At 33.7% G+C, this 72,089-nt stretch overlaps 4 protein-coding genes across 5 annotated transcripts; 2 read left to right on the plus strand and 2 right to left on the minus strand.

The window, feature by feature from the left end:
• Positions 1-17,737: 17,737 nt before the first annotated feature.
• LOC133197722 (peptidyl-tRNA hydrolase 2, mitochondrial-like) lies at positions 17,738-19,483 on the minus strand. The gene is made up of 5 exons (XM_061333900.1): positions 19,262-19,483; positions 18,757-18,849; positions 18,520-18,641; positions 18,138-18,250; positions 17,738-17,857 (listed from the first exon to the last, which is right to left on the minus strand). The coding sequence occupies exons 1-5, from the start codon at positions 19,403-19,405 to the stop codon at positions 17,808-17,810; spliced, it is 522 nt and encodes a 173-aa protein (XP_061189884.1). The 5' UTR covers positions 19,406-19,483; the 3' UTR covers positions 17,738-17,807.
• Positions 19,484-20,807: 1,324 nt separating this feature from the next.
• Positions 20,808-24,186, plus strand: LOC133196710 (transmembrane emp24 domain-containing protein 5-like). The gene is made up of 4 exons (XM_061332568.1): positions 20,808-21,075; positions 21,787-21,904; positions 23,530-23,675; positions 23,939-24,186. Exons 1-4 carry the CDS (start codon positions 20,866-20,868, stop codon positions 24,170-24,172), a joined length of 708 nt encoding a protein of 235 aa, XP_061188552.1. The 5' UTR covers positions 20,808-20,865; the 3' UTR covers positions 24,173-24,186.
• A 5,130-nt stretch (positions 24,187-29,316) lies between these two features.
• LOC133196711 (uncharacterized) lies at positions 29,317-46,101 on the minus strand. 2 transcript variants are annotated; one of them, XM_061332569.1, is made up of 5 exons: positions 46,032-46,101; positions 44,661-44,876; positions 41,285-41,389; positions 29,792-29,816; positions 29,317-29,675 (listed from the first exon to the last, which is right to left on the minus strand). In XM_061332569.1, exons 2-5 carry the CDS (start codon positions 44,872-44,874, stop codon positions 29,657-29,659), a joined length of 363 nt encoding a protein of 120 aa, XP_061188553.1. In that variant the 5' UTR covers positions 44,875-44,876; positions 46,032-46,101; the 3' UTR covers positions 29,317-29,656. The 2 variants fall into 2 exon arrangements, with proteins under 2 accessions (XP_061188553.1, XP_061188554.1); XM_061332570.1 differs by lacking the exon at positions 29,792-29,816.
• A 16,700-nt stretch (positions 46,102-62,801) lies between these two features.
• Positions 62,802-71,195, plus strand: LOC133197720 (DNA ligase 1-like). The gene is made up of 13 exons (XM_061333898.1): positions 62,802-63,177; positions 63,514-63,555; positions 63,761-63,855; positions 63,996-64,153; positions 64,384-64,503; positions 65,712-66,053; positions 66,966-67,234; positions 67,582-67,753; positions 68,616-68,687; positions 68,792-68,819; positions 69,086-69,243; positions 69,460-69,742; positions 70,275-71,195. The coding sequence occupies exons 1-13, from the start codon at positions 62,812-62,814 to the stop codon at positions 70,528-70,530; spliced, it is 2,361 nt and encodes a 786-aa protein (XP_061189882.1). The 5' UTR covers positions 62,802-62,811; the 3' UTR covers positions 70,531-71,195.
• The last annotated feature ends 894 nt before the right edge of the window (positions 71,196-72,089 follow it).

Genomic DNA, 72,089 nt, shown 5'->3' on the forward strand with positions numbered 1-72,089 from the left:
ATATATATATAAATTATTCCTTCCAGGAACTTCTAGAAAAAAAATCTTCCCAAAACGGGTTACGTTCATTTTAAAATTAACAGAAGACTGATCTAACTTTATTCTGTTTCATGTTTAAGCACTCCCCTTGATGATGAGCATATTGAGAATAAGACTATTGTTGATGAAGAACACCATGTCATAAGTTGTATTTCCAAACAAATACCTTCAAAGAAACTCTAACAAAATATTGAACATTTATTACTACCAGCACATAATTACATGTAAATTATCCAGTGCCTAGCTTATTATCACAATAACAGCTGGGTTTGAAAACTGTGTGTACCAGGACTACCATAATCAGTACACACTTTGCATATTTTTCTCATTAACACTAATAGTCAAAGTTTGAAGAGAGATTTCATTATAAAAATTTTAGATTTAAAGACACAAATATCTGCCTGTATATCTGCACTGAAGAAATTAAGAAAAATATATGAATAAAACAACAATGTACTATTCTCCAGACAAACAATATATTAAGCATGCCAATAAGCAGGTCAGAAATATAATTATTGTTTTCAGAAAGTGTGACTGAAGTAAAATTATAATAATTTCAAAACAATTTAGTCTATCCATTTCTAATTTGTACACATCAGCCTTCAGGTGATTTTGATTGATGGTTATTATCCACGACTTTCAGGCACTGGTCAGCAAACTCCAGAAATATTGGTTCCTTCATCACCTTCTCCATGTCCTGTGAAGGTGAGGGGGAGGACACAATACAGTACCTGGAATATTTAAATATAGTCATAAATTTCCATAAATAGGTCATGGTGACCTACTTTTCAGTTGACATACTCTGAGGACCCAAGATGAATCAACTGACAAATTTCAATTATTCTAAGCCAATTAGTATCTGAAATATTTAAATAAAGCCATAAAATTTTAAAAGTAGGACATGGTGACCTACTTTTAAGTCGACGTACTCCAAGGACTCAAGATGCTTCAACTGACAAAGTTGAATGAGCACCAGGAATATTTAAATATAGCCATAAAAATTCAAAAGTAGGTCACGGTGAACTACTTATCAGTTGATGTACTTCAAGGACCCAAGATGCATCAACTGACAAAGTTCGATGATTCACAGCTAATAAGTACCAATAATTATATAGCCATAATACGTACTCCGAGGATCTCATATGCAACAACTGACAGAGTTTGATGATTTTAGGCCAATTAGTACCTGAAATATTTGAATAAAGATATAAAATTTTAAAAGTAGGTCACGGTGATCTACTTTTCAGTTGACGTACTCCGAGGACTCAAGATGAATCAACTGACAAAGTTCGATGAATTTAAGACAATTACAAGTTTGGCTTTCCAGAAAGCCTGAAATGTCATCTCTTTGGCTTCATTAATATCACAGAATAAAAAGTGGAATGTTATATTATTTTCTCATCTATTACAGGCAGTAGTATCGCTTTTGAAAAAATGGGGTGGGGGGAGGACAGAAAAAAAAATCGACGATTTATCTGAACAATCTTTGACAAGGGGAAAAAGGGGCTATCCAAATTCAACATTTTCATTTCTTGGAAGGAGGGATTACAACTTTTCCGACAAACATATTTTATATTATAATAAATTCTTATGGGGTGATTTGACGTACCATACTGCACCTTTTCAATGTTTGGGAAAAAAGTGGAAGGGGACGGCCCTCCTGGTGCTATGTGCCTGTATTATTTTATCTGTTGTAAATATGCTTTATTCAGTTTAAATAGATTTTGTATAATGTCTGTAAAAAAATTCTAACCACTGAGAAATATTCGTAAGAATTATTTAAAGTCATATATTAGATAAGATATATTTATTTAAAGTCGGGTAATTCAAACAGAAAAACATTAGCTCTGAAGAGCTATTTTCCGATTACATAATAATATTACATATAATACAACAATAGGAATAAACAAGAAACAGTACTTAAAAATCACACTACTAAAATATCAATATACCCCGTGATGCATTACAATGACATATGACATAGTACTCATCACAACAAGACCAACAAACTGAAATAAACCCTGTTTACTATTATCTAAAAATAAAATTTAGCGACAAGCACAGCAATTACAACTATTTCCGTACCAACTACTTATGTTTGATTTGAATTAGTTAAAAGTAGTAATATTTCTAAAAGATTCTGGTAAAGAGTTCCAGAGTTTTGCGGATTCATATCTAAAAGACTTCAAACCGTATGTTGTTGATCTTGTTTTTGGTAAAACAGCAGTTTTCGTATATCTAAAAGAATATGGCGTCTCTAATATGGATAAAATCGTGTAGGTAAGATGGGCTTTGTTTGTTTTAAATCTTAAAACATTCTATGGCCATTGTTCTAATACGCCGGAGTTTGAGGCATGGCAATATATTGCGTTTCTTTTTTATACAAGTTCAGACTACCTAAATTAAAAAGATCATTCTATTTGTTTTATTACTTTATATAAAAATAGGACTTTCCTGTAAATTTCACAATTTAAATCAATCACGTTTCAAAGATATTAGAAATTTAAAACAATAACCGATTTATTTACCGATTCAGATTTTAATTAACAGACACAGTTTAATTTTTTTTAATCAGTCGAACTATGGAAACACGAGGTTATTCAAGTTCAAAATCGGTGAAAAATTTAATTTCAACGTAAATAGCATATATCATGTTTAGCTACACCCAATCTCGTATTTTTAGGTCACCTGAGTCACTCAGGTGACCTATTGCTATCCGTTTTTGTCTGTCGTCGTGCGTTAACTTTTGAACATTTTCAACTTCTCTTCTAGAACCGCTCAACCAATTTTAACCAATTTGGCATATAGCATCTTTGGGTGAAGGGGAACAAAAATTGTGAATTTCATGGTCCCTGCCCCCCTGGGGCCTGAGGGGTGGGGCTAAAACCACCAAAACTGCTGCAATCTTTAAAAATCTTCTTCTTTACTCCTGGACATCAAGAAGTCAAACTGTTGACATGATTGTAATAAGCACTGGGCTTTCTACCAAAATGTGAAATTCATGGCCCCAGGGTCAGGGGTTCTGGTGCTATGGCGCGGCTATATAGATCATATAGTGAAAGTGCATTATTTCTTTGAAAATCTTCTTCTCTTCTCCTGGGTATTATTTAAACAAACTAAGTGCATGGTTATGATAAGCAATGATGCCTTTTCCAAAATTGTGAAATTCATGGCCCCAGGGTCAGGGGTTCTGGTATTAAGGCAGGGCTCTATAGATTATATAGTGAAAATACATTAATTCTTTGAAAATCTTCTCTGCTCCTTGGTGTTTTTTAAACAATCTAAGTGCATGATAATGGTGCACAAGGATGGTTTTTTCAAAATTTTGAAATTCATGGCCCCAGGGTCAGGGGTTCTGGTGTAAAGGGGGGGGGGGCTCTATTTGATTATATAGTGAAAGTGCATTATTTCTTTGAAAATCTTCTCTTCTCCTGGGTATTATTTAAACAAACTAAGTGCATGGTTATGACAAGCAATGATGCCTTTTCCAAAATTGTGAAATTCATGGCCCCAGGGTCAGGGGTTCTGGTATTAGGGTGGGGCTCTATTGATTATATAGTGAAAATACATTAATTCTTTGAAAATCTTCTTCTCTGCTCCTGGATATTATATAAACAAACTAAGTGCATGGTTAAAATAAGCATTGATGCCTTTTCCAAAATTGTGAATTTCATGGCCCCTCGGTCAGGGGTTCTGGTGGTTGGGTGGGGCTCTATTGATTATATAGTGAAAATGCATTAATTCTTTGAAAATCTTCTTCTTTATTCCTGGATATTATATAAACAAACTAAGTGCATGGTTATGATAAGCATTGATGCCTTTTCCGAAATTGTGAATTTCATGGCCCCCGGGTCAGGGGTTCTGGTGGTAGGGTGGGGCTCTATTGATTATATAGTGAAAATGCATTAATTCTTTGAAAACCTTCTTCTCTGCTCCTGGGTATTATTTAAACAAACTAAGTGCATAGTAATGGTGCACAAGGATGCTTTTTCCAAAATTGTGAAATTATGGCCCCAGGGTCAGGGGTTCTGGTGCTGGGATGGGGCTATATAAATCAGATAGTGAAAATGCATTTATTCTTTGAAAAATCTTCTTCTCTACTTCTGGGTATTATTGAAACAAATTGAATACATAGTTATGATAAGCAAGGGTGACTCTACCAAAATTGTGAAATTCATGGCCCCCAGTAAGGGGCTCTGGTGCTGGGGGGGGGGGGGGGGCTCTATTGATAATATAGTGAATCTGTAGTAAAAATGCATTATTTCTTAGAAAATATTCTCTGCACCTGGGCATATTAGAGGCAAAAAGGGTTAAAGTTTTAATAAAGATTTTTGAACATCTGGACCATTTGTTCAAGTGTTCTGGTCCTGGCCAGGGCTCTATTAATTTGTATTCAACTGAGAGGAGTTATTCCCCTTTGCCATTTACTTTTGATAATTAATCACTGTGAATAATGTACTTGAAAGGTTAATAGAATAGGAGAATTATGCAAGATTTTTATTGTATAATACAAAATGTACTTTTATAGTTTAAATGATCAGGTACACTTGTAAGTAATAGATAAATAAAAATGAGACAAAAATAACCTGTCTTATTCAATGTTCAACGAAGACCAAGAGAGTCCAATGTAAGAGATTTCATCAAGAAATTAAAATAGTACAGAATCTCTGATAATTTGTTAATATACTGTATGGTGATAGTGATAAATGGGGAACAGATTAGAACCTAATTTATGAACTGTTAATGAACAGTAGACTAATTATTTTGTTGATCCTGATCACTCTATTTTTCTTGCTTTGGGCAACAGCTTCACCTTTCAGTTCATTTTATACTCCATGGATCCTCTAAATTGTTGTATTATACTCAGGTGACCGTTAAGGCCCTTGGGCCTCTTGTTATTTTTTAGCGCCATATATAGCTTTAACAATTATTCCGAAAGAAGATGGATAAAAAAAAAAAATTAGCGTTCCTTTTGACTTAAGTTCTTAGCCGCCTACTATGGCAGCAAAGAAGTTTTAAAGCGCCAACTTAAATTAATTTGAACCTGAATTAATTCCCAAGACTCTCCTTATTTTCCTTAATCGTATCCTCTGAAGTGACTTGGCCATCGAGCCGCTGGGAATATCAATGGAAAAACTGAAACACTCCTGCATCATACCTTTCTGCTGCCCATGCAGATTCATGTTCTAACGCTATATTATGTATACTATAAGTGCATGTACATGTATACGCCCCTGGGAAAAAAATCATGCATAGAAAGGTAATAAAATTGAAACGTTACCATTTAAAATTAAGTATTTACACACTGAAAAGAACCCCAATCTACCAACATCGATTTTATAGGTTGTTCCATGAGACACACATTTTATAATTTTGGCTTTACTTCAACAATACGAGGAGTGATTTTTTTTTTTACCTTTTCTCATTGACAAAAAAACGCAAATTAGAATTGCATAAAGAAAAATGATAACAGTTGCTTTGTTTATTAATTCTTAAAATCTGAACCAGGTAAAGAAAACTGTATCTTTTCCTAAAACTTTTCTACAGAGGTGAATTTAAATAAAAAAGAATATAGTGCACACATCCGAGAAAATACTCATAATGATATTCCAATGCCTGCAGCACTGAGTTACTTAAATCAGAGACATTTATGTATCTGCCTAAATTGTGCTTTTAGGTAAAATTTCTTTTCTTCGAAATTTATTTATTTATTTATTTACTTTTTTGAATAAGTTCTGTTTTATTTTTCATATATACGGCATTAATTATCGATTGACTAAAGTGCACAGAAAAGTAACGTTTTTGCCATTGTATGTATGCATTTAATGTGAGTTGTTATCGAAATGTTTTCACTGTTTTCTTTCGTCAGTAAATCTTGGATCCACGCCTTGGCTTATACATTCAATATGCCATGTTTTGTGTATATTGATCCCCGCGCGCTGACCATCGTTTTAAGCAAAAGCCTAGATACAATGTTTATGTATATATATATAAGCCGTTTATGAAGACCCACCTCCACCCAAGTGATCCTACCTCTATTACTCTTAATGAACCCTGGTGTAGTTTTACTTTAAGATGGACCATTTTGTTTAATAATAATAAGACAGACTTTGGTCAATTTTGTTTACATCGCTATATTTAGAAATCGTGTCATCATCGTCAGTTCCTTTGCCAGACCACCAGCTTATCAATGGCAGCTTACACTAGGACTTTACTTCCGGTGATTCAAACTTAATGTGTCATCTCCCGAGGGAGATGACAAATACCTCGATAGCCATAAATTTCAAAAGTAGGTCACAGTGAAATACTTTTCAGTTGACGTACTCCGAGGATCCAAGATGCATCAACTGACAAAGTTTGATGATTCTAAGCCACTAAGTACCTAAAAAATATTTAAATACATTATAGCCATAAAATTTCAAAAGTAGGTCACTGTGACATACTTCTCAGTTAGTGTACTTCGAGGACCAAAGATACATCAACTGACAAAGTTTGAAGATCAAAGGCCTTAAAATGTCCAAAATATGTCTCTAAAACAATTTGAAAATGAATGCCTGCAAAATTTAAAAAGTAGGTCACTGTGACATACTTTTTTAGGCCCCAAGATGCATCAATTTACTTGCTTTGATGATTCTAAACCTCTAAGTATCTGAAATAATGAACTTAAATCTTTTGCATAAGATAAGCCATATTATTCAAAATGTAATTTACAGTGATCAACTTTTCAGATGACATACTCCGAGGATTTAAGATGCATCAACTGACAAAATTTGATGATCATAGGTCTTAAATTGTCCAAAATATGCCTCTTAAACAATTTGAAAACAAATGCCTGCAAAATTCAAAAAGTAGGTCGCTATGGCCTACTTTTGGGTCAACATACTGACAAGATGTGATGATCCTAGTCCATATACGTAATTTTGGTCAACTTTGAAGTGACCTTGAGACCTCACCATTTGCCCCAGGGTGATGCCTTGGCAATTTTTAATCTACAATATATCTTCACCCTTGTATGTAACTTTGGTGATAATCTGCTCAGTGGTTCTTGAGAAGAAGATTTTTTTAGCAACCAGTACTTTTGTTTCTATTTTCCTAATTATCCCCCCTTGTAGAAGGGTCACATCCCTAGTTTTAGTAAACAAGAGGCCAAATGGCCTTAACGGTCACCTGAGTGTAATACAACAATTTAGAGAATCCATAGAGTATAAAATGAACTGAAAGGTGAACTTTTGCTGCCCAAAAGCAAGAAAAATAGGGTGATCAGGCTCAACAAAATAATTAGTATAGTATTCATTAACAGTTCAGAAATTAGGTTCTAATCTCTTCCCCATTTATCACTCTCACCATACAGTATATTACCAAACTATCAGTGCTTCTGTACTATTTTAATTCCTTGTTGAAATCTCTAACATTGGCCTCTCTTGATCTTTGATGAACATTTAATAAGACAAGTTATTTTTGTCTCATTTTTATTTTTCTATTACTTACAAGTCTACCTGATCATTAAAACTATGAAAGTACATTTTGTATTATACAATAAAAATTCTTGCATAATTCTCCTATTCTATTAACCTTTCAAGTACATTATTTATAGTGATTAATTATCAAAAGTAAATGGCAAAGGGGAATAACTCCTCTCAGTAGAATACAAATTAATAGAGCCCTGGCCAGGACCAGAACACTTGACCAAATGGTCCAGATGTTCAAAAATCTGGTAAAAATACCCTTCCTTATTAAAACTTTCACTCTTTTTGCCTCTGATATGCCCAGGTACAGAGAAATAATGCATTTTACTACAGATTCACTATATTCACTCCTCCATGGCACCTGATCCCACCTCTGATGTTTAGAGGCCCGTGTTTGCTCTGCTCCTATTTTGTATTGTTTAATGGACTTTTGAGCTTGAATACTGTTCGTTATCTCCATATATTTCATTCACTGTATTATCTATAGAGCCCCCCCCCTCCCCACCGAGAAACACCAGTGCCTCTCACCCTGGGACCAAAAGTTTGCTCATCATAAGTAATCACTTTGTTTATCTGCTTAACACTAAGGAGCAGACAGGATTATTTAATAAAATTAATGCATTTTCACTATATTATCAAGAGCCCCACCCTTACACCAGCACATCTGATCCAGGGTCATGAAATTCACTACTCTGGAAGAAGCACTCTTGCTCATCATAACTATATTCTTAGCTTCTTTGCTTTTTAACTAGAATATTTTTCATAGAAAATTTGCTTTTTCACTATATAATCAATAGAGCCCCCCCCCCTTTTCACCAGAACCCTTGACTCTGGGGCCATGAAATTCACAATTTTGGAAGAGGCATCCTTGCATATCATAACAATGTACTACTTAGTTTGTTTAAATAATACCCAGGGGCAGAGAAGAGGATTTTCAAAGAAATAATTCACCTTCACTATAGGATCTATATAGCCCCGCCCTAGCACCAGAACCCCTGACCCTGGGGCCATAAATTTCACAATTTTAGTAGAGGAATCCTTGCTTATCATAACTACGTATTTAATTTGTTTAAATAATACCAAGGAGTAGAGAAGAAGATTTTTAAAGAAATTTTGCTTTTTCACTACATAACCAATAGACCCCCCCCTTTTTTCATCAGAACCCTTGACCCTGGGGCCATGAAGTTCACAATTTTGGAAGAGGCATCCTTGCATATCATAACTTTGTTTTTAATTTGTTTAAATAATACCCAGGGGCAGAGAAGAAGATATTCAAAGAAATAATGCACTTTCACTATATGATCTATATAGCCCCGCCCTAGCACCAGAACCCCTGACCCTGGGGCCATGAATTTCACAGTTTGGTAGAGTCACCCTTGCTAATCATAACTATGTATTTAATTTGTTTAAATAATACCCAAGATTAGAGAAGAAGATTTTCAAAGTAATTTTGCTTTTTCACTATATAATCAATAGATTCCCCCTCCCCCACCTTTTCACCAGAACCCTTGAACCTGGGGCCATGAAGTTCACAATTTTGGAAGAGGCATCCTTGCGTATCATAACTTTGTTTTTAATTTGTTTAAATGATATATACCCAGGAGTAGAGAAGAAGATTTTCAAAGAAATAATGCACTTTCACTATATGATCTATATAGCCCCGCCCTAGCACCAGAACCCCTGACCCTGGGGCCATGAATTTCACAATTTTGGTAGAGTCACCCTTGCTTATCATAACTATGTATTCAATTTGTTTCAATAATACCCAGGAGTAGAGAAGAAGATTTTCAAAGAAATAATGCACTTTCAATAATAAGATCGGGGCCATGAATTTCACAATTTTGGTAGAGGGTTCAATGCTTATTACAATCATGCCAACAGTTTGACTGCTTGATGTCCAGGAGTAAAGAAGAAGATTTTTAAAGATTGCATTAATTTTGATGGTTTTAGTCCCGTCCATCAGGCCCCAGGGGGCAGGGACCATGAAATTCACAAATTTATTTCCCCTTTACACATAGATGCCATATGCTAAAATTGGCTGAAATTGGTTCAGCGGTTTCGGAGAAGAAGCTGAAAATGTTCAAATGTTAACGCACGACGGACGACGACGGACGAAAACAAATAGCAATAGGTCACCTGAGTGACTCAGGTGACCTAAAAAGAGAGCCCTTGGGCCAAGGATACTCTGAGACAAATTTGACAAAAATTGGCCAAGGGGGTTCTTGAGATATGGCCCATATTCTAAAAAATTGACACACGCCACACAGTGAACAAATGACTAAGCATTAGCTCTTTGAGCCTTTCGCTCAGAAGAGGCTAAAAAAAAGAGGCTCAAGGGCCTTGAATCGCTCTTCTGATAAATTGTACAACCTATCACTTCTATTTGAAGCCTCTTATTATCTTAAATATTCAGATATAGTTATGAGATTATGAGAATCCAAAAGAAGGTCGCAGTGACCTACTTTTTTGTAAACATACTCCGAGACCCCAAAATACCTCAACTGACAAAGTTTGATGATTTTAAGACTCTTATTATTTGAAATATTTAGATAGACCTCCAAAACATCAGAGGTGGGATCAGGTGCCACGGAGGAGTGAGCATCCTCTGCCGACCGGTCACACCCGCCGTGTGCTCCTTGTCATGATCGGGTAATAACGGAAAAAATCCGTCGACAATTCAGTGTGTAAATAATGGCCTAACAATTAGTATGAAAAACGTCAGTCAGCATTTGACTCAATGGTAAATTGTATTTGCTGACAAGGTCATTGTATCGACCAAAGAACTTACGAAATGATGACTTTAAACGAGACTGCTGATATTCTTGTTTATCAACTTGTTTGTCAATAATTTACCTCGTTTTAGAAATTGTACATACGAAGAGCATGCTCTTGCATATCGAATCAACTGAGAGATATAAACCCCGTATGCAGGTGATGAAGGTATATTGCTGCATAAGTAAGGGAAGCTGACGATAGAAAAGTTAAAGTCATCACGTTTATCATAAAGCTTGGTTGTTAGATTACCATTAACGTCTTTTTCAAGTAAAATATCCAAATATGAAACAGATGTGTCAGACTCTATGGTATCTTTTATCTTAAGCTCACCGGGATATATCGTATCGACGTAAGAATGGAAATAACTATTGTTAATTGAAAATACGTCGTCGATATATCTAAATGTCGAGTTGAAGGCCACAGCAAGTGTTTCCTTCTTTTCACATATAGATGTAACTTCTAGGGGACACAAAATCACTTCACTAAAATCATATATTTCCTCTATCCGTATACATTATATTCTTAAAGTTTTACAAGGAATTGTTAAGAATTTCATTGGAGATTGCCAAAAAAAATTGCTATGTCAATAAATTCACCCTATCCGTGTTTGTATTAAACGAATTTTTCTGTAGTAACTACAAAAAATACTTAAATCAAATGAACTACCATGCAATATTAAATGTAATATCTTAAATCACTTATTGAACAAACCTGTGACTCTTGTTTCTTTGTTTTGCAACTGGGTTAACATTGGCTTGCAAAGAAAATACTTGGTTTGTAAAGTTTGCATTTTCATTAACAAAACAAATTTATACATACAATTATACACTTGCATCTTAAAGTAAAATTAAGGTGTTTTCCTGCACACTGTACAGCAAAAACTTGTTTAATGTCACAACAGAACTATTACATTTAAAAAAAACTGACGGAAGGATTTTCCACTGCCCCTTGTAGGGCCGAATATAGGCCCCACTCCCAGTTGCAAAATCCTTCCCTTTTTCCCAAAAATGAACCCACAAAGTTAACTTGATCAAAGTTCTGTTAAAAATAACGTGGTTAGGTTTGGAAATCTGGATGAAATGAACAAAATTATAGAAACTTGGCTAAAACTTAATTATATTTAATATAATTCTCTTATTTACAATTCAGAATAATTAAGTAAAAGGTCAATTTATTCATAATGTGTTTATTTCTTGAAAAAAATCAAGCAGTAAAATTTCCCAATAAGTGATAAAATATTGTTTAATTTCTTATTCCAAGGGCCTGGGCCCAATTCCCTAAACGGAGCGGAAAATCCCTGGTTCAAAGAACTATATCTCAACACAACTTACCTATTTTCAATTGTCAGATTCTTCATCAGTATAAGTGTCAGGAGTTGCATTTTTTTTTAAAATCCACATTACTAATGCTATTTGTTACAGTGTAAGTGCATATATTATTGAATGAGCTTTACACCTTCTGGCTCTATTTGGATTAATATAACTGTCTAAATGAATAGAGTTTAATCAGGTTGGGATCACTCGCCCAAATGGGATATAATAACCAATTCGGGGTATAATATCCCAAATGGGATATAAATTTACAATGCAAAAAAGAACATTTTTATTTTGGCTATAAATATCGTAAATCCGCATCACGTTACTTACAAAGGAATAACTTTTGGTTAACAAGTTTTACTGTATGCCCACTGTTTAGCAGATTGATCCCTCGGAAGTTCCTAAACTTCTTGGGGATCAATCTAACAAACTGTAGGGTTGCAGAAAAACTTGCTTGCCCCCCCCCCCCCTCACCAAAAAAAAAAAAAAATCGGAGAGGGCTACATTGTTGCAGGTAAAAGTACATGTATATCTCACGCTGTCCTTTTTGTTTTATTTCATTGAAGGTGTTTATTTCACTTTGTAATGCATTGGCCTGTGCAGTCGATATCAATATCTTTTGATTACTTTTTTCTGACGTGACAGAGGCATACAGAAGTCATTTTTGTCACGCCCAAGTACTTACCACAATGTTAATGACGGAAACCTGTGCTTAGGTAGAATCCGCGAAGCAAAATACATTGAACCATGAACAAACCTGAGGTTTACATAGAGGCTGGTAAACGAAAGCCTTGAGAAAACTATTATGGCGTACTAGCTAACTCTCTTCCTTTTTCGAATCGTGTTCAACTTTAAGCCACTTATTATATATTAGATAGAGATATATGCATTGTCATATATGTACTGTATGGTTCCAAATTGCAGACTTCTTTATTGTGAATTTCAGGAACTAGAAATACCTTCAGAATGGATACAGATAAGAATGTCGTTTCTTCAGAAATGGAGGAAAAGAAACATGAGAAAGACGACCGGCTCTCCAAATGCCTGTGTTACAACCTTAGATATGGTGCCTTAAAAGAGGGGCTCAAATTGTATTGTGGGGGTAATTTTTTTTAAAGATGTCAATCATTATTAAATATTTTAAAGATGATCATCATTACCAAATAAAAGATCAGTATAAACATAATAAATATTTTAAAGATGTTAAAATGGAAAATATGTACATGTATTACTGTAAAATCACATATTTTCGAACTTTGAGGGGTCATATTTTCGTGATTTGGTTTGAATGGATGATTTAAAGGTTAAACTTGTTAAAGAAGAAACCTCATACTGCAGTATTGAAATTTAATATTTCATTAGGGATATGAATTTGTGGGTCACTTCATTCCACAAAAACGACGAATAATTAACCCTCTACAAAAATAAGTGATTTTAAAGTACATATATATCAGAATCAGAATCAGATAAATTTTATTTAAAGTCGGATTTTCAAACAAATAACATAAGCTCTGTAGAGCTTTTGACCGACATGATTAGTCACTAAGATATATACTTTTACATAAAATACATAAATGACAATATACACATTTAACATAGTTAAAATTACAATGGCATGCAGCACAACAGACATAATTTACACACACAAAAACACACCAGCAGACAACATAATGTGATCTATTCTTATTCACTTAGTGATAATAATTTTTAATTTATAAATTAATTATTAATTTTAATTAATAAATTATTTTATTGGAAGATTTCGTGGAGGTAGATCAGCTTCTGGATTTGGAGTTAATGAGACACAACTCAAAAGAAGAAGTGATTCATGAAGTAGACATTTCCCTGTCTCACAGGAATGCCAAGAGATTCGAACGGAAGGAGGAGAACGGAAAAATCTATGTCAGGGCATGCTTCTGTAGGAACTTTGAGGAGGTACTCGCCCATAAGGAACCCCCCTCCCCGATATAGACCCCCGGGCCTTTTGGACTTTTTTTCTCATAAATCATCTTTCAATGACATATTTCTGATATAATCTATACCAACAATTCGAAAAATTACCTAAAACAAACATTTTATAAAATCTACCCCCTCTATATATATATATATATATATATATATATATATATATATATATATATATATATATAGGGTAGGGTAGTAATTTTTATAAAATGTTTAAGGTCAAGATCTAGTAAATAACTTTAGACTAACTGTTTGGTGCTAGATCCATTATGACGCCATAATCAATTTCAACTTTCTTTTTCCCGTACTTTACGGCTTTAATATAATTATGTAGAAAATAAATATTTTAATGGAATTCAATTTGAAATCATGTGAAAAGTAATCCCGTTACCTATATTCAGTTCAATATTATTTTAAGGAAGAGGACAAGAACATACAAATTACCGTTTTCTGAGAGACTGTAGGCAATCTGGATACATTTCCTTTGTCTAATATAGAAAAAATCTCCCGTATTGATGACTGCTTTTCTTAATTTTTCATTGAAAATGACAGTTTAAAATATGATTTTTCGTCTTGTTTATCGACAAATTATGTCCCGAAACACCTTATTTGACCAAGCTAAAGTTATAAAGCATCATTAAAGGAATTTATTTCTCAAATTTGAGAAATCTGTAGGCACCTTTCATTTACTAGATCTTGACCTTAAGTCAATTTTCCGAATTGATGATATGGATATTATATCACAAATGTGTCATCCATATATAATTTATGAGAAAAGAGTCGAACAGACCTGGGGGTCTGTATCGGGGGGGGGGGGGGGGGGGGGTGTCCTGTCCTCAAGCACCTGTGGGCAAACCGGTATATTGTTTGTATGGTTTTGTAGTAAAGTCATATTTTGAAGGCTTACTTTTGAGTTTTTAGAGATGACAATGCTTTCAATTGAGTTTTAGAGATGACAATGCTTTCAACTGAGGATATCTCTTAAATACGGAATCGTATTAGGACCGCAGCAGTATCTTTTATTAATTTGTTTTAACAAATTACTAATTTGTTATAACAGATTACTAATTTGTTATAACAGATTACTAATTTGTTATAACAAATTAACAATTTGTTAAAACAAATTACTAATTTGTTAAAACAAATTACTAATTTGTTATAACAGATTATTAATTTGTTATAACAGATTACTAATTTGTTATAACAAATTACTAAGTTGTTATAACAAATTATCAATTTGTTAAAACAAATTACTAATTTGTTAAAACAGATTACTAATTTGTTATAACATATTACTAATTTGTTATAACAGATTACTAATTTGATATAACAAATTATCAATTTGATATAACAAATTAATAATTTGTTATAACAAATTACTAATTTGTTATAACAAATTATTAATTTGTTATAACAAATTGGTAATTTGTTATAACAAATTAATAATTTTGATAAAGTGAAAGTGTATACAGATCTATGGAAGCCAGATGAGATCAGAAATCTTTTTATAAGTTGGATTTGTGAAAATAATAAATGTACAAGCTCTGCAGCTACAGCTTTTGACCAATATGTTAATCTGGATTTACATCTTTTAGCATTTAGAGTTTTCACTGTCAAACATTATTGTTATAAAGATACAATGCATCAAATTCTTTGGTTCCTATTTACTTATTCTTAGGAGCTCTATTTAAATTTTGTCCTCCTCCCCCACCAGGGCTCCGTCCTTGACTCCCATCTACCAGGTCATTGCATCCCCGTTCGTATGCTAGGAAAAAATATCTTATCAAAGACATGTTATTTGGAGAGGGAATTTTTCCCACCCTGAATCAACATGTTCATTATAATATATTTTTTTTTCAATATGTCTTTTATTTTATTTCATTTTACCCCCCCTCCCTCTCTCTCTCTCGATTCATTCTATACATGTACCAAATGATTTATGCCTACTGTTCAATCCAGTTTATGTATCATGAATAAAATATATTTTAAACTAAACCGCCGTTCCTAATGCATAAACCTGAATCTGCTCCTCTGGTGAACCTCCTTGGCCCCAATTTATGCTGGGGGCAATAAAGGCAACATTGATAAAAAAAATGAATTTGTAGATAAATTATCATAGAAAAATTGATAAACACTCTGTAATAACCTTTTCTGAAAACGAAAATAAACAATATTCTTGGGTGGGTAGTACTTCGTAAAATTTGAATTTAGATACCTTGTGAAATTTTTTCATGTATGTATGTAATTTTTATAATCAAAATACGTGCCTTTTGGAAAAGCCCTCGAAGTCCCACTAAAGCCTTCATAACTTATTATTGGCTGAAAACTTTGACAGTTGTTTCTTCGAATTCATTTGTAATTTGTATCCTGGTTGTCTCATATAGGACTACTCATATATTTTACAAGAAATCGTTAAGCAATATAATTTGTTATAACAATACACACAAAATATTACACATGTGTAAAGAAGGAAAAAATAGGTCTTCTCCCCTTTTGACCCCTGTGTTGACATTGAAAAAGTATTGATTAATTTGTTATAACAAATTAATAATCTGTTATAACAAATTAGTAATCTGTTTTAACAAATTGATAATTTATTATAACAAATTGATAATTTGTTATAACAAATTAGTAATTTGTTAAAACAAATTAATAAAAGATACTGCTGCGGCCCTATTACGCTTCCGTACTTAAAAGTTTCCCTCTATCATCTAAATCGTTTTAACAAGGCATTCTTAAATCCGTTTAGTAAATGGAATTCTAGCTTATATTTCCTTTTTGTCTAATCTGTGCTTACTGAGAATTATGTTTAGGTTATATCTTTACTGCTATGTTTAATTTTTCTACAACAGGCCCGTAAGAAATAATTTCATTTTGGGGGGGGGGGGGGATTGCACAGCCATACATTTTCAGTTGGGGGGGGGGCACTATCAATTACCAAAAATTTGTTGACAAGCAAAAAACAAAAAAGGTCATCAGACGTTTATATTGAGGGGGCACAAGCATATAGTAGCTGTGTTTTCTATAGTAATCTATATATCAGCAAACAGCTCCCCCCCCCCCCCCCCCCCGGTGTCCCCCGGTTCCTACGGCCATGCACAAAGCTTTAAATATATAAACACCTACTGTAAACCACTTTTTATTCAGTGGAACTTTATTTTCGCATAATTATGCGAGACAGTTTGCTTGCATAATTTTGTTCTCAGTTTCTTTTTTATTGATATAGATTATAAGCAACATTGACCAGAATTCGTAAAAGTTTTGTCTCGCTTATAAATACCAAATGCTTATCTAGTGAAAATAAGGTGTCGCTAAAATTTAGTTTTCTGTTTGTTGTTTAACGTCCCTCTCGAGAATTTTTCACTCATATGGAGACGCCACCACTTGCCGGTAGAGAGCTGCAAAATTTGACCTATACTCGGCATTCAGGGCCATGAAGCAGTGAAGGATCTTTTTCGTGCCAGCATCTACTGCGACACGGGACCTCATTTTCAAAACCTTGTTTTTTTTTAAGCTTTTGCTCATTTATTTCATAATTCTTCTTGTTAATATGTATATGGTTTTTTTGCTTTAAGGGAATCAAGTTTATTAAAACAATTAATTTACACATCATTTTTCTGAATATTTATTAAGCAATACAGAATGAAAGCTTTAGTTTGTATGATTGTTTGTCTCTCTGATGCTTGTACTTCTGTATGTCTCTCAGCCAGGTGAATGATGATTGTGTCACCTGAACAAAGTTGGAGGGGGGGGGGGGGTACATATTGTTCTTGTTCCACCTACAATTTTGTCTACAGGGGTTCTTATAGATGGATACAGAACATAGTGAAAATTCCAAAATGTTTGTGGTTGCATTGGATTAATCACCTTTGGAGAAATTCAGATTTTTTACTATTTAAAGAAATTAAGTTACAAGTTCATTGGAGTGATTCATCTCAGTCTGTCATGTTCAAGAAAGATCAATACTCCACCTTCATCTGTGTGCTCAGATAATTAAAATCCATAGCAAGCATTGCTTGCTTTCTAAATATTGTTTAGAGGTTTTTATTTTCAAAATTTCTTGTAATAAATGAATTTTCCCCAAAATTTCTACATTTGCAATACAGTATATTATTTTGCATGGAAAGGTTTCCTAATTGTATTTGATAGCTTGCAGAAGAATTGATACAAAAACAATTACTTTACAATCTTTAGTTTATTTTCAACAATAACAAAAAACATGACATTGTGTTTCAGACTGTGGGAATCAGCAAAGCTTTAAATGCCCTGTGACCTCATTTACCAAGTTCTCAGGTCCTGAAAATTAAGAAATATATTTTTAATAAAATAAATTACTCTGAAATGTGTTAAATGTAACATAAGTTCGTGAATATAAAAACTGTGTATAACTGAACAATTTGTTCATTTGTCATCTTAATGTACATGTTTTAATTGCAAAACCATATTTTAATTTAGTTATGGAAGGATACAAGAATATGCCTAATTCCACTCTTGCATGCTATATATGAATTGCGAGAGTCATTCATATCACATATTTAACATACATATATTAGAACAATATTCCTAACACACTTACCTGGTCCTACACCTAACACAGTTTTGGACCCTGGAGCAATCTGTGTTCTACCCGCATCTTGTATTAGACTGGCATTTAGTCCTAGAGACCTTGCTTTCTTAGCTAAATCTATACTGAACAAGACAAATATGAAGTCAGGTTCAATGAAGTTTTCATAACATGAATAATGTTATATTTAAAAGATTCTTGTAGTGAACAAAGACTATCAAGACTATCCATTGTGACTCATTTAATATATAATCAACATACTGAAATTAATTTCATAACAAATTATGTTTTTTCTAGCTTAAATCAACATGAATACAAGTATTTTAATAATTATTTTTTTACCCCCCCCCTCCCCCAACCCTTTCAACAATGTTTTAAATGGTTTAGTAATTACAGCGTTCTTTCCGAGTCAGCCTTGACCACAACCTTGGGTTGACCTGTCATTTTCCATTTGTTGAATAGTTCTGGTTTACTTCTGGCCACAAATTCTGAGGCATGAACGGCAGCATGACAACACTATAATATTTTGACATTATTATTGTTTAAAATCATCATCAAATTCTATAAACATACCAAGAGTGTTCATATTAGTACCTCAAAAATAAACAAGTTGATTACATAAAAAACTCACTTGTGCTGCTGCTTTTCCTTTTCCCATCTTAAGGTCTTGTCGCACAACCAATACCAGCTTATACTCTCCATTGTCTGACAATTTCAGAGCGTTCTTAAATCAAAACATAACAAAACATTAAAAATGTCATTTATTGTTGTTTTGAACATACAATTGAACTTCGGAAATGTCGAAGTGATTGAGAAGTCCTAACCACGTATTTCTTAAGTATTTTACCCTCGATATCTCGAACCCTCGGATTTCTCGAAGTTTTATCTCAGTCCCATCAAGTTCGAGATAACAAGGTTTGATTCTGATCCTATTTTATCAAAGTTGCTCTAGATCTCTGATTTTTTTTTAAATCATTATCAGATCATAACAGCATAACTCTTGTACAGTGACAACCATAATGATTTAAGCCAAGATATACCAATCATGTGAACATTCTGAGTGATAAATAATGAAAATAAAAGTCACTGATGACAACGTGAACCTGTCTGACAAGAAGTTATATACAAATATTTACATCTGTGAGATCAACGTCTGTATTCTTCACACCGGCAGCCGGGTACGGAATTCTTTTGAAAGTTCGTCCCCTGATAAACCACCCCAGGACAAACCCTATACCAACACCGATCGACACAGCCACACCCACATCCTTACGGTCCATTTTGTGTAAACATGCCACACTGTTCACAGAATCTAATTGGACCCGAGTTTCCTCAGTTGTTTATATTCTTACACGTGGGAACTGGATAACTTGTACCTGAAAATATTCGACAATGTATTTCTTCGTCCAAGTTTATTTGTACGTCGCGCACGGTACGTTACTTTTTTACTTACATTTTTGATGAAAGAAAGGCAATATAGGATTTTGATGAATTTATATTTTATGTCAAATTTTGTATTTTACACAAAATATTTTTCTGTTATGTTTGGTGACGACGGGAGGTGATGTTTAACTTTTGTTCGTTATTGTTTAACGTCCCTCTCAAAATTTCACTCATATGAAGACGCAACCACTTGCAGGTGGAGGGCTGTTCTCGGCTCTCAGGACCATTGAGCAGTGAGGGTTCTTTTTCGTGCCAGCTACTGCGACACGGGACCTCGGTTCATACGGTCTCATCCGGTCTCCACGTTGGATTCGAACCCGCGACATAAGGTTCAACTCCTTACACCGCGACTCTAGAGCAAACGCTCTAACCACTGCGCCACGCAGGCAGATCAAATGTGGATTCTCAAAACTTCCAAAGAACTTTCAAAATTTTTCAATTCAATAACATCAATACGTAAGGCTTTTCCACAGGCACTTGGGATATGGACCCCCCCCCCCTTTTTTCCATTATTTTTCTTTTTAAATCTGGAATCAAGTCACTTTTTTACTATTTTTGTATTCAGTCTAATATGCACTATTCGAATATACATATGTATCAGTCGAAAACGATATATTTAAAAACAACTTATAGAGAAAAAGGGTTACATTATCGATAACATATAGTGCATATTAGAATACAAAAATCGGGAAAAGGTGAATTGATCCCAGATTTAAAAAGAAAAGAATGGAAAGGGGGGCATACCCCAAGTGCCTGTGCTTTATACAACCATTCCTCGGAATAAATTTAAAAAATAGGCTTTTTGATATTATAGACAACTGCTTCTTCAATGAAAGTGGAACTCGGAAATTTTCACATCTTGTAATTGGTCATATACAGAATTACTTTTTTTTTTTTACCTGAAGTCACTCTGATCATCTATACACAAGTACTCTGAAGTTGATATTAAAAAGATGCTGTAGTCAATTTCGTCATTGAAAACATTTATGTAGTCTTTAGAGAGTTCTGCAAATATTTTTAAAGATCAAGCATAGAACTGTTTTTTTTTTTCCGAACTATTTTTTTTCCGAATCTAGCCTTGGAACTACTTGATTCCATGGATGTGTTTAGGCTCATCAGCAAAGTTATTATGGACTGTTCCTTATCATAAACGTTATATTTATCGTTAAATGTTATCAAGAAAAATCAAAACATAGCAAAATGAAACAGGCACACACACGGATCTAGATGATATCGTGGGAGACCAGACATTTGGTGTCTCCAGAAGTCTACTGATAGTTAACCTTACCTGTAAAACATGGCGACCTCCATTACATCTATTTTATTACTATTTGTGATTTCTTTATTGGATGAGAGAGTGTTTGTTTGCGGTATTGATGAAGGTGACTTCGATTATGATGCCCTTCCTGGAACACAACATGAATTCAAGATAGAAGTTAAAGCCGGTGATGAGGACTGCTTTGCCCAGAAGGTGGCGCTAGGAGCAGTGTTTCACGTGCAGTATGAGGTACAATCCGTCACATTACACTTGCTTGAATGTTTTTTTTAAGAAACAAAGACCATGTTTTAGAAAAAGGACTGAAGAGATAAGGTAGTCCGTTCCTCAGGGTTTGAAAATCAGGAGTGAAGTATTTTAAAATGCTCACAAAAATGTTACTAAATTTACAAAGTAAAGTGAATTCACCAAAAAAAAAATTTTTTTTTTGTAACTTTTATGAGGTGCAAGTTTCCTTTTTAACGAGACCGTTTCGAAGACTTCAAAGAACCTTGAATCATACTAAAATGCATGAAATGAAAATTGTTGCACGAAACATTTCAATATCAAGCTTTATTTCGAGACTTATATAATTAATCAATTAAATAATAATTTAAAGTGTCATTGATCTCGGCTAAGGAGCGGATATCCTTAATTTTGATTCTGTAAGGGGAAAAAGTATGGGAGATAAGTAACAAAATCAATTTTCTTAAAAACTCTTTGCCATATTAAGAAGAGTGGCATTTATTAATGATTAGAAGATAACTATGATTTAATAATTTATTATAACTTTCGTCAAAAATTTCATTACGAGCACTTTGTAAAATATAAAATCAAGAGGAAGGGAAACTATTCATAAATGTTATTCATTATTTTCATTAGAATTACTTAGTCCATAACTTACGAGTACATGTTATTTTTTTACTTTAAATAATCGATTAGGATTCATTTGAGATACTTTAGGTTTTGAGGGGCGGAGACAGAACTATTCGAATGATAGTGATTGACCCGAGCTTAAAAACAATTCAGCACGAAGATTCAAAATCAGAGGGCTTCATCAACCACAAAGCCACGATGGAGGGTGAGTTAGGAGAAAACAAAGCGTTTGCATCAAAATGAAGGCAACACTTTGAGAGAATAGTAGAGACTTAGACTATGGAGTGCATCATTTATGTAATTTTACGAAAACAGTATAAATCTAATTTGGGTTTCTTACGAGGCCATTTTTGTTTTGTGATTCTGTCTAGTGTAATACAGGTAGCCAGCTCCTTAAATTTGACATTATATGCATGCAGATGGTTTTTGTATTCTAGTAGACGTTTATTTTTATGCCCACGGATCGAAAGATCCCGAGGGTATATTGTTTTTGTCCTGTCTGTCTGTTTGTCTGTTTGTCCGTTTGTCTGTCTGTCTGTCTGTCTGTTGTCAACATTAACCTTGCCCATAACTTTTGATTGGTTGGAGCTATGACTTTCATATTTCACATGTGTATTCCTTGTGAGAAGACCTTTCTTTGGGTACCATCATATTTGACCTTTTGACCTTGACCTTGGAGTTTGACCTACTTTTGCAAAATTTTATGAGACTTTAACCTTGGCCATAACTTCTGAACAGTTGGTGCTTGGGGTTTCAAACTTCACATGTGTATTCTTTGTGACAAGGCCTTCCTTTGGATACCAACAACTTTGACCTTTTGACCTTGACCTTGGAGTTTGACCTACTTTTGAAAAACTTTAACCTTGGCCATAACTTTTGAACAGTTGGTGCTTAGGGTTTCAAACTTCACATGTGTATTCCTTGTGATAAGACCTTCCTCTGGATATAAACCACTTTGACCTTTTGACCTTGACCTAGGAGTTTGACCTACTTTTGAAAAACTTTAACCTTGGCCATAGTTTTTGAATGGTTGATGCTAGGGCTTTCATACTTCACATATGTAATCCTTGTGACAAGACCTTCCTTTGGATATCAACCACCACTTTGACCTTTTGACCTTGACCTAGGAGTTTTACCTACTTTTGAAAAACTTTAACCTTGGCCATAACTTTTAAATGGTTGATGCTAGGGCTTTCATACTTCACATATGTAATCCTTGTGACAAGACCTTCCTTTGGGTACCAACCACCACTTTGACCCTTTGACCTTGACCTAGGAGTTTTACCTACTTTTGAAAAACTTTAACCTTGGCCATAACTTTTGAATGGTTGATGCTAGGGCTTTCATACTTCACATATGTAATCCTTGTGACAAGACCTTCCTTTGGGTACCAACCACTTTGACCCTTTGACCTTGACCTAGGAGTTTTACCTACTTTTGAAAAACTTTAACCATGGCCATAACTTTTAAATGGTTGGTGCTAGGGCTTTCATACTTCACATATGTAATCCTTGTGACAAGATCTTCCTTTGGATACCAACCACTTTGACCTTGACCTTGACGTTTGACTTTTATTTAAAAAACTTTAACCTTCACCATAACTTCTGAACAGTTGTATCTAGGTCTTTCAAATTTCACTTGTGTATTCCTCGAGACAAGACCTTTCTTTGGGTATCAACATTTCTTATCTTTTGGCCTGGATTTTGACTTGCATTTGAAGAAACTTTAACCTTCGCCATAAGCTGCCATACGGGGGCATCAGTGTTTCACAAACACATCTTGTTTATTTATTGTGTTTTCAACACTCTCTCACTGACACCACCATTACAGGGTACCACCACGTTTGTATAGACAACACACACTCCAGATTCTCCGGGAAGCTCGTGTACATCCATATTGTAACTTATATAATGGAGGAATGGGCCAAATATATGGAAGAAATCCAGAGTGTCAGCCTCACCGTACAGAACTTTTCCGTAGGTATTGTAAACCTTATAAAAGCTAAAGAAACTTTAAAGTACCTTTCGCAACTTGTGTTAGCTTTCACTCGAAATAAGGTAATGAAATTAGGAATCATGTAATAGAGAGAACCGATCGTCGATCTTAAGTTTTGAAGCATAATTAACTCACCAGGGCCTTTGCTCAACATATATTTATATTCTTAAATCATTCTAAAAGTCAGATTTACATACGAAAGACTAAACAAAACTTTTAGAGCTAAAAGGAATTTTCATTTCAGAGGTCACTGACTGACGTGCAGACCTCTGTAGACACAGTCAGATTCCACCAATCGGAAAGCCGTATGCACGTGGTGCGGGACTGGTATTTAGCAATAGGAAATAACAAACACATCATGTACTGGTCCATCTTCCAGATCAGCATCATCATGATGACGTCAGTATTTCAGATTTTCTGTCTCCGGAGATTATTCAGCACCACAGCAGTGACACCGTCACAAAAACCCAGAGCCTAGCGACCTTAAATTGGTGGAGCAATCGAATGTAGATGATTATGGCACGCCGATTGCTTCAAAATTATTTTCTGCACGACCTAAAACAAAAATTACACGAGTAAGTAAAAACTTACACAAAGTGAGGAAAATATACACGAAGCTATTGAAATTTACACAAACTATAGAAAAACTGCACAATCAACAAAATATTTATACGATATAGTGAGGAAATTACACAAACGTAAAAACGAAAACTGCACGAGTGAGAATACAACATCGACATAATATGCTACGCATCCTCATTGCGCACATTTCATTAATATTCATTAGAGAACAGTTCAATGTGGTTTGGATGCTTGAAACATACTATAAATTTTTTACAAAAGGAGGAGTAATTAACGTGTTGGTAATCTTTTTAAAAAAGATTCTTTTAAAATTCCGCTAGACTCCCAAGAATATATGTACAACGTATATTATACATGTAGATAAATTGACAGGCACACAATCTTAAACTTGTAGTATATGAACAACCCCGAATAAAAAAACATTCTTCACAGAATACTTGTATAGATAACGTAAAAAAGGGGGATGCATATTACCAGTTGTGTGTTTAATTGTTGGATTTTTAAAAGTATGTCATTCCTCTATATAGCAATTTCTTTTGAAAGTTTAAAACAGTGACATAAAGGCCTAAATAAAAATAAATAAAAACATGTGATATAATACAGGAGAGTTAACAACAAATCAAACTCTTCTCCTCCACCACCTACTGTGTGTACTTTTGGTAATAATCAAGGATGTGCATGCGTGACCTTTTCATACAGAGATCCTTCCCTGCTGGTTCTGGAACGAAAGACACATGTACGCTAATCGATTTATAGCTATTTGACACACCAATAATACCTTTTGATTAAAGATTATATTACTAGCAATTCATTTTTTTTTTGAAGCAATGTTGCGATCATCTGGGTTGTGGAATTTGACCGAAAACTTTTTGGAAGTCAACAGTAAAGAAAATCGAGCAAATATTAATTGTGCAACTTAAATTTTAATATTGAAACGCATATCTCACTTTTTGGTATATGTATGTAACAAAGTACATGTAGTACATGTAGTCTTAACTTTTGTGCAGCGTGTGGTGATTTCATAAAAACTCCAAGAAAATGTAGAAAAAATATACAGTCGTTTTACTTATGTAAATTAAAGTTTAATTTATGTTGTTTTTGATGTATCGGCGGTAGTCTATTTTGAATAGTTAAAATGCATATAAAGGTGTTAAGAAAATTTAAAATTATAAAATACAGGCAAGTAGTATCGTTTTTGAAAGCGGGGGAGGGGGGTCAGATTTTTTTTTTTGACAACCTACCTGAAAAAACAAAACAAGTATTTTCGAAACACATTATAATACCAAATTACTTTGATTTAAACTATCCTACAACAAAGGGAGGGGGCAACCAGCTTTTCAGTGGAAATTTACAATAGAAGTAGGTTATGTTTGGAAAAAAAGTGGGGGGAGGGCAGACCCCTCCTGATGCTACGTGCCTGAAATATTTTCTAAGAATTTAAGGGTACATAAAATAGTCTATCGAAATCAGGATTGCAATTCAACTGAACTGTAACGATATTGTAAGACCAAATTCAAGAAGACATACAAGATGAACTTAATTAGCTGGGACTTGGCTACACATGCACATTTATTTTCAATGTGCAGATTTTGACAATAATAAACACACGGTAATAAAACAAAGATTTCTTGAGGTCATCATATGTTTTCTTATATTTATTCGTAGTCATGCTCGAAGTAAAACAAGACCTGGTTGATGCCATTGATACACATGTACAATATTGCTATAAAGCAAACTTTTTAATTATTTGTACATGTATTCGTACAAAATACAAATTGCATAGATTAGGCTTTTTAACTCATAATCTGATTTTTCAAAAACGTTAGATATGCACATGAATAGTCTTTTAAAAAGTGAATCTTGTATCAAATATGTTCCTTGAATATTATTGAAGATTATTTTCATTTTATAATTATACAGTCATTTTTTTTTTTATAATGACTATAGTTTTGGGTAAAAAAGTGTTAGCCTATTACAAAAACTTAGTGTTCGGAAAATAATTAAAATTTTATGCATACGAATTCGAAATGTAAAGAGAAATTGTTGTCTTGGAAAATATTTGTCAAACCTCGAGCTCCATAAAGAACATGATTTATTTGCATTATTTAAGAGTGATACAACACATTCTTTGTTCTTTCTATTTATTATAATATCCATTCCCCTTTTCTTATTTGTAACATTGTACGTAGATGTATTTAGTAATTCACTATGTTTTAAAATTTCTGATGTGTCATTATGGTCCAACGATTTGAAACTTTAATAAATACATAGATTCAGATATGTTGCTACTCTATCAATCCACGAACCAGATCCGCCACTGATGATATGTTTTACCGGTGCCAGGATCATTTGAGTAGAGTTTTGTTATTTCATTTGGACAAATTTTAAGTAACAAAACACAAAAACGCATGTACTAAAGCACACAGACTATATATATTTTCCCTTTATCTGGTCCTATTTATTAAAAGTGAAAACATTTATCAAGTAATCGCCATTACGAATGAGGGTAACGCTTACCCTTAGGAATGTCTTGTTTTTTATTGAGTAGTTTATGACTGAAAATATGTGATATCATGGAAGGAATTCATAACAGTGTAGGCTACAGATGTCCAACCAAAATTGATATTCTCATATTTTATAAGTAAAGATACATGTATAATTAGAAAAAAAATATTTTTTATGTTTGACTTTAAAAACATACTGTATATATCTAAGGTCAGGTAATTCCCACTTTTTAATCTATGAAAAAAAATCTGCCCAAATGAATTCATAATTAGTACAAATGAGAAGTACCAAAATGAATTCTACAATTTAATGATTATAATCAGCAATAATTCTGCCATCATTTTCATGAAGAATCCACGTTATTAATTGTTTTATTACGCATGTGTTAATTTTATTTTATACAAGTACTTTCCGTTAAAGTTGTATCTATAAGTTAGAGAATTTTAAAAGACCATAGAGCGTATTACTTTTAGTTCGGAGTCGAGTGCATCATATGCAATGGTACTTTTTTCCCCGCATTATAACACAAACATGCAATTCCTTTCTTGTCACAATTTATGTCCGGCATCATATAATACCTCCATATTTTGGCTAGGATCTCGGTCAATATAAGAAAAATATAATGTCTCCGAACAACTTTTAAATTTTTTCACACAGTTCACAAGAAAACATTTCATTCGTTCGATTGGCATTAGCTAGAAATCGGATCGAGTTTTAGCAAAGAAATAAAGAAGCAAACAAACATGCATATCATCGTCAACACCATTTTCTCTCGATTACACCCAGCATTCAAGAAGAGATAAAGAGTACAGAAAACCAAGAACACAATGAATATTCTATATGCATAATAATGATATGCGCAGCTGTATGCGCAGTAAAATTGTTTGTGTAATTTTTAGTTTCCTCTGCTCGTGCAGTTTTTGACTTTACGTTTGTGCATTTTATACCCCTTAATCGTGTAAAAAATTTCGGATTCGTGTATTTTTCGTTATGTTTGTGTTAAAATCGTTCAAACTATGTGCAATTTTTACCGATACGTGCATTTTTATTTTACTCGTGTATATTTTTCATCAAGCTCGTGTATAAAATCGTGATCGTTGTGCAGAAAATAATTTTGAAGCAATCGGCGTGCCATAGTTGATCCTTGCCTTAAAGCTTTTGCGAATCTTTGCAAACTATCATACGTATATATACGTGCGAGACGGGTCGACACTATTTCTTTTCTCCACTTATTTTTCAATTCCATATGTAAGTAGATTGGTCATGGCCACGGGCTTTTGAACACTTATCTAGGAGGTCAAGTGCGTGTATCAATAAATATCTCAATGCAGAGTTGTAGAAATGCATCGAACACAGCCTATCGGAGCATTCGAGGATGACATTACGTGCTGGACTAATTGAAGGGTTGATAGAACAAATAAAACATAACGAGGTCAGAACAATATATCCTGCGGAGAAGAGAAATAGCTCCGACACCGCCTCGCATGATTGTTTATAACCTTGCAAGTTTCAGTTAAAGTAGCTCGGTCCGTCTTGCTGCTGGTGAACTGATCCCAATGCATTTCCAATTTTGGATGTTAAGGACATACGCAACGTAGTTTGAACTTTATTGTCTTTTTCCCTGGAGTTGAAGATTTCCAATACTTAAAGGAACTGTGTGCTACATTTTAATGTCTATATATGCTGTTAAACACTTCTTCTAAAACAAATTTGGATAAACAAAACATCTAGAATATATGTTTAATAATTTTTGTATATTTTTCTTTGAATTATACAAGAATTTTCATCAATTGATATCTTTTCAAAACCCCTGGTAATGCATGCTGATTTTTTGTCTACGAACATCTGATGGCACTATAATCTTAAATTAAGAATATCTTGAAAAATTATCAGTAGGTAAGGTACGTTGCGTATGTCCTTAAACGAATAAAAGATAAATCAAAGAAAATGTTCATAATTTTAAAATCTTTTACAAAAAATTTATATCATTTTGATATTAATAAATGTACATGTATTTGAAAAAGGTACACGTATTAGCCAATTAATTTCCAAATATTTCATTTACTACTTAAAACAAGTTTTGCAAAGGGAAAGATGACATGCTCCGATTTTATAGTTAAGTTACTTTTTTAGATCCAGGGATTCCAATGACGTCTTTGAAAATCTCGATCCACTCAAGGACCTTATTATTTGATCTTCACACACCAAATGTATAAATTGTGTAACAAATGGAGGAAATCACATTCAATATGTGACAGTTATGCAAAATAAACTATGTTTTGTACATGCATATGTATATTATCGTACATATAAAATATATCTCACACAGATAATTATTGATCCTGCAAATGTAGCTGTGGAAACACAACTTACATGTAATTCATAAACTTAGTACTAAAAAATCTGTTACGAATACTCCATTTATACAATACAGAAATTTCCATAAAGCAAAAACAATTTTTAGACATTGAAGAGATCTCAGTAAAACAAACATTCTATTGTTCCTACACATTACATATATATCAGTTACACAAAACATTTATGATCCTTATGTCAGAGAGATGAAAGTAAATTTAAAAAATTAAAATAAGAGTATACACACTGAAGATATGTCAATATTAAACACAACATTCTACAAAATAAAGAACTATTAGAAAGACGAAAACAGGATCCAGGTAAGAGCCTGTAAAGTTATGTCAGTTTCACAATAATCATATATAAAACTACAAAGTAAAGTGAATTTAGTAAGACGATTGAAAAGGTCATTTACAAATAAAAGTTATGGCACACCGATTGTCGTTCACATTAGGGATGTCATTGTGGTTTTTCACACAGATGTGTGTTTTATTTCATATACAGGAATCACTTTTTGGTGTCATAGTTCATCTCTTGATCTGAAACAAAAATAAACAGAGGCTAAAAAGCTGATATCATGCAATTTTCAACAATGAATTGAAAAAAATTGAAACATAGTCTCAATCATCGAGTGAAGAACTATTTTCTTAGTTACCTGAATTCTTGAAAGCATCCTTTATCTATGGAGGAAAAATATTTTTTTTAAATGATGAAATATATATAGCTGTATAAAATAGAAAAATCTCTGGGTTTCTTTTAACTAGATAAGAATACTGATTCTCAGTATGCTTCAATTTACTGACATGAAATAGTACAATATTTTTCTCCAGAATCTCCCTTGAACAGTGATTGGTTATTTAATTAGAATTGATTTGAACCGTGAATCTATATCTATTGACTGGTTATGATTGTAACCAGCGAGGAGAAAATATACGATGGACAAGAACAGGCGCCCGTAAATACAAAAGAACTTACGCTAAGATCAAAATTTAATTTATAAACGGTTTTATTCTCTTTAAAAACACTTAAGAAAGATATTTTTATTTTATCAATTTCAAACGGAATAATTAATTTAGCAAAAGTTTACAATCAACTTAAGGTTTTGGACTTAGTTGAAAGTTAATTTGTAAAACGGACCCCAGGATTCGAACCCAGACACACTGGATCACTAGTCTGGTGCCCTATCGTAAGTACTGTAAGTAGTGAGCTATCCGGCCACCGCCACTTTTCCACTCCTTAACGGTCTTCGTCCCCAAGACATCAACCCAGGCTCTTTCCTAACCGTCTTTCACCTGTTTTTTCCAGGGCATGGCACGCACGGAACCAATTGTAACCGGTGATGAGAGAAAATGCTATGGACCAGACCAGAATTCAAACCCGGGACCCTGAATAACTAGTCAAGTGATCAACCAACTGAGATATCTGGCTATGGCACGCCGATTGCTTCAAAATTATTTTCTGCACAACGATCACGATTTTATACACGAGCTTGATGAAAAATATACACGAGTAAAATAAAAATGCACGTATCGGTAAAAATTGCACATAGTTTGAACGATTTTAACACAAACATAACGAAAAATACACGAATCCGAAATTTTTTTCACGATTAATGGGTATAAAATGCACAAACGTAAAATCAAAAACTGCACGAGCAGAGGAAACTAAAAATTACACAAGCAATTTTACTGCGCATACAGCTGCGCATATCATTATTATGCACATAGAATATTCATTGTGTTCTTGGTTTTCTGTACTCTTTATCTCTTCTTGAATGCTGGATGTAATCGAGAGAAAATGGCGTTGACGATGATATGCATGTTTGTTTGCTTCTCTATTTCTTTGCTAAAACTCGATCCGATTTCTAGCTAATGCCAATCAAACTAATGAAGTGTATTCTTGTAAACTGTGTTACAAAAATTAAAAGTTGTTCGGAAATATTATATTTTTCTTATATTGACCGAGATCCAAGCCAAAATATGGAGGTATTATATGATGCCGGACATAAATTGTGACAAGAAAGAAATCGCATGTTTGTGTTATAATGCGGGGGGAAAAGTACCATTGCATATGATGCACTCGACTCTGAACTAAAAGTAATGCACAGCAAACTCTAAATTCCTAACGATAAACAGATTTTGCTTTAATAAAATGATAGATTTATTTATTTATTTATTTTTAAATATACGCTCTATGGCCTTTTAAAATTATCTAATTTATAGATACAACTTTAACGGAAATTTCTTGTATAAAATAAAATTAACACATGCATAATAAAACGATAAATAAAGTGGATTCTTCATGAAAATGATGGCAGAATTATTGCTGATTATAATCATTAAATTGTAGAATTTATTTCGGTACTTCTCATTTGTACTAAGTATGATTTCATTTGAGCAGATTTTTTTTTTCATTTGGGAGTTAGCTGGATATATTTTTTATTTTCAAAAAGATTAAAAAGTGGGGATTACCTGACCTTAGATATACACAGTATGTTTTTAAAGTCAAACATAATTTTTTTTTCTAATTATACTTGTATCTTTACTTATAAAATATGAGGATATCAATTTTGGTTGGATATCTGTAGCCTACACTGTTATGAATTCCTTCCATGATATCGCATATTTTCAGTCAAAAACTGCTCAATAAAAAACAAGACATTCCTAAGGGAAAGCGTTACCCTCATTCGTAATGGCGATTACTTGATAAATGTTTTCACTTTTAATAAAAAGGACCGATAAAGGAAAAATATATACTCTATGTGCTTTATATACATGCGGTTTTGTGTTTTGTTACTTAAAATTTGTCCAAATGAAATAACAAAACTCTACTCAAATGATCCTGGCACCGGTAAAACTAATGACATTAGTGGCGGATCTGGTCCGTGGATTGATTGAGTCGCAACATCTGAATCTATGTATTTATTAAAGTTTCAAATCGTTGGACCATAATGACACGTCAGAAATTTTAAAACATAGTGAATTAAACTAAATACATCTACGTACAATGTTACAAATAAGAAAATGGGAATAGATATTATAATAAATAGAAAGAACATAGAACGTGTTTTATCGCTCTTGAAAATGCAAATAAATCATGTTCTTTATGGAGCTCGAGGTTTGACAAAGATTTTCTAAGATAATAAATTTTCTTCACATTTCGAATTTGTATGCATAAAATTTTAATTATTATCCGAACACTTGTTTTTTGTAATAACACTATTTTACCCAAAGATATAGTCATTATAAAAAGAACATGACTGTATAATTATAAAATGAAAATAATCTTCAATAACATTCAAGGAACATATTTGATACAAGCTCCACTTTTTAAAAGATTATTCATGTGCATATCTAACATTTTTGAAAATTCAGATTATGAGTTAAAAAACCTAATCTATGCAATATGAATTTTGTACGTATATATGTAATTAAAAAGTTTGCTTTATAACAATATTGTACATGTGTATCAATGGCATCAACCAGGTCTTGTTTTTACTTCGAGCATGACTACGAATAAATATAAGAAAACATATGATGAATATAAACTTCAAGAAATTTTTGTTTTATTACCGTGTGCAAATTTATTATTGTCAAAATCTGCATTGAAAATAAATATGCAAGTGTAGCCAAGTCTCAGCTAATTAAGTTCATCTTGTACATCTTCTTCAATTTGGTCTTACAATGTCGTTACAAATCAGTTAAATTGCAATCCTGATTTCGATAGACAATTATATGTACCCTTAAATTCTTAGAAAATATTTCAGGCACGTAGCATCAGTAGGGACCTGCCCCCTTTTTTCCAAACATAACCTACTTCTATTGTAAATGTCCACTGAAAAGCTGGTTGCCCCCCCCCCCCCCCCCTTGTTGTAGGATAGTTTAAATCAAAGTAATTTGGTATTATAATGTGTTTCGAAAACAAAGTGGAAGGTGGAAACCTCCCCCCCCCCCCCCCCACACACACACACACACGAAATAGGATTTTCGAGTTTGGACACTTTACCTTTTTAGCTCACCTGAGCCGAAGGCTCAAGTGAGCTTTTCTGATCACTTTTTGTCCGTCGTCCGTCTGTCCGTCCGTCCGTCTGTCCGTCTGTAAACTTTTCACATTTTCGACTTCTTCTCAAGAACCACTGGGCCAAATTCAACCAAACTTGCCACAAAGTATCCTTGGGTGAAGGGGATTCAAGTTTGTTCAAATGAAGGGCCACGCCCCCTTTCAAGGGGAGATAATTAGGAATTAGTGAAAAAATAATGGCATCATTTAAAAATCTTCTTCTCAAGAACCACTGGGCCAGGAAAGATGAAACTTATGTGGAAACATCCTCAGGTAGTGTAGATTCAAGTTTGTTCAAATCATGACCCCTGGGGGTAGGGTGGGGCCACAATGGGGGATCAAAGTTTTACATAGAAATATATAGGAAAATATCTTTAAAAATCTTCTTCTTTAGAACAGCAAAGCCATGATTGGTCATATTTATATGAAAGCATCCTCAGGTAGTGCAGATTCAAGTTTGTTCAAATCATGACCCCCGGGGTTAGGGTGGGGCCACAATGGGGGATCAAAGTTTTACATAGAAATATATAAGAAAATGTTTTAAAAAATCTTCTTCTTAAGAACAGCAAAGCCATGATTGGTCATAATTATATGGAAGCATCCTCAGGTAGTGCAGATTCAAGTTTGTTCAAATCATGACCCTCGGGGGTAGGGTGGGGCCACAATGGAGGATCAAAGTTTTACATAGAAATATATAGGAAAATATTTTAAAAAATCTTCTTCTTAAGAACAGCAAAGCCATGATTGGTCATATTTATATGGAAGCATCCTCAGGTAGTGCAGATTCAAGTTTGTTCAAATCATGACCCCAGGGGGTAGGGTGGGGCCACAATGGGGGATCAAAGTTTTACATAGAAATATATAGGAAAATATCTTTAAAAATCTTCTTCTTTAGAACAGCAAAGCCATGATTGGTCATATTTATATGAAAGCATCCTCAGGTAGTGCAGATTCAAGTTTGTTCAAATCATGACCCCTGGGGTTAGGGTGGGGCCACAATGGGGGATCAAAGTTTTACATAGAAATATATAAGAAAATATTTTAAAAAATCTTCTTCTTTAGAACAGCAAAGCCATGATTGGTCATATTTATATGGAAGCATCCTCAGGTAGTGCAGATTCAAGTTTGTTTAAATCATGACCCCTGGGGGTAGGGTGGGGCCACAATGGGGGATCAAAGTTTTACATAGAAATATATAGGAAAATATCTTTAAAAATCTTCTTCTTAAGAACAGCAAAGCCATGATTGGTCATATTTATATGGAGGCATCCTCAGGTAGTTTAGGTTCAAGTTTGTTCAAATCATGACCCCCAGGGGTAGGAAGGGGCCACAATGGGGGATCAAAATTTTACATAGAAATATATAAGAAAATATTTTAAAAAATCTTCTTCTTAAGAACAGCAAAGCCATGATTGGTCATATTTATATGGAAGGATCCTCAGGTAGTGCAGATTCAAGTTTGTTTAAATCATGACCCCTGGGGGTAGGGTGGGGCCACAATGGAGGATCAAATTTTTACATAGAAATATATAGGAAAATATCTTTAAAAATCTTCTTCTTTAGAACAGCAAAGCCATGATTGGTCATATTTATATGGAAGCATCCTCAGGTAGTGCAGATTCAAGTTTGTTCAAATCATGACCCCAGGGGGTAGGGTGGGGCCACAATGGGGGATCAAAGTTTTACATAGAATTATATAAGAAAATATCTTTAAAAATCTTCTTCTTAAGAACAGAAAAGCCATGATTGGTCATATTTATATGGAAGCATCCTCAGGTAGTTTAGGCTCAAGTTTTTTCAAATCATGACCCCCAGGGTTAGGGTAGGGCCACAATGGGGGATCAAATTTTTACATAGAAATATAAAGGATAATATTTTAAAAAATCTTCTTCTTAAGAACAGCAAAGCCATGATTGGTCATATTTATATGGAAGCATCCTCAGGTAGTGCAGATTCAAGTTTGTTTAAATCATGACCCCTGGGGGTAGGGTGGGGCCACAATGGAGGATCAAAGTTTTACATAGAAATATACAGGAAAAAATCTTTTTCTCAAGAAAAGAAAAGCCATGATTAGTAAAATTGATATGGAGGCATCCTTGGGTAGTGTAGAATGAAATTTGTTCAAATGAGAGACCCCGGGGGTAGGGTGGGGCCACAATGGGGGATCAAATTTTTACAAATGAATATATGGGAAAAAATCTTCTGTTCAGGAACAGCAATGCCATTTGTTATATTGATATGAAAGCATCATCAGGTAGTTTAAAATTCAAATCCCTCCCCTCCCCCCCATTAACTTTTCAATTCTAAACTGATTTTTGCTTCTTTTTTTTCCCCCTAGCCAATGTGCTCAGGTGAGCAATGTGGCCCATGGGCCTCTTGTTTGTTGCTTGTCAAGGTTTTTTTTCAGGTAGGTTGTCAAAAAAAAATATGGCGTCCCTCCTTTCAAAAACGATACTACGTGCCTGTATTTCATAATTTTAAATTTTCTTCACTACTTTATATGCATTTTAACTATTCAAAATAGACTACCGCCGGTACATTAAAAACAACATAAAATTAAGCTTTAATTCACATAAGTAAAAAGTTCATGACGACTGTATAATTTTTCTACAGTTTCATGGAGTTTTATGAAATCACCACACGTTGCTCGAAAGTTAAGACTACATGTACTACTTTGTTACATACATATATCAAAAAGTGAGATATGCGTTTCAATATTAAAATTTCAGTTGCGCAATTATTTGCTCGATTTTCTTTACTGTTGACTTCCAAAAAGTTTTCGGTCAAATTCCACAACCCAGATGATCGCAACATTGCTTCAAAATCTTTGTATGAATTGCGAGTAATCTTTAATTAAAAGGTATTATTGGTGTGTGAAATAGCTATAAATCGATTAGTGTACAGGTGTCTTTCGTTCCAGAACCAGCAGGGAGAGATCTCTGTATGAAAAGGTCACGCATGCACATCCTTGATTATTACCAAAAGTACACGCATTGGGTGGTGGAGGAGAATACTGAGTTTGATTTGTTGTTAACTCTCCTGTATTATATATCACATGTTGTTTTTATTTATTGTAATTTAGGCCTTTAGATATGTCATTGTTTTAAACTTTCAAAAGAAATTGCTATATAGAGGAATGACCTACTAAAAAAAAAAATCCAACAATTAAACACAAGTGTAATATGCACCCCCCTTTTTTTTACGTTATCTATACATGTATTCTTTGTAGAATGTTTTTTATTCGGGAGTATTCATATACTACAAGTTTAAGATTGTGTGCCTGTCAATTTATCTACATGTATAATATACGTTGTACATATTCTCGAGAGTCTAGCGGAATTTTAAGGACGACGGACCTAATTCGAAATTTCACGCCACTGCGCAGAAAACCGCGCATATGCCTAGAATCAAATTGACTTTATTATGTATTGCAAAAAATTAAAAAAAAAATATACATTTTAAATTCTTTTAAAGATTCAAACGTTTCCTCTCAATTCAAAAATGTAAATATTTCGATTTATATTCATAAATAAATGATTTATTTTGTCAAGGTATTTTCATTGAAAATTTCCCCCAAAATGTGCCCTACACCTGAGTTTGACATGCCCCCCTGAAAAATCTAAGCCGATGACCCATTTATTTTTTGGCATAATTTGCTGGTAAATTGTCTTGTTAACATTGTCCTTTAATATGAATAAATATTCTATTGCAGAATTTTTTTCATGATCACTCATACCCTACACTGCCAATTTCCCATTACTTCCTATAGTAATTATCGATTTTCATTGCCAACTTTTGAAACCGCTCCCCATTAAAAATCTACATTGAACTGAATTTATTGATCTCTTCACAATTTTACAATTGTATAGCGAGATATAAATGTAAACTACAATGATGAAAAATAAAAACACATATATGGCATGCGTGAGTATAAGGATAGACAAATAGTACAATTATAGGTTGAGGTCTTTACTAGTTTGGGGAGCACGTTTTAGTAATTTTTTTTATAAATATACACAGTTTTCTTAAAAATGACTGTTTATCTGAATTCATTATTTCTCTAAATGTAATTGTATTTTTGAATCGTAATTGTTTTTGTGTTAAACATTTATTTCTTTCACGTGTCATTGACGTACAATTTAATATGTAATGGAATTCATCTCCTATTTCATTTAATTGACATTTCTTACATAGTCTAATCTCTCTTGGTTCATTTAACCAACGTCCAGTTTCAATTGGCAAATAATGATTACAAGTACGGAATTTGCAGAAATTTATGGCTTCTTTTCGTGATAGAATTTCTAAATATTTTTTCAAATTTTAGTTCGTCTTTGTATATTCTATAATTTAGGGTCTTTGATAAATTTTGAACATCCGAATTCCATTTTTGTTTAAATTGATCTATTAAAGTTAGTTTTGCTTTCGCTCTTAAACAATTTGGATTGAAGGCTTGACTGTTCCAAATATTTGAAAGTCCACAATCGTTTAAGATATTTAAGACATTATTTATCCAAGCAATCTTCTTAGTCTTTTGATTTACAGTATCACTTAATTTAAACAGCAGACTTGATATTTTTGTTTCTTTTCCAAGTTTAAGTTTACACCAATAGGAAATAATACGCGTTTGTATTTCAATGGACATGGGATGTCGACCGAGTTCACCATACACCATACAGTCCGGAGTAGATTGTTTAAGGTTAAGAAGTAATTTACAAAATTTTAGATGTACTCTGTCTACAATTGCATTGTTCGAAAATCCCCATACTTCACATCCGTACAACAATATAGGCTGAACAATTTTATCGAACAGGTCTAACTGACATCGTATTGATAGATTATGTAAGCGGCCTTTCTTAAGAATTTCAAATATTGCTTTATTTGCTTTGTCAACTTGTTTCTGCTTTGCTTCCTTGAAAGAACCTGACGTACTAAATAAAATACCCAAATAATTAATTTCATTTACAACTTCAATCAACTGTTCGCCGTATTTAAACTCAGGCTTTTCTTTTTTCTTTCCTTTACTTATTATCAAAACTTTTTTGTTAATATTAATCTTCAAATTCCATTTTCTGCAATATTTTTCAAAACAATTAATTTTTGCTTGTAAGTGCTCGGCAGATTCAGCTATCTCTGTCTAACACTTTTTTATAAGCCTTTTCTTTGTTTTTATAATTTTCTTTATCATTTTGCAAACGTTTCCTGAAATAATAAACTTTGCTATTTCGGTATTTTTTTCTCGCTTTGTGACAAGCTGTAGAAAACCATGGCTTATTATTTTTATGAATGCTTTTAGTCGTTTTATTTTTGTTCACTTTAATTACTCCTAAAGCTTGTTTAGCTGCATTAATATAATTTTTATTTAGTTCATTTACAATATTGTTGACAATTTCCTCTGGGTTTTCACTGGAATTTATTGCTTGGTCTATGTCTGATATCATTTCTTCGACGCGATTTTTGTTGATAGCTTGAATAAAAGTATTTTCTTTCTCCGGATCCCATGGCTTTATCATTTCTAGATCAGTTGTAGAAACATTTGTTTTCATTTCTTTTATTAATTCGTGTTTATTTATACTTAAAACAAGGGGGTTATGTACGTCGGAGTACAGTGAACTATGCTCCAAAACTTGCATGTTTTCTATATAATTCCAAAAGCCGTAGTTACATATAAAATAATCTACAGTACTTGTGCTTTTACATGTTGGTTTTCCATTTATATTATCTCCAATTCGACCATTTACTATTAATAAATTGTTTGTCTTACAAAATTCTAATAACAATTTGCCATAGCAGTTTTGTATTTTATCAACATTATTACGCTCTACATGTTCTGATGTTAAATTAAATTCACTTTGTGATTCTTCAAAAATATCATTAAATTTGTCTGTGGTTTCGTATACAACAGGATGGATTTCAGATCCTGTTCCGGTCCTGGCATTAAAATCACCTGTTAAAATTAAGTGTTTGTCATTTTTTAACATGTTTTGTAGTTCAATTTCTAATAAACTAAATGCATCTTTACTGCTATATTTGGATGACCATATGTTTTGTTTTTTTTTTATTGATTTTAACTCACCAAAAGCCACATTACCTCATATTAAAATTTGAATAAAAAAATCTATTGCAGAAATGAATTAGGTCCGTCGTCGTTAAAAGAATCTTTTTAAAAAAGATTACTAACACTTTACTCCTCCTTTTGTATTTATAGTATGTTTCAAGCATCCAAGCCACATTGACCTGTTCTCTAATGAATATTAATGAAATGTGCGCAATGAGGATGCGTTGCATATTATGTCGATGTTGTATTCTCACTCGTGCAGTTTTCGTTTTTACGTTTGTGTAATTTTCTCACTATATCGTGTAAATATTTTGTTGATTGTGCAGTTTTTCTATAGTTTGTGTAAATTTCAATAACTTCGTGTATATTTTCCTCACTTTGTGTAAGTTTTTACTTACTCGTGTAATTTTTGTTTAAGGTCGTGCAGAAAATAATTTTGAAGCAATCGGCGTGCCATATCTGGCCAATGGCGATCGAACCTGCCAAATGATTAATAGGGCATGCTCGAGATTACTCTAAAAGACGATAAACACTTAATGTACCGAATGGACGATACCGTTCAATTTATTGTATAATTCAAAAATTGTCATGGTCTATTTTTTAATAGGAGGAAGATTGGGTTTACAGCTTTCTTCTGTCAGTTGTTGTTTTTTCCTATGTGTAATTACACTGCTTTATTAGAAATTCTAACTGAAAGTTAATTTGCACACGTTTGTTCAGTCTGCAATTTATCCTTGGCCCAAACGTATTAAAATTAACTGTACTTGTAAAGATAAAGATGAAACGTAGGACGTTAATTCAAATGACTCTTATGCAGCTAATATTTTACAATTGTTACTCTTTTTTCGAGTGTCAGATCCTAAAGATCTAACCTTATTGTATGTTTAAGAAATGTCATAGGCGCTGAGTAGTATGGTGCATATTTCTGTCCCCTGTATGCAAGTTATTATTCTATAGATTATGTCAACTTGCAAAATAAATACTTGCAACGTGCAACATAACAAGGGTGACATACAAGAAAATGAGATAAGAATTAGAAAAATGTTAACAGAACAATATTGCCCAACATCCAACATGCAAGGAGCAACTTATTAATGTTAACATGCAACTTTATGTAATTTATATGGATATGAAACATGTGTATATGGACATGCACCATACTTCTGTCGAAATGCAACTAATTTATGTCGAAATTGTCGAACTTATTTATGTTGACATCAACTTATTTATGTTGACACGAACTACAATTTTTTTTCATTGAAAATTATAGGGATTCTTGCATCCTGTTGTATGTCGACCTAAATAACTTATATTTTGACATAAGTTGCATATCAACATTAATATGTTGCATATTGTAAAGCCCGCGTGGGAGATATTCGATATTTTATGAAAATTTCCTAATTCGATCCCATTTTCTTTTTGCACCCATTTTCTTTTTGCGTGTGAACTTGCTTGTTGCATGCTGAAAAATATGATGTATGTTGATATAATTTTATTGCATGACGACATAAGCCTTGGAAAAATAAATTGCATATAGGAGACCATCTTCCCAAGTCAAGGGTTTCTGATCCACTCCGCTCCACATAAACAAAGGAGACGGAAGTATGCATAAACAATTTTGAAAAAATCGATTTTATTTTTCATCACATATGTACATGTATATGGGGACTTTATTTAAGATCTAGGATAATGAGCTAAGAACTTTTTGTCATCGATTTAACTTTTTTTTAACCATATGCATCCCATCTCTACCTTCGTGTAGAACGGGAAACGTTATTGAAATATAGTTGACGTCAGATTTAGACAGAATTTCATATATACTTATTCTAAGGTAAAATACATTCGAGACTCAGGATAAACTCATGTGTTTGAATTTATCTTATCTACACAACTGGTTTACTTTTAATTCTTCACACATGTAATTCATATAAATGATATTGCAATGTATGAAAAGGAAATGATTCACTGAGTTGGAAGAACTTTATCTTTATGTATATTCAGTACAAACAAGCACCTGTTTTTCAGTACACTTACATAGAACGGCGGCAGTGGACGGTATATCTTCCTTAGGACAATCCTCCCCAATACATTTCCGCCTCTCCATCTTACCCTTCTTAGTATTGTAAAACGGACATTCTCCTGTGTGTAAAATTAAAAAAAAAACCAAAGACTGTATTTTTCTTGCTTGTGTTTCAATGAAGAAAATTGGAAACAGGGGAATAAAGTTTTAGACGACGTTATAGTATTTTATTATTGGTTACTTATTTATTTATTTCAGTGACTTTTACTGTTGGTTACATGTATGAGTGACTTTTATTATTGGTTACCTATAAAAGAGTTTTGTTTGTTAGTTACCTTATAAGTTACTTATGTTGGTTACCTGTGTAGGTGATTTTGTTGTTGTTTACCTGTATAGGTGACTTTGTTGTTGTTTACCTGTATAGGTGACTTTGTTGTTGTTTACCTGTATAGGTGACTTTGTTGTTTGTTACCTGTATAGGTGACTTTATGGTTGGTTACCTGTATAGGTGACTTAATGGTTGGTTAAGAGTATAGGGGACTTTGTTGTTGGTTATCTGTATAGGAGACTTTATTGTTGTTTACCTGTATAGATGACTTTTATTGTTGGTTACCTGTATAGGTGACTTTGTTGTAAATTTTTTACCTGTATAGGTGACTTTGTTGTTGGTTACCTGTATAGGTGACTTTGTTGTTGGTTACCTGTATAGGTGACTTTTATTGTTTTTTACCTGTACACGTGTCTTTATTATTGGTTACCTGTATAGGTGACTTTTATTGTTGGTTACCTGTATAGGTGACTTTATTTTTGATTACCTGCACAGGTGTCTTTATTATTTGTTACCTTTATAGGTGACTTTTACTGTTGGTTACCTGTATAGGTGACTTTATTGTTGTTTACCTGTATAGGTGACTTTGTTTTTGTTTACCTGTATAGGTGACTTTGTTGTTGTTTACCTGTATAGGTGACTTTGTTGTTGGTTACCTGTATAGGTGACTTTGTTGTTGTTTACCTGTATAGGTGACTTTATTGTTGGTAACCTGTATAGGTGATTTTTATTGTTGTTTACCTGTACAGGTGACTTTGTTGTTGTTTACCTGTACAGGTGACTTTTACTGTTGGTTACCAGTATATGTGACTTTGTTGTTGTTTACCAGTATAGGTGACTTTATTGTTGGTTACCTATATAGGTGACTTTATTGTTGGTTACCTGTATAGGTGACATTGTTGTTGTTTACCAGTATAGGTGACTTTATTGTTGGTTACCTGTATAGGTGACTTTATTGTTGTTTACCTGTATAGGTGACTTTATTGTTGTTTACCTGTATAGGTGACTTTGTTGTTGTTTACCTGTATAGGTGACTTTGTTGTTGTTTACCTGTATAGGTGACTTTGTTGTTTGTTACCTGTATAGGTGACTTTATGGTTGGTTACCTGTATAGGTGACTTAATGGTTGGTTAAGAGTATAGGGGACTTTGTTGTTGGTTATCTGTATAGGAGACTTTATTGTTGTTTACCTGTATAGATGACTTTTATTGTTGGTTACCTGTATAGGTGACTTTGTTGTAAATTTTTTACCTGTATAGGTGACTTTGTTGTTGGTTACCTGTATAGGTGACTTTGTTGTTGGTTACCTGTATAGGTGACTTTTATTGTTTTTTACCTGTACACGTGTCTTTATTGTTGGTTACCTGTATAGGTGACTTTTATTGTTGGTTACCTGTATAGGTGACTTTATTTTTGATTACCTGCACAGGTGTCTTTATTATTCGTTACCTTTATAGGTGACTTTTACTGTTGGTTACCTGTATAGGTGACTTTATTGTTGTTTACCTGTATAGGTGACTTTGTTGTTGTTTACCTGTATAGGTGACTTTGTTGTTGTTTACCTGTATAGGTGACTTTGTTGTTGGTTACCTGTATAGGTGACTTTGTTGTTGTTTACCTGTATAGGTGACTTTATTGTTGGTAACCTGTATAGGTGATTTTTATTGTTGTTTACCTGTATAGGTGACTTTGTTGTTGTTTACCTGTACAGGTGACTTTTACTGTTGGTTACCAGTATATGTGACTTTGTTGTTGTTTACCAGTATAGGTGACTTTATTGTTGGTTACCTATATAGGTGACTTTATTGTTGGTTACCTGTATAGGTGACATTGTTGTTGTTTACCAGTATAGGTGACTTTATTGTTGGTTACCTGTATAGGTGACTTTATTGTTGTTTACCTGTATAGGTGACTTTATTGTTGTTTACCTGTATAGGTGACTTTGTTGTTGTTTACCTGTATAGGTGACTTTGTTGTTGGTTACCTGTATAGGTGAATTTGTTGTTGTTTACCTGTATAGGTGACTTTGTTGTTGTTTACCTGTATAGGTGACTTTATTGTTGGTTACCTGTATAGGTGACTTTGTTGTTAGTTACCTGTATAGGTGACTTTATTGTTGTTTACCTGTATAGGTGACTTTATTGTTGTTTACCTGTATAGGTGACTTTGTTGTTGTTTACCTGTATAGGTGACCTGTTGTTGGTTACCTGTATAGGTGACTTTGTTGTTGTTTACCTGTACAGGTGACTTTTACTGTTGGTTACCAGTATAGGTGACTTTATTGTTGTTTACCTGTATAGGTGACTTTATTGTTGTTTACCTGTATAGGTGACTTTATTGTTGTTTACCTGTATAGGTGACTTTGTTGTTGTTTACCTGTATAGGTGACTTTATTGTTGGTTACCTGTATAGGTGACTTTATGGTTGGTTAAGAGTATAGGGGACTTTGTTGTTGGTTACCTGTATAGGAGACTTTATTGTTGTTTACCTGTATAGATGACTTTTATTGTTGGTTACCTGTATAGGTGAATTTATTGTTGTTTACCTGTATAGGTGACTTTGTTGTTGTTTACCTGTATAGGTGACTTTGTTGTTGGTTACCTGTATAGGTGATTTGTTGTTGTTTACCTGTATAAGTGACTTATTGTTGGTTATCTGTCTCAGTGATTTTTACTGTTGAATTCCTGTATAAGTGACTTTTGTTGTTGGTTACCTGTATATATGGTTACCTGTACGAGTTTTACTGTAGGCAACCTTTATGAGTGACATTTGTTTTTGGTTATCTGTAATGTAAATCATATACAGTACCAATTTGGATGGACCAGATGCGCATTTCAACAAATTATGTCTCTTCAGTGATGCTCATACCGAAACGTTGGAAATCCGAAATATTTAAATTAAAAAAAATTGAAGAGCTGAAAAAAGGGAGATCCAAAGATGGAGCCAAATACATGACTTTTTTCTGTTGATTACAAGTACCTGTGAGGGGCTTTTACTTTTGGTTACATGTTAGAGACCTTTATTGTTGGTCTACTGTATAACTGACTTTTGCTGTTGGTTACCTTGGGGGATGGTTTCCACCTTTACACACACCCGTCCATGTCTGTTTTGGTCATCAAGTAGACAGTGAGGAGTCTGACCTTCCTTACACGTATCAAGGAAATCGCCCATATAGAACTCTGGTATTGTCAAATTCGGGCATGTCTTGTCAGGAGATAATGGTTCAAATCCAAAGCAGGGTACTCCAAAAAGTAAAACAAACGCCAACGTCTTCATGACTAAAATTGAGGTAATGCATGAAAATCTAATGATTAAGTTTAACTGAATTCAGAGCAAAACAAAATTGGAAGAGGGAATCGAAAGCTGACTAATTACACCTACGATGTCAATAAAGAGAGCCTTAATTATCTCCGAATAAGCCTAAGAAATAGATAGGTGAAAATGCTAATATTTCATATATTTTCAATTATATTTTTTGATTGAATTTTCAGGATATTATGTTCAAATTTACACATATATGATTTTTTTTTTCGACTAACCGGTTATAGATTTTCTAACCGATTACCAATGTTCCGATTGAGTAACCGATTATAAATTGACATCCCTACAAAAACATGACCTAACGATAGGTTACATTTGCAATATAGACTGTCATATACATTGTAGTTTTAAAGTTGTTGGTAGTGACGCAATTAGAGTTTATAGTCAATTAAACATCCACTTCACAAGGGGTAAATTAAGAAATGAGAGAGAGAGAGTCCAAGAGCTCGCTAGGGTCTGAAAACACAGAAAGATATATAAACATTTATGTTAATAACACAAGAAATTTTATATGTAAAATAATTTATTAGCTCCTAACATATTGGAAGAAGGAAAAAGTCTCCAGCAGAAAAATTCAACAGTCTTTCACTACAACAAACAAATTTTTCTACTCAAATGAGAAAGCATTTTTTTTTTTTAAAGATTATTGTTTAGGGAAAAATCAGACAAAACGGTTTACGGAATACACCTTTAAATCGGGGTCTGCATTTAAACATACCTATCTCAATTGAACTTTCGAGAGTATACGTACAGTTACAGATAAATATTAGAAGCGCTTTAAATTCTGGGTGCAGGTATTCATAATCGTGTTGACACATCTGTTCATGTTAGTTTTGGGTGCATTTTTTTTTTCTATCTAATTAAACAAAAAGCAGTTGAATAATAATTACTTAAAAATCTTATTTTATAAGAAATTAATGCCAAATTATTTGAAGTAAATAGCAAGCTAGAATCATGGCTTTCCAAAAAAGCAGACATATATATATACGTATACAGATAAAATTTATTATTTAATGCAGGTCAAGGCATGTAAGTGCTGCAAAGTCTACTTGCACAGTTATAAAATATTATCATTTTAAAGCAACTGTTTGTATTTCATTCTATGTACTTACCGAGAAAAGTATTTACTCCAAAAAGAAAAAAAAATCCCCTATGAATTCTTAAGAGGACTGTTCAATATTTTAAACACCTTCAAGGACTGGTGTATGTTTATCTATCTTATTCAAATGTTTTACATTTACTAAGAAACATGATTGGACATATATTGAAAGTCACTCTTTTTAAATCGATATATATGTTCGAAAAAAATTCTTTAAAATTAGTAAAAATCAAAAATTATCTTTTAAAACCAGCATTCAATATTTCCTACGTGCTGAATAAAAATGCATTGAACTAGCGAGGTGCTTAAAAATTAATTTTATATTATTAGTAGCTAATCAAAGGAAGTGCATGGACTGTTTGCAAATGAACTAGGATAAACATGAGAAGAAGAAAACAATTTCTGTGGCCTTCAACTCGACATTTAGATATATCGACGATGTATTATCAATAAACATTACTAGTAGTTACTTCCAGTCGTATGTCAACTCGATATGTCCCAGTAAACTTGAAAAAGAAAGATACATCAGATTCTGACACATCTGTTTTATATTTGGATATTGTACTAGAAAAAAGACGTTAATGGTAACCTAAAAACAAAACTTAATCATAAACGTGATGACTTCAACTTTTCTATCGTCAACTTCGAACTCCCTTACTTCTTTAGCAATACATGTATCCTTACCACCTGCATCTGGGGTTTATAACTCCCAGTTGATTCGATACACAAGAGCATGCTCCATGATTGAACATTTCTGAAACAAGGCAAGCTATTGACAAACAAGTTGATAAACAAAGGATATTAATAGTCTTGTTTAAAGTCATCATTTCGCAAGTTCTATGATCAATACAATTACCTTGTCAGCAAGTACAATCTATCATTAAGTCGAATGCTGGCTGATGTTTTTCATACTGGTTATTAAACCATTATGTAAACATTGAATTGTCAACGGATTTTCCTGTTTGTTTTATCAAGACAATGAGCACACCGTGGGGTGACCGATCGACGGCGGATGCTTACTCCTTCATGGCACCTGATCCCACCTCTGATGTTTTTTAGAGGTCAGGTTTGCTCTGCTCCAGATTTGTATTGTTTCAATGAACTTTGAGCTTGATTACTATTCGTTATTTTCATATTTCATTATGTGGAAGCTTCCTGAGGTAGTGTAAATTCATGTTCAAATCATGACCCCGGGGGTATGGTGGTGCTACAAAAAGGGGTGTGAGTTTTACAATGAGTTTTGAAATATATAAGAAAAATCTTCTTCTCAGTTTTCTCTTGGAAGCTTTTTACAAGTTGTTGGACAACAAAAAATGAGAAACATCTGATATAAAAATAAATTTTCACCACATCATTTTACGTACTCGAGGGTTAGGTTGCAATATTTCTTACATAGAATATATTCCTATATAATAGAATTTATTCAATTTTTTTTTACATGAGAAGAAGAGACCACTTGCTTTGGCCCTAAACTCGACATTTAAATATATCGATGACTTTTTATCAATTGTTACTTCCATGCATATGCCGACTCGATATATCCTAGTGAACTCGAAATGAAAGTCACCACAGAGTCTGCCACATCGATATATTTCATACTTGAATGTTTTACTGATTATAGACGATAGGGACCAGCTAACAACTTAATTGTATGACAAACAAGATGACTTAGCTTTTCCATCATCAACTTTCTTTATTTATGTAGTAATATTCCGTTATCACCTGCATATGGTGTTTAGTCTCCCAACTTATTTGATATTCAAGATCAAGCTCTGAGTACGATCAATTTTTTAACCGATGCAATCTACTGGCAAATAAGTTGATGTTACAGGGATTTCAACAACATCATTAAAAGTCAGCATTTGTAAACTCAATGTTCGTTATAATGACCTTGTTGGCAAAAATTACCTATCATTGGGTCGTATTTTGGCTGACGTGTTTCTTACCCATTGTTAGGCTTTTGTTTTGTACTAAATTCGATTGTTGAATATTCCGTCAACCAGATCAAAACATAAGGCTTCCGGCGGTTGTGTCAGGTCGACAGGGGAAGCTTACTCCTCCTAGGCACCTGATCCCACCTCTGAAAATCCATAGCGTCCGTGTTTTATGCCCTGTTCAAATATTTGTATTATTTGTATATTTTTTTTATCGATCGTTGTTCTTCACCTTTTCCTTTTATAATCACTGTAGGTATTACAATTTAGCATGCTGTTTTATAACAGATTAATCCATTGACGGAATATTCCATAGTCAAATTTAGTATTAAAATAAAGGCCAAACAATGGATATGAAACACGTCAGCAAAAAAGCCAAAAGGATAAACACAAATTTATTTTGTTCTTGGGTTAATTAATAACACAAAGGTGAAAAGAAACTCTAATTAGAAAATTTCAAGTTTGTTTATCAGATAGGCAGGGAAATACTGTACATTGGCAAATAATCACGATGGTTTTAATTTCACTATATTCGCGATTCATCATTTCTTCCGCGAAATTAAACCCATAGTGAATGCTATCATTAGTTTTTAAAAACGTTTAAATGCTCATTCGAAATTTAAATTAATTTCTTGCAGCGTAAAATTAAAACAATCGCGATTGGTACTTTTTGAGAAATCGTGAAATTTTGACACCGTGGAATTAAAACGACTTACAGTATACGTTCTCTTACAGATTGCTTACAGGAATAAAGAGAACCTGGAGTGGTGATACATAGTACTGTTGAATTAAAGTTTGAGACATATTCAACTTCTGTTTTATGTTTATTACCTATATTTTATTTCTGAATAATTCAATTCATTGAAAATAAACAGAAATAAAAGTACACATGTAATGTATTTCCCAGTTTAGAAAAAGTTTTAAGTATTTACCAGGACGGGAAATACTGGTGTTTAACACCACCGGAATTTCCCGTACAAACCTGATTTGCAAATATGGCTATATATTGGATGCATTATTTATCTGAAATAAACTACTATAGCTATTTCTCTGGTGAATATCTTTACAGTATAGAAATGAATTAAACCTTTCTTTCTCTCTTACAAATGAAATATATAGAGATAATGAACAGTATTCAAGCTCAAAAGTCCATTCAAATGATACAAATGAGCAGAGCAATCACGGACTTCTAAAACATTAGAGGTGGGATCAGGTGCCATGGAGGAGTGAGCATCCCCTGCTGACCGGTCACACCCGCCGTGTGCTCCTTGTCATGATCGAGAAATAACGGGAAAATCCGTCGACCATTCAGTGAGTAAATAATTGCCTAACAATTAGTATGAAAAAAGTCTGTCAGCATTTGACTTAATGATAGATTGTAGTTGCTGACAAGGTCAATGTATCGACCATAGAATTTACGAAATTATGACTTTAAACGAGACTGCTGATATTCTTGTTTCATCAACTTGTTTGTCAATAACTTTCCTCGTTTTAAAAATTGTTCATACGTAGAGCATGCTTTTCCGTTATTTCTCGATCATGACAAGGAGCACACGGCGGGTGTGACCGGTCAGCCTGGGATGCTCACTCCTCCATGGCACCTGATCCCACCTCTGATGTCTTAGAGGTCCGTGTTTGCTCTGCTCCTGTTTTGTAATGTTAAATGGACTTTTGAGCTCGAATACTGTTCGTTATCTCCACATATTTCATACAGTCTCTCAGTTTTGATATCTTAGATATATTTATCAAGGCGATCCCCTTATTATCTTGATGAAAACTTTCTACGTAGGTCTAACTTTAATGTAGTAATTATCATAGTAGGTTATCTTCAAATGCAGGTTCGGTTGTACTATCTGTTAAGAATAAACAATCTGAAATATATTATCATAATCATAATGTTATCAAGGATTGCAATATGATATCAGGAGAAATTAATTAAAACTGTTTTAAATTTTTGAAATGAATTTGCATTTAAAAGAAATATCAAGAAATTCCTTCATGAGAGGGGAATTTCCCATCACACTAGTGTTTCCCAGTTTTGATAGTCTTAAATTTTGTCTAATCTGATTATATATCTTATCATCGTATTATTTATGTTACTAATTATTGAAATATTCATACAGCAATTATTTTTTATAGAGTCCCTATGTTGTTAAGTTAATTTACTACGACTTGATTTATTATGTCTTGTTTTTGCATAATTATATATATTTTGCACTTTATCAACTTACATGACATTATCAAAAATATGTAAAATACAAACCATGTCACTAGCAGCTGTTCTGAACTGTTGATTCTAAGAAAAAACAAATGGGTCCTATGTAAAAATATGTCCATAGTTCTGCTTATTTTGACAATGTAAATCAAGCTGAAAGATGAGTGATGTATAGTAAAGATAGGATTTGTCCAAGGAACATATCTAATCCTGTGTCGAACTTCAGTTCACAATTAAGGTTGCCCCCTTTGATGTTCTTAGAAGTCTTTGTTTGCTCTTCTCGAGCTCACGATTTGTATTGTTTCAATGAACTTTTGAGCTTGATTACTGTTCATTATCTTTATGTTTCATCTAAGTCTGTTTTATGTTCTCGGGTCCAGTTTCTTTTTCTTTCTTGATTTTACATTAAAAATTGTATTTTTGATAAAATTTTGTAAATTTTGAAAATGTTAAAATGTTATTATCAAGAGCTTATCATTGTTAGCTCTACTGGTCAGAGACCAGAAGAGCTTATGCGATAGTAAGGTGTCCGTCGTCCGTCCGTCTGCTGTCTGTCTGTCCGTCTGTAAACAATTTTTTAAAACCCTACTCCTCCAGTTTTGGTCTGATTTCAATATAACTTGGGACACAAGTAGACTACACTAAGATACATAATTCTGTATATTGGTTTTTGATTTCAATGAACGGTGTTGCCATGGTTGCTAAAAATAGAGATTTCTGGGAAATACTTTCAAAATGCTACTCCTCCTACAGTTTTGATCTGATTTCAATATAACTTGGGACACAAGTAGACTACACTAAGATACATAATTCTGTGTATCGGTTTTTGAATCCAATGAACGGTGTTGCCATGGTTACTAAAAATAGAAATTTCTATGAAATACTTTCAAAATGCTACTCCTCCTACAGTTTTGGTCCGATTTCAGCATAACCTGGCACACAAGTAGACTACCCTAAGATACACAATTCTGTATATCTGTTTTTGATTTCATTGAATGGTGTTGCCATGGTTACAACAAATAGAGATTTCTTGGAAATACTTTCAAAACGGATTCCTCCTACAGTTTTGATCTCACTTCAATATAACTTGGCACACAAGTAGACTACCCTAAGATACATAATTCTGTATATCTGTTTTTTATTTCGATGAACGCTGTTGCCATGGTTACTAAAAATAGAAATTTCTTGAAATACTTTCAAAATGCTACTCCTCTTGCACTTTTTGTCTGATTCAGTATAATTTGGCATACAAGTAGACAACACTGAGATACATAATTGTCATTATTGTTTTTTGATTTCGTTGAATGATGTTGCCATAGTTACTTAAATCGAATTTTCTGTAAAATTATTTTAAAAGGCTACTCCTCCTACAGTTTTAGTCTGATTGCAATAAATATTGCCACAAAAAGAGACTAAACCAAGGATCATTATTCTATTTATTGCTGTTGCAAAGTTTCAAGTCCAAGTGCTACGTTTATCTTCCATTATAAGTACAACCAGTAGAGCTACAGTCTCGTCAGAGACTTCTGGTTATCTTATACTTTTCATATATTATTTTCCAGAAAAAATACATGTAATACTAATCAATCTCTATCTCTCATTAAGTATGTTTCAATTGCTAGATATGCATTATGATTTTGTTTTCAAAAAATAGCCATTTCTTAAAAATATATATATTTCAGTTTTAAATAAATTCTATTGTATTATATATATTTTCATAAAAAATGGGAGGTTAATACAATTTCTTATAGGGTAAGGAGGAACTGGCTTTGAGTGGATCGAGTTGTACTCTACGTAGGAGAACCCCCACCTTGAAAAACAGACTGGAGTGAAATTTTCTTGGTGTAAATCCTTTCCTTACTCCATTTCTTTTGGTGAGGAATTCTTTTAGGAGCCAGTTTTTTCCAGGGAAAAATCCTCAACCGAGGAGGAAATTTTTAGGGGAAATCCAACTCTGTAAGATCTCTTGTGTTATCGCCGATGAGATTGACCGTTTCCTTTTTGAATTCCGAAAGATAAGGATGAGTTTTAGTTAAAAGCAAATTTATAACTGAAATGAAAATTCCCAAATAATGGGCAACGGGACAAAACTGCAGTCAAGAAATTCTGGAGGAAAACGGGAAAGTTTATGACTTCAGACGAAAACGTATAACAGGTTTTGGTAAGAAATAAATGACACCGAGCCTGTTGAGAGTTCTGCACAAGACTTTATTGCCAGGATCATTTAAGAAATTCAAATGAGAAAACCCTGCAATATTAACAATATAACAAATGTAAATATTTAAGCATAAAAAAACAATGATTGACAAGGGAGATAATTCATTACATATACAAATATTTCTCCACAATTAAAGAACAATCAATTGTCATCATAAAACTTTACAATAATTATCATCATAATGTATTTGAACATTATATATTACTGATAATCATAAAATCATTATATGCATACCATTCTATGGGAACAGGTGTGTAACTGCAAGCAACAATGCTGCATATATACAATGCCATACAGTCTCAGAGTGATCTGTAGATTAATTAACACAATATTACACACCAGAATGGCAGATTATAAAAATATGTTACCTTAAAAATATTTAACAATGAGATCTTTCTATTTACATCATACTTTAAAATATCATTCTCACTGATCTCATTTACTCAGGGAAAGTGCTTGGGAAATAGATCAAGTATGCAAAATTACAGATTGGACATTTAATTAAATATAAGAATCATATTAATATTAGTAATAAATTGTTAACTTACCAGAAGGAGAAGAAAAGTCGATCTCTAAGAAAATGTCAAAGTCAATATGTCAGATCACTAGATAGACATCTTAACTGACCAACCTCTTGGCAAAGAATGTCCAGAAAACCAAGAACTTTCTGGAGGGAAAAACATGAACCAATCCCAAAGTAAAATACAAACTAAAACACCAATGAAATTAAAAGAAACATCCAACATGAGGCCTGGATATAATTAATGACCTAAGGCCATTTCTATCTATATACATCTATTGACAGACCATGAATGAATGCACACAAAAGGCTTTAAACTGAATAATTATATTATTCAATATGTCATTTCAAATCAAAATAAATCTAATAAATGACACTTATTATACAAGTACATAAATTATACATGTATGCAAAGAAAAATAATAAAACATGCATCTACCACATTCTCCTCCTGGTGCGAGAATGGCGTCCGCGCCATTGACAGGACTTTAGAATGTGACACAGAGTATTGTGTATCGTCATAAAAGAAACAATATATACAATTAAAACATTACTTACCTGTAATGATGCTAATTAGGGCTCTGGATGCCTCCTTATCTAGCTTCTGGAAAGTTCCATCTTCATCTGTCTTTTCTAGGTAAGCTGCCATCTGCATCCATTCTGGATGATGTTGAAGGGAGATAACATAATCTTTCGTCCAGGTTGGCTTAACTTTTCTCGTTGATATACGTGGTGTTGGTTGTGGCGTACTTTGGGGTGATGGTTCGGAGATATCCTCAACAGTCTCATCTTGTTCAACAGTCTCATCTTCTTCCTCAGCTACTAGATCCTCTAGGTCTGGATCAAGCTCTTCTAAGACTGTGTCATCATTGTCAGGAACATCATTGTCATCATCATAATCAGGTACACTGATGGGAATAGGAGCGTCCTCCTTTGACTTGTTCCGAGTTCTGGTACCGGTACCTACTATTACGATTTCTTCATCACTATCGTCAGACTCATTTTCATCCTCTGTGATGGGTGGTTTTGTCTGAACGATCTCTTTTCTCCTATCTCCGATCTTATTCCTTTGTTTTGGTGTTGGTGGTGAAGAGGGGATCATAGAACCTATTGGTAGAAGTAAATTGCGATGTAATGTCCTACATCTTCCTTCACCATCTTCTCTCTTCACTTTGAGCACTGGAATGTTGTCATTTGGTTGCTCTAGGACAATATATGGGAAATCCTCCCAGCGGTCTGCAATCTTCTGCTTTCCTTCGAAGGCAACCACTTTCACCAGCACCCTATCACCTATCTCCAAAGTAGCACCTTTTGTCTTTAAATCATAATTAGCTTTCTGACGAGCCTGGCTGTATCCTATAGCAGTTTTGCTGCATCATGAGCTTTAGTAAGTCTTTGTCGAAGCTTTTCTATATATGCTGAAGTAGATTTAGTTTTCTCTCCACTATCCAATCCAAAGACTAAATCTACAGGTAAGTTTGGTTCCCTACCAAACATCAGGTAAAAGGGTGAGTAGCCTATCGTCTCATGTTTGGTAGAATTATATGCATGAACAAGTGGTCCGATATGTGCTTTCCAATTTGACTTCTGGTCAGGCTGCAGTGTTCCTAGCATAGAAATCAAAGTTCTGTTGAAGCGCTCAGTAACACCATTTCCCGTCGGATGATAATGTGTTGTTCTGGATTTGGATATACCAGTTAGCTAACATAGTTCCTGGATTAATTTACTTGAAAAGTTGGCTCCTTGATCTGAATGAATTTTGTTTGGAAGTCCGTAGGGGATGATGAAATTATTAAATAAAGCATCGACTGTAGTCTTAGCAGTCTGATTTCTAGAATGAACAGCAATGACGAATTTGGTAAAATGATCTGTTATAACAAGGATGTTTTGAATTCCACCTTTTTAAGGTTCCAGAGTCAAATAATCAATACACGCGAGTTCCATAGGTTGACAAGTTATAATGTTGACCATAACGTTGGTTATCTGGAGTTTTAAATTTCAGACAACTGTCACACTCTTCTATCCAGGTGGCAATATCTCTACGCATCCTTGGCCAATAAAAACCTATTCATGACTAGTGATGTTGTTCTCTCCCTGCCTGGATGTCCTATCTGGTTATGGAGGAAATTAAGGATGGTAGGTACAACTTGTTTGAAAACAACCACTTGGCGATGTTCGGTGTCATCATCTGCACATGTAACTCGGACCAACAAATCGTCCACAATCCTGAACTTTTTGAAATTCTGATACATGGCTTTATCCAGTTCTCCTATAATGGCGTCTCTCTTTGGTCTTTTACTATTCCTTACATAATCCTTCCAAATAGATATCAAGGAATTTTTCTTTTGTATATTATGGAGGTCTATCCTCTGGAATGTATCTGAATCATGGATTGATGACTTTATATTTTGGCTAACTGCAAGATGAACTGGTAAAGTTTCAATGAGAGGATGTCCTTCTTCTAGGTCACATATGGCTCTAATTGACTCAGTACTGAGAGTCTCTGAAAGTCTAGAAAGGGCATCAGCATCTGCATTTGTCCTGCCAGGCTTGTACGTAATGGTGAACTGTATGCGGAAAGGGCAGCGATCCATCTATGTCCAGTTGCGTCAAGCTTGGCGGAAGTCAAAACATACGTCAATGGATTGTTATCCGTATATACAGAGAATGTCTGACCCATAAGGTAATCTGAAAATTTTTCTGTTATCGCCCATTTAAGAGCTAAAAACTCCAACTTATGTATGGGATAATTTCTTTCAGATCTAGACAATCCTCTGCTGGCATAGGCGATAACTCTGTTGTGCCCATCTTGCTCCTGGTATAGAACGGCTCCAAGTCCTGTGTGTAGCTCAAAAGGCTTAGTGAAATCAGGATACGCAAGTATAGGGGGAGTAGTAAGTTTGTCCTTTAAATTCTGAAAAGCCTGTGCTTGTTGCTCACTCCACTTCCACTTTGGAGACTATTCTTTTCTGTTACGAGTCTTCTTTCCAGTTGCCATAATATCTATAAGTGGACGTGCAATTTTGGCAAAGTTCTGTATAAATTTTCTATAATAACCGACAAATCCTAGAAATGATCTTACTTCCTCTGGGTTTGACGGGGTAGGCCAGTTTTTAACTTTGTCTATCTTATCTGGGTCTGCTTGCAAATGAGATCAGTGAGAATGATATTTTAAAGTATGATGTAAATAGAAAGATCTCATAAAAATATGTTACCTTAAAAATATTTAACAACGAGATCTTTCTATTCACATCATACTTTAGAATATCATTCTCACTGATCTCATTTACTCAGGGAAAGTGTTTGGGAAATAGATCAAGTATGCAAAATTACAGATTGGACATTTAATTGAAATATACCCCCGGTAAGAATTATATTAATATTAGTAATAAATTGTTAACTTACGTGTCAGTAGATGCAAGTAAATAACAGTTACCCACAAGTGCTTTAGGGTCCGTGTCTTTTATCCTGTTCACAATTTGTATTGTTTAAATGATTTACTAGTATCAACTTGATTAATTTCCTTTTTATCTTGACCTTTTTCATGAGGACATGGAAGATGCTCATCGCACTTTAAATTGGACTAAAGATAAAGTATAAACAAGACCAAAAACAAGAATCTTTTGATGACATAAATAATCAATGAAGTAGAATAAAAGATTAAGATAACAAACAGTAATCAAGGTCAAAACTCCATTGAATCAATACAAATTGTCAGAGATGGGATTAGGTGCCATGGAGAAGTAAGCATCCCCTGTCGACCTTTCCAGCCCGTCGTGTGCTCCTTGTCATGTAGAGTAAACGGAAAATTTCCTAGACAATTCAGGGTGATAATAACGGCCTAACAATTTGTATGAAGAACGTTAGTCAACATTTGACTCAATGACAGATTGTATTTGCTAACAAGGTCATTGTATAGACCATAGAATTTGCAAAATATTGACGTTGAACGAGACTTGTTGCCTCGATTTAGAAATTGTTCGGACGTAGAACCTGCTTCTGCGTATCGAATCAATTGGGAGTCATAAACTCCATATGCAGTTGATAATGCTAAATAAATAAGGAAAGTTGACGATAGAAAAGTTGAAGTCATCACATTTATAAATAAGATTAGCTGTTAGTTTGCCATCAATGTCTTTCTCTAGGAAAATGTTCAAAAATGAAACAGATGTATCAGACTCTGTGGTGTCCAAAAATTTTATGAAGAGATGAAACGTGAAAATAACGAACAACACTCAATTTACAAACTGAGAGCAAAGGAAACAAGTATCCCTGGAAACATCAGAGGTGGAAACAGGCACCATGGAGGAGTAAGCACCCCTTGTCAACCGGCCATTTGTCTTGACTGGGTAAACGGAATAATCCGTAGGCAAAGTAGTATGAAAATAATGGCCTTACAATTTGTATTCAAAATTTTAGTCAACTTTCGACTAATACAAGTTGCATTGTTGTAATCATAGTTATTGTATCGACCATAAAATTTGCGAAATGTTGAAATGGAACTTTATTTTCGATACCCTTGTAACATCAACTTATTTTTCAGTAAACTGTCACCATTTAAAAGCTGATCAACTGGGAAAGATGAATACCATATAGAGGTAATAATGGTATGTTGCTACATAAAACAAGGAAATGTAATACTGTTACATAAAAAAGGAAAGCTGATGATAGAAAAGTTGAAGTAAAGTTTAGTTGTTGATTGCCATTAATAAATGTCTAAATATGAAACAGATATATCAGACTTTGTGGTGACTTTTATTTCCAGTTCACTTGGATATATCGAATTAACTTATGAATGAAAACGAATAAAAGTTGAACGCCAAAGGGGCATGATCTTTAATTTATCGTGAAGAATGGATGTATAAAATGTTGATGCTGTTGATTTTGTCAAAATCGTTTTATAGAATATTCGATGAATTTTTTTAGCATCTACATTCCGAATATATTGTAGGACAGTACTGAAGACGTTTTTCCTTCACTGCAGTTAAGGAACAGTGATCATGCTCAAAGATCCATTTTAAAAATACAAATTGTGAGCAGAGGCAACACAGATCTCTGAAAACGGGGAAGGGGGGGGGGGTTACACCATTCATCGTCAGGTGTCTTTGTAATGTATATCTTTGTTAGGATTTTTCTGAAGATTTGGAATCCAGTATAGACAATGTAATTCAATTTCAATTTGGTTGTTGTTAAGAATATTGAAACTATTTAAAACTGACAATTGATTTTGAAGACTCTCCTCCTTTACCATTGGCATTGGACAGATTTTTTAAACTATATTTTTTAAAAGCATATGTCAGTTTTAAATAATTTTAATATTCCCAACAATCAAAATGAATTTGAATTACCATACCTATACTGTTCTCCTAATCTTAATAAAAGTCATTACCATACCTATACTGGATTCCTAATCTTAATAAAAGTCCTCACAAAGATACATAGCGGGTTCCAGTAAATGTTCTACCAAGCCTCTTTCTTTTCTTCTCACTAAAATATCAACAGCAGTGAAGGAGAAAATTCAGGAGAACTGTACAACAGTATATTCCTGAAGGGGTGTAAATCAGACATGGATACATAAAAACTCCAGGGAACTTTAAGAAAATTTGAAATCACAAAATTTTACCAAAATCAATAACATCAAAACGTACGATTTTTTTCAACACTTTATACAACCATTCCTCACGATGAATTAAAGGTAAGTTTTTTGACATCATAGACAACTGCTTTTTCAATAGAAATGGAACTCGTAAATTTCCTTACTTGTCATTGGTCATTTGCAAAATTATTTTGTTAAAAAACATTCTGATTGTACACACAAGTACTCTAAAGTAGATGTTAAAAAGATTCTCGAGTTTCTGATTGACAATATCTATGTAGTTTTTGGAGATCAGGTCTTCCAATAATCCTGTCGGAATTTCCATGGGTACCAATCGCTCCCCGCTATTAGCAGACCTATTTTTGTATTCATATGAAGCAGAATTTATTCAAAAACTTATATATGAGAAGAAGAAGACACTTGTGGCCTTCAACTCGACATTTAGATATATCGACAACGTATTATCAAATAACAATAGTTATAATTCATATGTCAACTCGATATATCCCAGTGAACTTGAAATAAAAGATACCACAGAATCTGAAACATCTGTTTTATATTTGGATATTTTACTAGAAAAACGTTTATAGTAACCTAACAAAAAACTTTATGATAAACGTGATGACTTCAACTTTTCCATCGTCAACTTCCCTTACTTATGTTGCAATATACTCTCATCATCTGCATATGGGGTGTATATATCTCAGTTGTTTCGATACGCAAGAGCATGCTCTACGTATGAACAATTTCTAAAACGAGGAAAGGTATTGACAAACAAGTTGATGAAACAAGAATATCAGCAGTCTCGTTTAAAGTCATCATTTCGCAAGTTCTATGGTCGATACAATGACTCCTTATCAATCTTACTCCTCCATGGCACCTGATCCCCCTCTGTTGCATGTTTTTAGAGGTCCGTGTTTGCTCTGCTCCCGATTTTTATTGTTTCAAAAGACTTTTGAGCTTGATTAGAGGTCCGTGTTTGCTCTACTCCCAATTTAGATCTTGATTGCTGTTCGTTATCTCCATATTTCACACATGTATATTAGTTTTTGTTTTGGCTTGTTTTTTAGGTCACCTGAGTCACTCAGGTGACCTATTGCTATCCGTTCTCGTCCGTCGGCGTGCGTCGTGCGTCGTGTGTTAACATTTGAACATTTTTAGCTTCTTCTCTGAAACCGCTTAACCAATTTCAACCAAATTTGGCATATAGCATCTATAGGTGAAGGGGAACAAAAATTGTAAATTTCATGGTCCCTGCCCCCCTGGGGCCTGAGGGGTGGGGCTAAAACCACCAAAAATAATGCAATCTTTAAAAATCTTCTTCTTTACTCCAGGACATCAAGCAGTCAAACTGTTGGCATCATTGTAATAAGCAGTGAGCCCTCTACCAAAATTGTGAAATTCATGGCCCCAGGGTCAGGGGTTCTGGCCCCAGGGTGGGGCTATATAGATCATATAGTGAAAGTGCATTATTTCTTTGAAAATCTTCTTCTCTGCTCCTGGGTATTAAATAAAGTAACTAAGTACATAGTTATGATGAGCAAGAGTGCCTCTTCCAAAATTGTGAAATTCATGGCCCCAGGGTCAGGGGTTCTGGTGTTAGGGTGGGGCTCTATTGATTCTATAGTGAAAATGCATTAATTCTTTGAAAATCTTCTTCTGTGCTCCTGGGTATTAAAGAAAGTAACTAAGTACATAGTTATGATGAGCAAGAGTGCCTCTTCCAAAATTGTGAAATTCATGGCCCCAGGGTCAGGGGTTCTGGCCCCAGGGTGGGGCTATATAGATCATATAGTGAAAGTGCATTATTTCTTTGAAAATCTTCTTCTGTGCTCCTGGGTATTAAATAAAGTAACTAAGTACATAGTTATGATGAGCAAGAGTGCCTCTTCCAAAATTGTGAAATTCATGGCCCCAGGGTCAGGGGTTCTGGTGTTAGGGCGGGGCTCTATTGATTCTATAGTGAAAATGCATTAATTCTTTGAAAATCTTCTTCTGCGCTCCTGGGTATTAAAGAAAGTAACTAAGTACATAGTTATGATGAGCAAGAGTGCCTCTTCCAAAATTGTGAAATTCATGGCCCCAGGGTCAAGGGTTCTGGCCCCAGGGTGGGGCTATATAGATCATATAGTGAAAATGCATTATTTCTTTGAAAATCTTCTTCTGTGCTCCTGGGTATTAAATAAAGTAACTAAGTACATAGTTATGATGAGCAAGAGTGCCTCTTCCAAAATTGTGAAATTCATGGCCCCAGGGTCAGGGGTTCTGGTGTTAGGGTGGGGCTGTATTGATTATATAGTGAAAATGCATTGATTCTTTGAAAATCTTCTTCTCTGCTACTGGAGATTATTTAAACAAACTAAGTGCATGATTATGATAGGCAAGGATGCCTCTTCCAAAATTTTCAAATATATGGCCTCAGTTTTTGGGGTTCTTGAGGAAGGGGGGGGGGGGGCTCTATTGATTATATAGTGAAAAGCATTAATTCTATTAATTAATCATTAATTAATCCTGTCTGCTCCTTAGCATTGAGCTGATAAATAAATTGCTTAGCTATGATGAAAATGTGAGCTTCGAACAGAATTTTTAAATCTTGTGGTCCTAGGGTCAGGAGTTCTGGCATAACTGGGGGGGGGGGGGGGCTTTTGATAATATAGTGGAAAAGTGTTAATTCTTTGAAGTCCTTAGGTATGATGATGAGGGTAACTCTTCCAAATTTGTAAATTTCTTGACCCTTGGTCTTGGGTTCTGGTGTTAGGGTAAGGCTTTGTTGAATCTGTAGTGAAAATGCATTGTACCTGTGAAATTCTTCTCTGCTTCTGGGCATATTGGAAGAAAACTGAGTAAAAGTTTAAATGATGTAAGTAAGCATATTTCTACCAGATTTTTGAACATCTGGATCATTTTTCTAAGCATTCTAGTCCTGGGCAGGGCTCTATTAATTTGTATTCTACTGAGAGAAGTTATTCCCCTTTTCCATTCACCTTTGATAATTAATCACTGTAAATAATGTATTTGAAAGGTTGATAGAATAAGATAATTAAGCAAGAATTTTTATCATATAATTCAAAAAGTATTTTCTTAGTTTTAATAATCAGGTTGACCTGTAAGTAATAGATAAATAAAAATGAGACAAAAATAACTTATCTTATTGAAAGTACTTCAAAGACCATAAGAGAGGTCAATGCTAGAGCTCTTAATATGGGTTTAAAAATAGTACTGAAGAACTAATAGTTTGTTAATAGTCTGCATGGTGATAGTGTTAAGTGGGGGACAGATTAGAACTTAATTTATGAGTTGATATTGAATACAAGACTAATTATTTTGTTGCTCCTGATCTTCCTACTTCTCTTGCTTTAGGGCAACAAAGCTTCATCTATCAGTGTATTTAACTTCTAAATTGTTGTATTATACTCAGGTGACCGTTAAGGCCCTTGGGCCTCTTGTTTTAATTTTCGGTGCTGTACGAAAGCTTGTAGGGGTTTTACTTGTACCTACGCTTCGTATATATACAAGTACATGTATCTCAGAGAGGTGCCATGTCAAAAGTATCACGCCGTGAACCTCTGGCATGCAGGTGGCTTAAGTAGGAAAGATTCCTATATATAAGATATAGGACTATCCATGCACCGCATAGCAATCTGTGATATTTTTATGCAATAAAATTTGTCTATAAAATAATAAAATAAAATAAATTGATTATAATATATACATGTACAATTACAAACCAAAACATATGCAAATTATGTACAATCTGAAATCAAGCATTCTTCAGTGTTCTTAGCATTTTATTAGGAATTTAAATATTTGCATGTTTTCCCACAACAGTGATTCACCAATACTTCGAACATTATTTATGAACTTTTTTTCCTTGGGCTGGGATAAATGTTAGTAATAATTTGCAATTAGGAATTGATAATTTTGTAATTTGCAAAATATCAAAAAAAAATTGTAACAACAAATAAAGAAAAGATACTGGTGTAGCCCATGGAACTCTGAAGCTTTAAATTACAGCAGGGACCTATATACTTAGTATATAGGTCCCTGATTACAGTAACTTTTGAAATAATTTTGAAAATAAAACAAAGTCATACAGAGACATAAATAACAACTTATAAATTTATGCACATGTCTCTGATTTGTATTGAATATTACAGAAATTTACAATTCTTTTAATAAGTTCATGGAATTGAAATCAAGTTATCCAAAGTCTAAATTGAGACTTTTTTTTGAAGTCGGATGCCTGATTTTTCCGGATTATTGATGCGATTTCAATTTTCATTTTAATGAACATCCTGTTTGTATTCAAGATGGAAGACGAGACAGACCACAAGCTCCCAAACTTGAAAATATGCATAGACAATACAGAATCAGACGAAGAAAAACGCGATGCTGTGTCTGTGAATGTTGAGGAGGAACTTGATTACAATGAGGATCTTGATAGCGAAGAGAGTTCGGGGGAGGATGACGTAGCGTTTAACGTCCGCTTGGGAAATTTAAAGAAGTCGGGAGACGTTGGATCGAAAGTCGATGTTCAAGATGACAGCAGAATGATAAAATCAAAGTCAGAGAGTGAGGAAGGGGAAATAAGTGATTCCAGTGATGATACTCCGGTTGAGTTCAATGTTAGATTAGGGAAGACTCCTGTCAAGGGCCAATCCACAGGATTTCTAAAGGTGACAACTATAACCTTACAGTTTATGAGATTGATTCCAAAGAAGTTAAGGATTTTCTGAGGGATCAATCTCATGTAGTGGGTATACAAAAAAACTTGTTAACCAAAAGTTGTCGCTTTTTAAAGTATTATGATGCAGATTTATAATATTTATAGCTAAACAATGCTAAGAAAAAATCTTAAATTTTTTGCACTGTAAATTTAAATCCCATTTGGTATTTTTTAGCCCATTGGTAAATGGGCTAATCCTATTTGAGCACTTGGCCCTATCCTGATCAAGAAAGGGAAGAAAACCAAATTTTTTTTTTTTAACTGTTGCAAATAATTTCTTAAACAGGTACCTGAAAGCCATGATTCTAATAAAGATGAATACCACAATGTAAGTCATTACAATTGTCAAACTCTTTCTACAGAATAGAACATATTTATAATGCTTCATTCCTTTCCCCATTCCAGGAACGAAGCATAATCAATCGTGGTTTTCCTAGGATGTATCTGCACTAACTATCTACCTTTTGAAAATTTAGTTTGGTAATCGTCTTTATTCATTCATCATTTTCCATACATTTTTATTTATTTTGAAGAAAAAATCAAAACCCAAAGCAGACAGAGCGAGAAGACTCGGGATTGAAATATCTAAGAGGGATCCATCTATCAATTTACCAGAGTTATACAGGAGGTGTGCATATGGTTGACCATTATTCTCAATTGAAAAGATTTGTATTTCTGCTCTTAAAGAATATCGGGGAACTTCCTGAAAATAATCAGCTAATTTGATATTATTTAAGAATAATTTTCTCTTTGTCCTGTTTTCTAAAGTCTGGGTCTAGAGGAAGACAAAATTGATGAAGATCATCGTGGAATTCGCTTGGAGGCCATTCATTTTCGTGGACTTAAAGACATGAACACAAAGGATGTGTTCGAATACTACAAAGAATTTAATCCTGGAAATGTTGAATGGATTGATGATCAGTCATGTAAGTTTTCTTAGATTTCGTGTATGCTTCTCTTATGTGATGGGACATAGAATGATGAGCAGTTACTCTAGGAATGGGAAATAATAAGTGGGTGTAAATGTTGATTTGTTCATTTGTTGAAAAAAGACTACTATAGATCAATGTATGATATTTTACTCCTGTGGAGGTTACCTTTTTTGAATAATATGTTTTTTCCCCTTCACTTAAACCTAACATTTAACTCTGTTTAGGTAATGTTGTGTGGCAGGATCCATTGTATACAGCTAGAGCCATGCTGAAACTAAGCAAGAGCTTTGAGGAGGCTACATTAGGTGACAGCAGGGCAGAGGAAACCTCAGAGTTAGACACTGGTAAATATACATAAGGCCATAATAAAAAAAAATTCCTAGATTCTCATCCTCACCCGCCCTGTTTTTTTTTTTTACCCCGCCTTGATTTTTTTTATTTTTGTTTTTCTTCGTCTTTTTACTGATTGGGGTCGGTATTAAACTTACCATTCAACTTTCGTTTTATATCCCGTGAATGTCAGCATGGTTTTGACAGCTGAAAAGATGGTTATTGCTGTAAATATATACTAAACAAAGATCATTGGTTGTGAAAGATAAATGAGGATGTATAGTCAGTGATATGTGTATTTAAATGGACATCTACTATGACTTTATTAGGGCATAATCGATAAATCTGCGCCGATTGATCAGGTCAACAAAAATCTGTATAATGGAAAAAATATAAAATAAAATCCACAAATGCCTTGATTTTTAAAAGAAATTTGGATGAGAATCTAGGAATTTTATTATTATAGCATAACCAGTACTGTTACATACTTGCAGGTAAAATTATAAATCACTGAAATTTTATCTGCACAATGTTCATTCCAAGTTTTCACTGAACAGTGTTCATTCTGTTTTAGGACATGTAGTGAATATGATATGAATCACAAAAACATATATACTTATTTATATATTTATATAATCTAATTCTGTCAGTTTTTATGCCCCTGCTCCAAAGGAGAGGGGGTATACTTTTTTACCTTTGTGTGTCTGTGTCCGTGTGTCTGTCTGTAACAAATTTTCGTCACAGTTTTCTCAACAAGTACTCAAAACAGATGCTTGAAATTTTATCACACTCTTTGTTTAGGCATGCCTTATGGTGGGATTCAATTTTTTTTCAAATCTGATATCAACTTCCTGTTTATCCGTATGTCTGTCCATAACAAATTTCTGTCAAAGTTTTCTCAGCAACTACTCATCACAGATGCTTGAAATTTTAGCAGTCTTTGTTTAGGCATGCCATATGGTGGGATTCATTTTTGTTCAAATCCAATGTCAACTTCCTGTTTATCTGTGCATCTGTCCATATCAAATTTTTGTCGCAGTTTTCTCAGCAACTACTCATCACAGATGCTTGAAATTTTAGAACAATCTTTGTTTAGGCATGCCAAATGGTGGGAGACATTTTTGAATGAATTCAATATCAACATGAGAGGGTATATTCACATCAGAGAGGGGGTATTACTAATGAGCATTCGCTCACAGACATCTTGTTCCTATGAATTTAGATAAAGACAAATCAAAGGAACCAAGGAAAAAGAAGCTGGTGAAGAAACAGAAGAAGAAAGACAGCAGCAGTAGTTCATCTTCCTCGTCTTCATCCTCTTCTAGTTCATCAGAGGATGAGGATGAATCACCAAAAAGGAGAAAGCCAGTGAAGAAGACAGCACCCTCCTCAAACAAAGTCAGATCTCCTCCCAGTGAGGTGTCCAGTCAAAGTGAGAGGAAGACAGACACCCATCCAGAGAAGATGGAAGAAGATGAAGATGTGCTGGATTTGATGGATGATGGAGACAAAATAGAAAAAGGAACCAAAGACGTGGAAGTCAGTGAAAAAGACAAAAAGTCAGGTGAGTAAAAAGAAATATAAGCATTGCATTATATGTGCCATCCTGATGTGTATACATATGATTTTGGGGTCACTTTGGTCACTCAGGTGACCTATTGTCATCCGTTTTTTTCGTTGTCCATTGTGCATTAAATTTTCAGCTTCTTCTCTGAAATTGCTTAACCAATTTCAAACTAATCTGGCATATAGCACTACATATGTATTACTGAAGAAGAACAAAAATTGTGAATTTTATTGTTCCTGCCCTTCTGGGGCCAGAGGTGGGCTAAAATCATCAAAATTAATGCAATATTTAAAAATCTTTAGTCTGCATATCAAGCAATCAACTGTTGGTATGACTTTAATAATCACTGAGCCCTCTGCCAACATTTTGAAATTCATGGCCCAGTGGTTGGGGGTTCTGGTGTTAAGATGGGGCTCTACTGAATATATAGTGAAAATGTATTACTGGGTAATTCTTCAAAATTCTTTTCTCACCTCTATAAATTAAGCAGACAAACTAAGTGTATCGACATTGTTTATAATGAGCAAAACATTTTTTCTCATCAAGTGCTTGTGGTCAGTCTGGTTTCTGTTCCGTTTTGGGGGTGTAGATGGTTTTAATTTTCTGTATAAGCCAGTGCTATCTACATACTATCACCAAATGTAACATTAATGATTTAGCATAAAACACAACATTCACATAGTACACCCATATTTATTTTGTTTCAGATAATGCTTAGATTTTTTACAGGGTTGTATTATACTCAGGTGACCATTAAGGCCCCTGGGCCTCTTGTAATATTACTTCTTTCTCTCTTAAAAAATATCTTTTAGAATATTGGATAATTTTAATTTCATAATGATAAATTCTCAAGCATTAAAGAATAAAATTTCTAGTAAGTTTTCTGCAGTTTTATGTTTCTTTCTCCAGAATCATCAAAAGTGAGCAGTAAAAAGAAAAAGCCAGTCATGGAAACAAGTGTGTCATCATCAAAGGAAAGACAGTCTAGAAAAGATAAAGCCAAACAATCAAAAAAAGCCAGGGAGTCCTCCAGTAGCAGCTCATCATCTTCATCTTCATCATCATCGTCATCATCCAGTCGATCAGGGTCATCGTCTTCTTCCTCCTCCTCCTCATCATCATCCAGTGGTTCCAGCAGTGGAAGCAGCAGTAGCTCTTCTTCTTCATCTGATGAGGAGGTAAGAAATTAATTTTACTAAAGATAACAATCTGCATCAATTCATGTATGTCTAATTTGTACATGTCCCGTGGATTCATGTTAATTTGTGGGAGTCTGTGTTCCTGGGCAGCAAAAATTTTACTGGTTCGTGGGGTCATAATTTCATGGCTAAATCAATGATTCAGTGAACCAATACATTCACAAAGTTCATGTTTGTGGGGATATAAATTCATGGGTAAGAATGACAAATGAACCCTAACACCATTGGTCCTTTGCAAACAGTGTGATTCCACAGTATTGTAAATGTGTAATAGTAGTATTTGACACTGGAGTTTGGGTTCAAATTACATGTACATTCATTTATAGAAAAAGACAAAGAAGGAGAAAGTTGAGAAGACAAAAAATGAAAAGCAAGTCAAAGAAAAACTTAAATCAACCAACTGGAAGCCACCAGACATCCCTTGGCCTCCTGGGAAGTGGCGACTTGGCAAGCCTTACAAAAAAAACAAATATCTCTTCTTGCGATATGCCATGAAAAGTAAATGTTATAATCTTTGTAAAAATTAATAGCTATTATTTTTTGTATTTCCATCCAGAATCATTTTAGGAATTTTTATGCCCCATCATAATATGGCCAGGGCATATAATGTTTGTCATGTATTTCTTCAGTCCTTCGATCTTCCATCAGACCTTCTGTCACACTTTGCATTTAGCGCAGTTTCAAAGAAAGATATTTTTATCAAACATCATTTGCTGATACATTTTGATGAGAGCTATTCAACTGCATGAACATTTTTTGACTTTGACCTTTCTTTTGACCTTAACCTCACTTTTCACAAATTTGTGTTTAGCTAAGTTTCAAAGAAACTTTTCAAGATATTTTTATTAAACTTTATATGCTTATACATATTGATGAAAAATATTCAATTCTTTCATCATTTTTGACCCTGACCTTTTCTTTGACTTTGACTTTATTTTTCTCAAATTTGTGTTTAGCTCAGTTTTAAGACACAAATCAAGATATTTTTATAAAATTTCACTTGCTGATATACATGTATTTTGGTGAGTGCAAATGAACTGCATCAAAAATTGGACTTGATTTTTCTTTTAACCTTGACCTCACTTTTCTTAAATTTGCATTAAGCTCAGTTTCAAAGAACCTACGGTATTCAAGATATTTTCATTGAACTTCATATACATGTACTACATGTAATACAAAATTTCATGTTACATTACTATAATGAACCCTGGCAGAGCATTCATGTCCTATGGACATATTTCTAGTATTTATTCTTAATAATAAGATGATATCCTTGAATTAGTATATTATGTATATTTCTCTAAGAAAATATATTTTTGATTATTACTGCACTCTCATACATGTACCTGTATTTTTTAAGCTGATAGGAAGTTACCTGGTAGAGAGAAGTCGAGCAAGGCCTATCAGAAGTACAGTAGTGCTAATTACACAGGTGAGTACACAGACTTTTTTTTATTGTATCAGTGCTCTAAATCAGTTCAATTTTAACTTAAATTTAACAAACTTTTAGCGAACTTTTTTGGTTTTTTATTTCAGGAGAGAGAGGTCTGATCAGCAAATCTAGGTAAAATTTTAATTGTTTTTTAAGTGTCAAGAAAAAATTATTTTGGTAGGGAAACACTACAAGAAATCAGTAAATCTGAAAGCCATAGGAGAGTTAGGGCATTGGGATTGATGAAGATCTTAGTCTTCTAATTTAGAATCAATTTAATTGCAGTTTAAATTTAATTTAATTATTTCTAAAGATTTCGGGTACAGTTTATATTTAAATTTTTCAGTCAAAGTGAATTGGATACAAATAATGAAATATAGATTTTTTTTTTTTTTAAGGAAAGAGACATTCCGTACAAAACAGCTGAAGGAACAGAGAGGAGAGGCCAGGACTGCTATATCTGTACAGAGGTCAACTATAAACTATAATGATGTAGATATCTTTGGGGATGACACAGTTAATGTCAAAATGGAGACAGATGAAATTGAAGAATTTGGTAAAAATACAAATAGATTCTTCGAATAAAAAAGTTACTTGTGTAACACTTGCATTATAAACTTAAGATAGTTAGGTCAGCACTCTGTGAATGCTTTCTGCCAATCAGCCAATCTGCTTTTGTTTGTCTTATCATTCATTTGTCATACATCTGTTTTCTTCACAAGAACAATGAATTTTAAGACCTTATGTAAAAAATATTGAAATTTCTTATTAGGTGCCAAGCCCCAGAGTAAACGGGAGATAGAGGAACGATTGAGGAGTATTCTAGGTGGGAAAACCCCCAAAGAAGAGGAGGCAGAGAGCGAGGAAGAACCTCCTCCACCAAAGGAGGAATCTGATGATGACCTTGACCTCACAGAGGGCACCAAGGTCCCAGAGGTCGACGAGGAGGCAGCGTTGATGGAGCAGGAGTTAGACATTTTGTTGGCTTCACCTCAGAAGAAGCGAACAATGAGGATGTATGCTGATGATGTGGAAGAGGAGAGGATCAATAAGAGGTGGGGCTTAACTTGTGTACAGCTTGTATGTACTACAGTGTATTTGTACATAAATGTATCTTATCCCCATTCAGACAAATTTGTAGAATTTTCCTAAATATGACCTTTACTTGGCTTATGTGTCATATTATTAAGGGTTTTGTTTTTCTTTCCTTTTTGGGGCTTAAAAAGTGTATATCTACTGTGGAATCACTTTAATTCATGAAGATTGATGTTTTATGGGCAAGCAAATTTTAATGATTAGTGGGGATATAATTTCCTGGGTAACTTGTTTATACAGAAAATTCAAAGAATCATCAATATATTGACAAAATGATCATTAGTGGGTAAGAGTTACCATTGGTCTCTCACAACAATTCCATATTATGATGATTCCATATAATGTGATTTGTAACAACAAATGTAATAACACTGTATTTTATTTGTTTTTCCTGCTCTTAATTTTATGCTGAAAAAAGTTCTTTATAGATTGATGTCTGTTGGTGATTAACTAACTTTAGAAAACTTGAAATATTTTATTGATTTTGTTTAGGTTACGTAAAACAAAAGAGACACGGTCGAGTGAATCTCCTGAGTTTTCACGGTATAGAGAATATTCTCCAGAACCCCGCCGCCGAAAAGATGCAAGGGATAGAATCTCTGGGAAATCAGTAACCATGACCACATCTGGGCTTTCTTCTGGAGGATCTGACCTCCGCAACAAATTGAAGGCCAGTCGAAGAGTGCCATACAACAAACCGTCATCTTATGACCAGTACCACAGCGTGAGGGTGGAGGTCCGGGACTGAGAGTTGGGGTCAAGGTTACTAGGACATTTCAGACAGAACAATTTACTCAGAAGAAGGACATGTTTTTTTTATTTTTTCATGAAAAAATATTTTCATTATTTGTACAATTTTAAGACTTGTTATATGAAATTAGATGTTCTGTTTTCCTTGATGTTTGTTTTGACTGGTAATTTATTCTGTAAGTATTTGTGCTGTTGATTTGTGATGTTGAATACATATATTTTATAGCTTTGAACACACCCTAATATTGAGTCTTATTGTATGTCGATACATGTAATTGATAAAACTATCATTTTATTTTTTCATCTTCTTTTAAGGTTAATTTTATAATAAATATTCAGCTGAGCTTAGAATTCCTGATTTGCAATCCCTTTTAATAGCAAAACTTTTTTTTGAAAAATTGCAAATTCAAGTAATGTACATTTTTTTCAATGAATTGTACCTTGTGTTTAAATGAATATGAGAGTCTACTTTAAGGAGCATGGATTTGGTAAGGAAGCTTTTGCTATAGGCATTTTTTTATGTTCAGGAAGTGTTTCTCTCTGAAAGTGGTTACACTTATAACTTTTAAATGTTTGGATGTGACTGACATTGACCTTAAATGTGTATGTGTAACAAGTGATTCAGGGGAATTAAAAACATTAAATAAATATGAAAACACTAAACAGCGGTGTTCTAAATTAATTCTGAGTTGAACCCACCTTTAGTATTTCAGATAATGACATTTGATAGTTAAACTAGACTTTTATATATTACTAAACCAGAAAATCTGTAATTGGGAGGCAAGTTTTATATTAAGAAGATTAAAATGAGCAATATACTGTAAACATCTTTAATTCCATGTGTGTATAATTTCAATGTTGGAAAATTTCACTGTTTTATTTCACGGTCATTGAAATTCTCCTCATTTTTGCAATCTCAAAATTGAAGAACAAAGTTATTTTAAAGAAATGTATCCATTAACCAATTATCTCTGGTTTCCTCTGGTTACATTGGCTTAATGTTTGCAGAGAATTCCTGTTATTGTGATCATAGTGAAATTAAAAACTATCATAATGTATTCCACTTTTAAAGTTGTCAGTCTTGACTCATTGTCATATGTAAAGGTCACTACAAAATGAGAGGTTAAAATCATTCAGAAATCTTGTTAAATTAATTAATTTCGAATCTTTAAAAGATGTTTAATCTCTTCCATTTAATCATTGTTTTGAGAAATACTGGCACTTTGTACATCACATGAAGATTGCTTATATCCTGACCTGATGTCATGACCTTGGTAAGCCTATTCAAGGTGAATAGATATGCAATGAAAGCATGAAATAATAAAAGACAAATTGTTAACTCAAGGATGCAATGTTAGGAGTTTAACTTACCATCAAGGTCATTTGGGAAAATGTGGAGTGGAGGCATCATTCTGTGAATTTATCCACATTGTAATGTACCTCTAGTTTAACTTGTCAGGTAAGGAATTACACTATAAATACACCAACCCTTACTCTGACTGGGATTAATTGATACATCTATCTCACAGGTCAATTTTGTAGGATTTAGAAGGGAAG

The sequence above is a fragment of the Saccostrea echinata genome, unplaced genomic scaffold (assembly GCF_033153115.1).
Source record: "Saccostrea echinata isolate AGI-Se365-2 ecotype Australia unplaced genomic scaffold, CSIRO_AGI_Sech_v1 ptg000030l, whole genome shotgun sequence".
NCBI lineage: Eukaryota > Metazoa > Mollusca > Bivalvia > Ostreida > Ostreidae > Saccostrea > Saccostrea echinata.

Coding starts and splice junctions, on each gene's coding strand:
- LOC133197720 (XM_061333898.1), top strand. CDS start 62,812: ATGGAAGACGAGACAGACCACAAGCTCCCAAACTTGAAAATATGCATA. Junction 63,556..63,760: donor ATAAAGATGAATACCACAAT/GTAAGTCATTAC, acceptor TTTATTTTGAAG/AAAAAATCAAAACCCAAAGC. Junction 63,856..63,995: donor TTACCAGAGTTATACAGGAG/GTGTGCATATGG, acceptor TGTTTTCTAAAG/TCTGGGTCTAGAGGAAGACA.
- LOC133196710 (XM_061332568.1), top strand. CDS start 20,866: ATGGCGACCTCCATTACATCTATTTTATTACTATTTGTGATTTCTTTA. Junction 21,076..21,786: donor TGTTTCACGTGCAGTATGAG/GTACAATCCGTC, acceptor GAGATACTTTAG/GTTTTGAGGGGCGGAGACAG. Junction 23,676..23,938: donor TCACCGTACAGAACTTTTCC/GTAGGTATTGTA, acceptor TTTTCATTTCAG/AGGTCACTGACTGACGTGCA.
- LOC133197722 (XM_061333900.1), bottom strand. CDS start 19,405: ATGGACCGTAAGGATGTGGGTGTGGCTGTGTCGATCGGTGTTGGTATA. Junction 18,850..19,261: donor CAGACGTTGATCTCACAGAT/GTAAATATTTGT, acceptor TTTTGATTTAAG/AACGCTCTGAAATTGTCAGA. Junction 18,642..18,756: donor AAGGAAAAGCAGCAGCACAA/GTGAGTTTTTTA, acceptor AAAATATTATAG/TGTTGTCATGCTGCCGTTCA.
- LOC133196711 (XM_061332569.1), bottom strand. CDS start 44,874: ATGAAGACGTTGGCGTTTGTTTTACTTTTTGGAGTACCCTGCTTTGGA. Junction 41,390..44,660: donor GGTGGAAACCATCCCCCAAG/GTAACCAACAGC, acceptor TTTTACACACAG/GAGAATGTCCGTTTTACAAT. Junction 29,817..41,284: donor GTCCACTGCCGCCGTTCTAT/GTAAGTGTACTG, acceptor TTTCCTCCATAG/ATAAAGGATGCTTTCAAGAA.